We start from the raw sequence: 72089 nt of genomic DNA on the forward strand, positions 1-72089 counted from the left end.
AAAAGCTTCCTTTACTAACCGCATGGAGAGATAGTACTTTGAGAGCTATCCCTGTCTCCTAAAAGTAATGAAAAGTTCTTTGCTTTCAACACTTCCTTGGGTTTTGTTCAATTTAGTGGACCCCAAGAGGTGAACCCCTTGAGTTCAGTTAAAGTATAAATGATGAACTAAATGGACAGTATTTAAAATTTTAAAAGTAATTAAGACCTAAGAAATCAAAATCGTTTTCCTTGATAGGGTATGCACACATTTTTCAAGTTTAAGGAATATATCTCTAAGTTATAATGATACCCCAAGGCAAGAACAAAGGTTTTTGTTTTTTCTTTTTTACAACCTCCTCTCCACTCCACACTCTTATCCATTTTTAAAATGGCCTTTGATTCCTATCTCTGTGACTTCTATACTCACATGAATGGCTGTCCCAAACTCTCTCTCAAGCTATGATTTCCCGTTTCCAGATGCCTAAAAGGCATCTTTACCTGTATGTTCCTCTGGTATATCAAATTCACAGATCCAAGAAACTAAAAGTAAATTTACTATTCATTCATCATCTTGTCCCCCAAAACCTGATCTTCCTCTGAAGCCCCCGGGTTTGTGAGATACTTTTATACTAATTAACTCATAGACTCAAATATACATATGGGAATTTATTAGGGAATAAAGATAAATTAAAAATGAATCATTAGGGCGCCTGGGTGGCTCAGTTGGTTAAGCAACTGCCTTCGGCTCAGGTCATGATCCTGGAGTTCTGGGATCGAGTCCCGCATTGGGCTCCCTGCTCAGCGGGGAGTCTGCTTCTCCCTCTGACCCTCCCCCCTCTCATGTGCTCTCTCTCTCTCTCATTCTCTCTCTCAAATAAAATAAATAAAATCTTAAAAAAAAAGAATCATTAAAAATAATACACTGGATTCCTACTTCACTTATACTAAAATAAGTTCTTGACAGATTTAAAATGTTAAGATGTGGGGGAAAAGTACTAGACGAAAATGTGTACAATAATCTTGGGGTGAGATAGCCTTTTATGAGCATATCATGAAATTCAGAAACCAAAAGTGAAAATAACAACATAGACTATATAGATTTTTGTAAATATCTGCACACCAAGAATAGCAATAATAATTAACCAAGTCAAAAGACAAACTGCGAGAAAATATATATGATGCATGGAGAAATCCAGAGCTAATTGCCATGCTATATAAGGAGATTTGAAAATCAATCAGGGAAAAAAAAAAACCCTTAAAATTCAGCCTTTTAAAGTGTAGAATTCAATGGTTTTCAGTATATTCAGAGTTGTGCAACCATCACCACTATCCAAGGGATACTGCCAAATTCTTTGAGGTGGCCACTGGAATTGGCAGGTTAGTGGAGGAGGGGTACAGATGTTAAACTGAAGGCTGAGAGAAAGGACTGGAAAATAAGAACGTAGAACTCAGTATTGTAGAAAACTCTTCCAAACACTGTTATTGTGAAGAGGTAAAGGTGTGGGAGGGTGGAGGGTGCTATATAAGATCCAAGGAGTACTGTGAGTTTTGTTTTGCCTTGTTTTTTTTTTTTTCAGTTTTGGAAGGTCTACTACTAGAGCACATTTGTATGACAGTGGGGATGATCCATTAAACTAATAGGAGGTATTATGGGTTGAACTGTGCCCCCCAAAATGACACATTGAAGTCCTAATCCCCAGCACCTCAGAACGTGACCTTGTTTAGAAATAGGGCTGTTGTCTAATTCACATTTACAGACACAGAAATGTAGAATTCTCCTGAAAGGAGGGACACTGCAAGTCTCGTGGCCCAGCCTGCCATCAGTGGAATGCAGAAGGATAACCCTCCCCCTGGAATCACTGTCTTTCAAACAATAATACAATTGTTATGAGGAGTAAAAGCAAGAGAATATGAGGACCTGTATATTCAGGTTAGTAAATTTCATAGAGGGAAGATGAGGAAGTCCTGTCTGACTGCTTCAATTCTCAGTTAAGTATGTGGTAATGCCATCAGCTGAGGGTGATGAGGAAGGAGGGATACATGAGTCAGAACTTTGAGGAGAGGACTGAACTAAAATTGTACATATGTAACTTTTTAGCTAATGTAGGAGAATTTTAAAAACTTTTATTATAAAAATTTTCAAACTTACAGAAAGATTAAAGAGCTTAATGAACATCCTTATACTTTCTACCCAAATTCAACAACTCTTGGTATTTTACTGTAATTGCTTTCTCTATATTTTATTTTTTTTAAGATTTATCTATTCATTTTAGAAAGAAGGAGCACACTAGCAGGGAGAGGGGCAGAGGGAGAGGAAGAGAACCTCAAGCAGACTCCCGCTGAGCACGTGGAGCCTGACACAGGGCTTGAGGCTAGATCTCACCACCCAAAGACCATGACCTGAGCTGCAATCCAGAGTTGGCAGCTTAACTGACTGAGCCACCCAGGCACCCTTCTACATATATTTTAAATTAAATTTGTTTTTCTGAAACATTTCAAAATGAGTTGTAGACATTATGACATTTTACTTTTTTTAATGTCATGACATTTTACTTTTAAAAATATCAGCATTCATTTTCTAAGAATAAGGTCATTCTCTCATATGACAACAATACCATTGTCACAATTAAGAAGATTCACGATTCCATAATATCATCTACATTTAAATTTTTCTAATTGTACCAAGAATATATTTTACAGTTTTAAAAAAAATCAATATATCACCAAGGTTCCCACATTTTGTTTACTCTTTTCATCTCCTTTTTTAAAGAGCAGTTTTAAATTCACAGGAGGAGAGCCTGGGTGGCTCAGTCATTAAGTGTCTGCCTTCGGCTCAGGTCATGGTCCTAGGGTCCTGGGATCAAGCCCCACATCTTGGGCTCCCTGCTCAGAGGGAAGCCTGCTTCTCCCTCTCCCACTCCCCCTGCTTATGTTCCCTCTCTCGCTGTGTCTCTCTCTGTCAAATAAATAAAATCTTTAAAAAAAATAATAAAATAAAATAAATTCACAGCAATATGGATCCTTATATTGCCCCCCGGTCATCCCCCACCCCTCACGCTTGCACAACCACCTTAGCAACAACCCCACAAGAGTGATACATTTGCTACAGTGATGAACTTACATTGACACATTGTAATCAACAAAAGTCCACAGTTTACATTAGTAAACTCCTGGTGTTGTACATTCTGTGGGCTTGGACAAATGTATAATGGCATATATCTATCTTTGTAGTGTCATACAGAGCATTTTCACTGTCCTAAAAATCCTCTGTGCTCCGTCTATTCATCCCTCTCCGTCCCCTGCCAGCTCCTGGCAACCATTGATCTTTTTGTCTCCGAGATTTTGCCTTTTCCAGAACGTCATACAGTTAGAATCACACAGTATACAGCTTTTTCAGATCTACTCTTTTCACTTAGTAATATGCATTTATTTCCCTCATGCATTTTCATGGCTTAATAGCTCATTATTTTTGGCACTGATTAATATTCCATTGTCTGGATGTACCACAATTTACTTAGACATTCACCTACTCAAGGACATATTGGCTGTTTCTAAGTTTTGGCAATTATGAATAAAGCCACTATAAACATTTGTGTGCAGGTTTTTATGTTAACATTCATATTTTTTCCCCTATCACATTAGCTTTTTGAAGAGACAATACCAGTTACCTGATGATTTTCTTCAGGGATTCATATATTATACTAAGCCTTGTATTTTCTGTAGTGATTTTTTTTTTGACTTGATTAGATTGATAGGGCTGTGTATGCATGTTGTATCATATTAGGAGGCACCTGACAAAAGGTCATCCTAATATTCGTGGTGTTTCACCATGGTCCTTCCTTCCCTCCCCCTTCCTTCCTTCCTCCCTCCCCCTGCCTTCCTTCTTTCCTTCCTTCCTCTCCCTCCCTTCCTTCTTTCTTCTCCCTCCCTTCCTTCTTTCCTTCCTTTTTAATAATCTCTACACCCAATGTGGGGCTCGAATCATGACCCCATGATCAAGGGTCGCATGCTCCACCAACTGAGCCAGCCAAGTGCCCCTGGTGGCACATTGTTTTACCCCTTGCAATTAATAAGTAATTTTCAGGATCCTACTTTGGAACCTGTGAGTATCCTGTAACCTAATAACTTTCACCTAATTGCCTCCACTGATGTTCCTCATCTAAATCAGTGATTATATTGGGAGGGGGCAAAGTCCATAAGACTTAGTGAGGTCGTCTAGGGAGAGAGTGAGTGTAGTTAAAGAAGAAAGTCCAGGGCGCCTGGGTGGCTCAGTTGGTTAAGCAACTGCCTTCGGCTCAGGTCATGATCCTGGAGTCCCGGGATCGAGTCCCACATCGGGCTCCCTGCTCAGCCGGGAGTCCGCTTCTCCCTCTGACCCTCTTCCCTCTCGTGCTCTCTCTCATTCTCTCTCTCAAATAAATAAATAAAATCTTAAAAAAAAAAAAAAGAAGAGAGTCCAGGTTCAACTCCTTACTCCAATAATAACAAGCCAGGTATAGGATGGTGCAGCAAAGGAGAAAAGCAACAGTTAGGTGAAAGGAAAACCAAGTACATGGCTTCAGCTCTCTGGAAAAGAGAGCATTCCAAGAAAGAGCAAGTTCTATTAGAATAAGATGAAACTAGATAAGTGCCCTTTGGATTTGGTAAGATAGAATTCACTGGAGAAATTGGCAGGAGCTTTGCAGAGGACTGGGGACAGAAATCAGACTATAGTGGGTTAAGAATGAGAAAGACAAGGGAGAAAGAGCTATACTATGTACCTTTTTCAGAGATGGCTTTATTTACTTTTTAAGATTTTGTTTATTTGAGAGAGAGAGAGAATGAGCCCACTGGAGTGGGGAGGGGCTGAGGGATAAGATTCCCCACGGAGCAGGGGGTCCCACTTGGGGCTCCATCCCAGGACCCTGAGATCATGACCTGAGCCGAAGGCAGACACTTAACTGACTGAGCCAGGCACCCCTCAGAGGTGGCTTTAAATATCTCTAGCTTGGGCTTGTCCATAAATACTGTTTTTCCCAAATTTTACACTTATTTCTCTTCCTTTGGTCATTTCTCTCAATGTGAGTTTTAAAATACAGTGTAGTGAGATAAGATTTTGAAATATTAATCTTTGTATTTTTTAATTTCTTATAGCACCCTCTTAATTTTCTCCTACTCACTTTGCAGCATCTACAGAGCCAGGAGGAGAATTAAGATAGTTCAAGTGAAAACACACAAAACCAGCAAGTATTTGTCCTGCTGTTGTTATTCTTTTGAATCTAAAGCTAATGAGGATTATGAAGTGGATGGGGGTGACAGAGAATCAGTCCTTTCTCCCTGATTCAGGGAGAAGATATAAACATTTTTGTGACTGAGATCGGAAGAGAGGGTATTGGAGACACCCTATCATAATAGTCTCCAGAAAATCAGTTGACAAAATTTGACTTGTGATTAAGGCTCAGGTGACTCCTAATTTGAAGGAATGTTAGACTTGGGGTCTCAATGAAAACTTTTGTAAGGAGAGTGAATGTCTCCATATCTTTGGGCTCTGGGTCCTTCTCTTTTACTTTGCCACTACTTTGGGGGCCCCCACCCTATTTCCAGGAGATATTCCCACAGAAGTCATGAATAGCAATAAGAATAGAGGATCTGGAGTGAGGGTTTCCAGGGATGGTGAGGAAGGAGGCAGGGCATCTCAAACTGTGGACAATGCTCTCTTGTCAATAGTGTGAACATGGACAAGTAGTCAAGGTTAAGGGCTAACGTGGATATACAGGGCCTGAGTTGAACTAGACATGGCCCAGGCTTCCTATCACTTGGGTTTTTACCTGTCAGCCTCAGCACATACAGGCCAGGTCCTCCTGCATGTTCCCTGGGAGGCAGCATGCCGAAGACCTGGAAGCAAAAGCTTGAAGTGTTAATACAAAGTCCAAAGTTCAGCTCTTTCTTTCTAAAGAGACCTCATCCACACCTTCAGTACACACTAGGTTGGCATTCCCTCAGAAATGTAGTCCATTGGGGTGCCTCGCTGGCTCAGTCGTTAAGTGTCTGCCTTCAGCTCAGGTCATGATCCCAGGGTCCTGGGATCGAGCCCCACATCGGGCTCCCTGCTCAGCAGGAAACCTGCTTCTCCCTCTCCCACTCCCCCTGCTTGTGTTCCCTCTCTCTCTGTGTCTCTCTCTGTCAAATAAATAAATAAAATCTTAAAAAAAAAATGTGGTCCATCCAGGTAATGATCCTGGAGTCCCGGGATCATTACCTGAGCTGAAGGCAGTCGCTTAACCAACTGAGCCTCCCAAGCACCCTGGAAGTTTTAAAATATATTCCCTGCGTTTTGCTAACACTACCTCAGAGTAGCGTCTGAGAAGCTTCTAGTCTTGAAAGGCCACATATTAGAAAGTGTTTATATTAAGGCCTAACGAAGATTTACAGATACTCAGCTCCTAAACTAGGCTTCTGATCTAGGCCTTAAGTAATTGAGGTGACCTCAGTTTTCCTCCTATTGCAGATAATACTTTCTTTTTTTTTTTTTAAGATTTTATTTATTTGAGAGAGAGAGAGTGCAGGGGGAGGGGCAGAGGGAGAAAATCTCAAGCAGACTCTCCCCACCAAACACGGACCCCGACTCAGGGCTCAATCTCACAACCCCGAGATCATGACATGAGCCGAAATCAAGAGTTGGACGCTTAACTGACTGAGCCCCCAGGTAAGAAGTTCTCCTACAAAATTGTTTGAAAGCAAAAGGCGATGTAGGTCCTTGATTAGCTAAGTAGTTACTAAGATCTTGGTTTGCAAAGTACTTTGTGATCTAGCAGGCGTTTCCAACCCCTTTCAGGTCAGGTGAGGAGGTGAGTACTAAGCTAGGACTGGAAGAAATGGGTAGGAGTGAGTCAGATGAGGATCAAGGATGAGGATTCAGTGGAAATGTATTATCAAATGGGAAGGTAAGAGAGTTTGCCTCATTTAATAAACAATATTTAGTATCCCCGGGAGAAAAGTGGCAAGAAGTTGAACTGCAAGAATAAGTAGATCTGATTGTGTGAATAATAATGAGCAAATTGCATTAATACAAAAATGTGATCTTTAACCTGTGACAATAGTGAGCCATTAAAGGGTAATGGATCAGCATCAGATGTTTCTGAATGTCACATTGACTGCTGAGTGGAAAATTAATTCTATGGAAATAAACCAGAAGTCAGATCATTTATCCAATAATATTTACTAGTACCTAATCTGCGTTAGACACTGTCTAGTTGCTAGAAGAAAAAAAAAGATAATAATCCAGGTAAAAACAGAAGATGGCTATTTTCTTTCCAATACAGGGCTTGAACTCATGACCCTGAGATCAAGACCTGAGCTGAGATCAAGAGTCAGATACTTAACAAACTGAGCCACCCAGGTGCCCCAGAGGGAGGTTATTGATATCTCTAACTATAATGACAGATTTTTCTATTTCTCCCTGAAAATCTATCAATTTTTGATTTATGTATTTTGAAACTATTAGTGGGTGCTTTGTTTAGATTTTGTCCTCCTAATGATCTGACCCATTTATCATTATGACATGAACTTCTTTATATTCCTGGTTATATTATTTGCTCTGAAATCTGTTTTATTTGTTCTTAATATAGCCACTCTAGTTTTTTGTTTTCAATTGGTTTACATTACCCTGCCTTTTTTTTTTTTTTTAATTTGTGGTAAGGCCATTGAACAGATTTACTCTTAATAAATTTTGAGTGCAAGATACAGTGTTTTTAACTATAGGCATGATATTGTAGAGCAGATCTTGAGAACTTACTCATTTTGCATGACTGGATTAAATGGTCTCCATTTCCCCTTCCACTCAACCTCAGGCAGCCGCCATTCTACTCTCTGCTTCTATGATTTTAACAATTTTAGATAACTCATATAAGTAGAACCACATGTCGTATTTATCTTTCTGTGATTGAGTTATTTTACTTAGCGTAATATCCTCAGGGTTCACCCATGTTGTTGCATATGGCAGGATTTCCTTCTTTTTTTAAGGCCAAATAATATTCCACTGTATTTTCTTTATCCATTCATCTGTCATTGGACATTTAAGCTGTTTCCACATCTTGGCTATTGTGATTAATGCTGCAATAAATATGGAAATGCAAGTATCTCTTTGTGATTCTCATTTCAGTTCTTTTGGATAGATACTCAGGAATGGGATTCCTGAATCATATGGTAATCCTATTTTAAATTTTTTGAGGAACCTCTGTACTATTTTCCATAGTGGCTGCACTATTTTACATTCTCACCAACGATGTACAAGGGTTCCAATGCTTCCATACCCTTGCTAACACTTTTCTCTCTTTTTTTTTGGATAATGCCATCCTAACAGGTGTGAAGTGATATATCTATGTGATTTTGATGTGCAATTCCCTGATGACTAGTCCCTCTGAGCATCATTTCCTATACCTGTTTGACATTCGTATGTCTTCTTTGGGGAAGTATCTATTCAAATTCTTTGCCCATTTTTACATCAGGTTATTATTATTTTTTATCTTTTTGCTACCGAGCTGTAGTTCCTTATACTTCTTGGAAATTAACTCCTTTGATATACAGTTTGCAATTATTTTCTTGAATTCTTTTCACTCTGTTGTTAGTTTGTTATGCAGAAGAAAAAAACCCACAAAGTCTCACTCGTCCAGTTTTGCTTTTGTTGACTTTTGGGATCATAACCAAGAAATCATTACCAAGGCCAATGTCATGAAGCTTTCCTATTATATTTTCTTCTAGTTGTTTTATAGTTTAAGGTCTTTGAGATGATTTTTTGTGTATGGTTCACTGTTTTGCATTTAGATATCCAGTTTTCCAAACACTATTTGCTGAAGACACTCTCTGGTGCTTACTTATATTCTTGGCACTCTCAACCAGTTTCTGGATTGCTCACAAAGGGAATTTGTCTCTGTATTACCGCTGACTTGGTTGGTACGTTTATGGGGTGGGGGAGGAGGGTCCAAGGCTTCTATTCTGCCATCTTGCTGATGTCATGTCTCAGCATGGTATATCTTTTAGCACTGTTTTATGGGGCACCTGGGTGGCTCGTCGGTTAAGCGTCTGCCTTCAGCTCAGGTCATGATCCCAGGGTCCTGGGATCGAGCCCCATGTTGGGCTCCCTGCTCAGCAGGGTGTCTGCTTCTCCCTCTCCCTCTGCTCTCTCTTGCTTACTTTCGCAAATAAATAAATAAAATCTGAAAAGCAAAACAAAACACTGTATTACTTTTCACCTATTTTTGTCTTTATATTTGAAGTGCATTTTTTTCTAATTTCTACATTTCTTCTGAACCTGTGGCTTATAATAGCATACCAACCTTATAAATCAGTTATTTTAGATGAAGAATCACCACTTTCTAAATAATATACTACCATGTGTGATTCTGGGGACAGGTAGGGAGGGGAGAGGAGAGACAAGAAATACACCTTAAATAGAACCATTAATGTAATTTCATGTAATACAAGTTGAATAATGGGGTAAATGACTTAATGTGTGGTTTTATTTCATGTTACACAAATATTAATCAAGCAGCCAGTAGTCAGATGCCAAACACTCTAAGACAAATTCTCTTGAAGACAGTTTCTCAGATTTTTAGTGTATCTAAGATTTGACTGCACAGTTTGTAAAAAAAAAAAATGCAGATTTTCAGGCTAAACTTCAGATTTTAATTTAGTAGGATTGAGATGGAGTCAAGGAATCTGCAAATTACTGACCAACTCAGTGACCCTGACAGGAGACAAAGAGATCACTATGGAGTTAGGCATACCCTTATTTCTTTTTTTTTTAAACATTTATCTTCTTTTTAAAATTATTTATTTATTTATTTATTTGAGAGAGAGAGAGAATGAGAGATAGAGAGCACGAGAGGGAAGAGGGTCAGAGGGAGAAGCAGAACCCCCGCCAAGCAGGGAGCCCGATGCGGGACTCAATCCCGGGACTCCAGGATCATGACCTGAGCCGAAGGCAGTCGCTTAACCAACTGAGCCACCCAGGCACCCAGGCATACCCTTATTTCTTATTTGAACTGGATAAATGGATGATGGGTACAACAGGATGAATATTATTAGACAATCCAAGTAGAGGCAAGAACAAGCCAAGGTGTTTTAGCCTAGCTTAAGAGGTTCAGATTAGAAAAGGCCTCTGGTATCAAACTAAAAAACCTATAGATTAGAATCTTGAAACTGTCTAAGGATTCAGAGTAGGGGAATAAAAATCTGAAAAATTTTTAAAGGAATGTTTATTGGATGGGATGAGTTGTAAGTTGGAAAGCCAGTGAGAAGGTGTATAATGAGGTGATAAAGGTAAGCATCAAGGAGGAGGTACAGACAATAGAAAATAAAATGTCAGAAGTCATACTGGTAAAAAATATTGAACTTCCTTCCCTTCACATTCCTAAGAATAGAAAGTTAATATTAAATACATTAAAAATATTCATTACAAACATAATAATAATAGCAACAATAATAATAAAAATAGTAAGAATGAAATAATAATCTTTAACAGGTCTTTCAGATGTTTACTTGCATCATTCTTGAAACTCCATAGGAGCTCAACAGCAGTTTGTATTGCCTGGAAGAAATATTAAAAAGAGGTTATTAGTCTTCTAAACTAATCCATCAGTCATTATAAACTAAAAACAGGCATTTCCTATCTTCTTTAAGGCAGGTGAAGCAATGTCTGCATTCTGTAGCATAATTATATATATATATATATATATATATATATAAATTTTTTAGTTTTATTTATTTAAGTAATCTCTATACCCAATGTGGGGCTCAAACTCATGACCCCGAGATCAAGAGTAGCATGCTCCTCCAACTGAGCCAGCCAGATGCCCCACATAATTATATTTCTTCATTCACTATTTTAACCAATTTTGATTTATTGTCAAAGATAAAAAGATTCATAGTCAAAAAAGAAAACTACTTGTCCACAACTACAAATTCGACATTTAGGTTAAAAATTTAAGGGTATGAGAAAGGGAACAATTCTGGGGGTAGGGTGGGGTTTGGGTGGGCAGGTAGGAGCAAAAATGTCAGACAAGGCTTCAAGGAAGATGGGACCTGAACTGGGCTTGAAGGTGGGATCTAGACATGTGGAAAATAGAGAGTACAGAAGGAGGAAAAGGCATTTTACACAAAAATCTTAGTATGGATTTTGTACATCAGTAACTGTCAACAAATTCTCACAGTTTGTAAAAATGGATAACTTGTGACATGCTGTGAAACCAAATCTAAAGGAAGATGTCACTTATGCATTTATTCCTTTCTTACCTTCTTTCAACGGCGTTTTGAGAGCAAAATTTTCTTTGCTTTCATGAAGAAAAGCCTTCGAAGGATCAAAGTGTTTGATACCAAGAACTTTATTCAATTCCTCCTGTAGTTTTGTCTCACTTTGTTTTCTTTTAGCAAGCTGAGAGCGGAGTTTTGACACCTCCTATGTAAGAAAAATATAGACAATAAACAAGAATTAAAGTTCATGTTGGTGAACTGTGTTATCCATGTTACCAACAAATTCCAAAGTTGCTCATCTACCAAACCAAAAGGCAAAAATCTCTACTAGATACAGGATTTAAGACTACAAATTAAAAATGACTCTGAAGGGCTGTGACAGAGGAGATAATGAGACATTTAAATCTTCTTGCCCCTCTACAGTGGCAAACATACAAAGCTATGTTTCTGATAAAAGGTCATCTCCAAATGAAATGCAGAGGCCAACCTCTGGCATGACAGCCTCAGAAGCTCCACTAACCTGCTTCCCAGGGAAATTAAAAATTATAAAAAAGGCAACCATTTAAAGCCTGTAAAAATGGTCCTAAGGCAAAATGGCCAATGAAGAAATCTCTATTCAAGCAAATCTAGAAAAATACGGTAAAAAAAGTTAAGGGTCTGTGGTATTTGAACCAACCCTGCTCCTTAGCGAGGTAAAAACCCTACACCAGACAGCTGCAGTGAAGAATATGGCGCCCTCTCTTCCTCCAGCACCCACTCAGAGGCTTTTCCTGCCAGAAGCTGGACATGAGCATTTCTCTTCTCACCCCCAGCTACCTGTTGCCGAGGCCATGTCCCAAGTAAATGTGGCTGAGAGGTGAAGGATCCTTTCTTCCGTAGAACAAAGGGCTCTACCTTAGGAGCTGTGTGCTGAAAATGCTGAGACCCTGATCACCTTTGCCTGGGCTCATAAAGTGATGATTCCATGCCAGGGAGAGAACCTCAGGCTGTTCCCCTTTTCCCTCTCCCCCAAGTCCACCAAGCACTCAGTTCCTAGGCCAGATGTGTCGCTCAGAGAAAAGCTGGTCATCTTCTCCAACTTCAGCTCCAGAGCCCTGTCTCAGAGATTTTATCTGGAGGGGAGAAGTGGGCTTTAAAACACATAGCTCCTAATTTCTTGCCAGAGGGGCTGATTTCACTTGGAACAGAACTGAGAGAAGTTCAAGCTGGAAGAACAGTAGAGCTGGTGGTGTAAGGGAACTGGGAGGTGATTCAAAATATAGGCTAAATGGTAGGTTTAAAACTGGTGAATAAGACGGCTGGGAGGAGCCCTCCTGGAGTCAGAACATAATTATTGAACTCAGACACAATTCCAGTGGAAGAGCCAGAATTTACTTGGGTTAGTTTGTAGAGCAATTATACTCCAGGGCACTGTTGAAAATAAAAGAGCAATAAGCAACTAGTTATCTAGCAACTAGCAGTTTAACAAGTCATCAGGGAAATAGAGGAAGACAGCCTTACCAAAATCAGCGTCATGCCAGGGTGACTGTGGGCATATTCTAAACTGAACCTCCCTGAGTAGCAACATCAGAGGCACAACACTACTGGGAGTGGAGAGAAGGAATAGAATTCACTAGCACAATCCAGCCAATTACTAAACAAATGGACAAGAAAATAACAATGGACCTGGAAGGAGAGGGCTGTAGAAGTGCTATAATATGTAATCTAAAATACCCACTATCTGACAAAAATGTACAAAGACACAGGAAAGCATAACCTATACATTGGAAAAGAGGAGGGAACAAAAACTGCCTGCAAGAGTAACCAGATATTGGACTTATCCAAAAAATATTTTAAAGTAGCCATTATAAATATATTCATAGGGTGGCGCCTGGGTGGCTCAGTCGTTAACGTCTGCCTTTGGCTCAGGTCATGATCACAGGGTCCTGGGATCGAGTCCCGCACTGGGCTCCCTGCTCCGCGGGAAGCCTGCTTCTCCCTCTGCTGCTCCCCCTGCCTGTGTTCCCTCTCTCCCTGCCTCTCTCTCTGTCAAATAGATAAATAAAATCTTTAAAATATATATATATATTCATAGAACCAAAGGAACCCCCCCAAAAAAGTGAGAATACTCAAATTACTAGAATCAGAAATGAAAGAAGGGATATGATGACTGACCTTACCGAAATTATAAGGATTATAAAAAAAGTACTATGAACAGTTATATATCCATAAATCAGGTAACATAAATGAAATGGACAAATTCCTAGAAAGACACAAACTACTGAAACTGTCTCAAAAAGAAAGTCAATATGAATAGACTCATAAGACATGAAAAGATTGAATAGTCATCAAAATCTACCCACAAAGAAAAGTTGAGGTCTGGATAGCTTCACTACTGAATTCTATTGCACATTCAGTGAAGAATTAAACCAAGTATTCACAAACTATTTCAAAAAGCAAAAAAGACAAAATCTTTCCCAACTAATTTTATGAGGTCAGCATTATCTGGATACCAAAACCAGACAAAGATAGTACATAAAACCTATAGACCAGTATCTGTTGGGAATATGGATGAAAAAAATCCTTAGCAAAAATTAGCAAGGTGAATCCAGCAACTTTATAAAAAGGGAATTATACACCATGACCAAGTGAAATTTATCAGAAATGCAGGGTTAATATCCAAAAATCAATTTAAGAAATCATAGCAATAGAAAGTCATGTGATTATGTTATAGACACAGAGAAGGCATTTGACAAAATTTAACACTTTCATGATAAAAACCCTAAAAAAACTAGTAATAGAAGGACACTTTCTCAATTTGATAAAGAATATCTATGACAGACCCACAGCTAATAGCATACTTAATGGTGAAAGTGTGAATGCTTTCCCCCAAATCAGGATCAAAACAAGGATGTTCACTCATATCACTTCTATTCAACATTGTCTGGAGGTTCTACCCAGGGAACTTAGGCAAGAAAAAGTAATCAAATGCATTGAAGAGAAGTAGAACTATCTCTATTTACAAATGATCTTCTATACAGAAAATCCTAAGGAAGCCACTAAAAAACTATTACAACAAATAAATGAGTTCAGCAAGATTGGAGAATACTAGACCAGTATACAAAAATCAATTTTATTTCTATACACTTGCAATGAACTACCCAAAAATGAAATTAAGAAAACAACTTCACATACAACATTACAAAGGGTAAAATACTTAGGAATAAATTTAACAAAAGAAGTGCAACACTTACATTTTGAAATGGCCAAAACATTATTGAAAGAAATTAAAGATCTAAGTAATTGGAAAAACATCTCATGTTCTTGGATCAGAAGATGTAACACGGTCAAGGGGTGCCTGGGTGGGTCACGCGTTAAACGTCTGCCTTCGGCTCAGGTCATGATCCCAGGGTCCTGGGATTGAGCCCCGCATCGGGCTCCCTGCTCAGCAGGAAGCCTGTTCTCCCTCTCCCACTCCCCCTGCTTGTGTTCCCTCTCTCCCTGTGTCTCTCTCTGTCAAATAAATAAATAAATAAAATGTTAAAAGAAAAAAAAAGATGTAACACAGTTAAGATGGCAATACCCCAAGCCTATCTACACACTCAACAATTCCCATATGAATTTTAAATGAGTTCTTTGTAAAAGTTGAATAGCTGGTTTGGGAATTCATACGGAATTGCAAGGAACCCAGAATAGTCAAAACAATCTTGAAAAAGGAGAAAGTAGGATGATTCATGTTTCATGGTTTTAAAACTTACTACAAACCAACAGTAATCAAGACAGCGTAGAAGTACAAGGATATATCAGTGGAATACATTTGAGAGTCTAGAAATAAACCATAAGTAAACGATCAACTGATTTTCAACAAGGGTGTCAAGACCACTCACTGGGGAAAGAATAGTCTCTTTAACAAATGGCATGAGAACAACTAGATATCCACATGCTAAAGAATACAGTTGAGCCCTTACTTCACAGTGTATATAAAACCCTCAAATGGATCAATGACCTAAATATAAAAGATAAAACTGTCTGTAAAACTCTTAGAAGAAAACAGGGATAAATCTTCATGCCCTAGGATTTGGCAAAGGATTGTTAAATGTCAAAGAACAAGAAGCAAAGGAAAAAATAGATATACTGGACTTAGTCAAAATTTTGTGCTTCAGTGAACATCATTAAGAAAGTAAAATGACAATGTACAGAATGGGAGAAAATATTTTCAAGTAATACATCTGATAAAGAACATAAACATATAAAGAACTCTCATAATTTATTTAAAAACAAACAAACAAACAGTAATCCAATTAAAAATGGGCAAAGGATATAAATAGTTCTTCCAGGAAAGACATACAAATGGCCGATAAGCACAAGAAAAGATGGTCAACATCATTAATCATCAGGGAAATGCAAGTCAAAACCACAATTAGGTATCTCTTCACATCCACTAGTATGGTCAGAACGAAGAAATCAGGTAATAAGAAATGTTGGTGAGGATGTGGAAAAACTGGAACCCTCATATATTGCAGGTAGAATATAGAAAGATACAGCTGCTTTGGAAAAGAGTTCCTCAAATGATTAAACATAAAGTTACCAAGTTACCAAGCAATTTCACTTTTTTTTTTTAAAGATTTATTTATTTATGTGAGAGAGAGAGAATGAGAGAGAGAGAGCACGAGAGGGAAGAGGGTCAGAGGGAGAAGCAGACTCCCTGCTGAGCAGGGAGCCCGATGCGGGACTCGATCCCGGGACTCCAGGATCACGACCCGAGCCGAAGGCAGTCCCACCCAGGTGCCCCAGCAATTTCACTCTTAAGTATAACCCAAGAGAAACCAAAACATACGTCCACACAAAAACCTGTACATGAATGCTTATAGGAGCATTATTCATAATAGCCCAAAGGTGGAAACAAGTCAAATGTCTATCAACTGACAAATGGATAAATAAAATGTGACATATCCATATAATGAAATATTATTAGGTCATAAAGAGGAATGAAGTACTCATATGTGCTATGACATGGATGAACTTTGAAAACACTGTTAAGCAAAAGAAGCTAGTCACAAAAGACCACATATTATTTGAGTGCACAAATAGGAAATATCCAGAATAGGGAAATTTATAGAGACAGAAAGTAGATTAGTGGTGGGAGGGGTGAATGAGGAGTCAGGGAGATGACAGTTAAAAGGCAAGGGGTTTCATTTTGAGGTGATACAAATGTTCTAAAATTGACTATGGAGATGGTTGCATATCTGTGAATGTACTAAACACCAGAGTTGAATACTCTAAATGGGTGAAGTGTATGGTATGTGAATTATATCTTAATAGAGGTGTTAAAAAAAACTTAAATGCTTAGCTATCTTCTTCTTAAGTAATCTCTACACCCAATATGGGCTTGAACTCATGACTCTGAGATCAAGAGTCACATGTTCTACCAACTGAGCCAGCCAGGTGCCACAAATGCTTAAACTATTTTTGAATACGGCTTATCTTTATGATATTTATTTATACCAAGGACTTTGCTATTTTGCAAATAGAAATGGATGTGTAAAGCCTTATGAACTCTTCCAATTACACTAGTGATTTTCAATATACTAATGAGGTAGTTGGAAAACCTGGGAACATTAATAGCCATCTGGTCAACACTCTAAAATAAATCCATAATTCTCAGATGGATGTTCCTCTATAAACTTAGTTTTTTCTGATACCGAAGTCCTTCCTTAAACTCAAATTTTATAGTTAGAATAACAAATGCCCCACCCTAATACCTTCAATAGAACTAAGTGTTATTTTACAAACCGATTTGAGTTGGCTATTTTCATCTTTCAGTTTCACAACATGCTTGATTTTTTGCTTTAGATTTTGATGACCCAGTAATTTAGCATACGAATCTCTTAGTTTATTTAGTTGTTCCTGAGCTGCACCATGTTCATTCAACAAAGCCTGTTTCTCTGCTTCAAATGCATCCAGTTGTAGCTGAAAAAGATTTTTTTAATAGACTTAGAAATGTTAAATTTACTTGTCTCATATAAACGACAAAGGAAACTCAAGTACCAAAAAAAAAAAAGGATGGACAAAAACAGATCATGCTGACATATCCTCAGGGCTCTCCATAAATTCTGTGAGACTCTTTAAAAAAACTTTGGTGTATTTCATTTTTAAGATCACTAAAACAGAGGGAAAGAATCAGGGAAAGAAGGCCAGCTAGCCAGCCTAATCTGTGTATCAGCCGGATCATCATATCATAACCAATACTGTCCTCCCACTTTTTTACGTGCTGAGCTTAGCATTTATCCTTTTTTATTTTAAGATCAGTATATTAATTTGAGAAACACAGAAAGATCATAACAAAATTAAGGATCACAAATTTACATAAATTATCGAAAATTTCTATCAGGAGAGCCTTCTAAGCTATCAAGTCTCTTATTAGAAGGTAATTTTTAGCCTATAAAGACTACACAAAAAAAGTATGAATAATTTAAAAAATTTATAAGTCTCCTCTAATAATGAGTTAAATTGGCACTGTAAATATACAGCAAAATGATCTTTCAGAAAAATCAAGTCACTGGGGTGACTATGACAGGGAACAAAGTGAATGCCTAAAACAAACACAAGTGAGTATAGACCCTACTGACAAACCTGAAAAGGTTTCGTTTTATTATATAGTTCTTCATAAAGGAGACGCCACTTATTCATTTCCTCAGTTAACTCTGCCACTGTGTTTTGTTTTCCAGCTTTTCTGTAAGGGGAAATGAAATTTAAAAACATAGTGTATTAGAAAACATTACTGAGGTTATATGGCAGTCAGGTTCTAAACCTAGATTACCTTGCTTCTTCCTCTTCCAGTTGTTTCTTGAACTCTTCACCTTGTTGCTTGAGTTGGTTCTGCAAGTCAGTTATTGTTTTAAGAGAAGAGACTGTGATTTCTTTAATTTCTGCTTCTTTAAGTGCTGACTTGGTCTGCAGATCTAGAAGCATCCTTGAGTTTGAGAGAGAAGAGTCCACTAAACATTTTATAGCCATTTTAGTAACTTTTCCCCTTTTTTACTTAAAAAAACAAAAACAAAAACAAAAGAAACAAAACGACTCAAGGAACTCTCCAAAAATTGTACTTCTTTAACTGTGTAAACTCTTAATTTGCAATTGAAGATCACCCAAAGCGAGTCATGAAATTACAATTCCTTGCATCATTTAATAGCTGGTTTTCAACAACATTAAATTATCTTAATGGTTCTAACGCTACAAGTGTGGGCAGGTTTTAGTTCTCCCACATACCTTGCGTATTCTTGATTTGAGGTCTCAACTGCCAATATCTGATAATGAATGTCCTCTGCATTTTTCTCGGCCTTGGCCACTTTTTCCTGAAGTGATGAGTTCTCCAGCTTAAGATCTTCTATCTCACTAGCTGTTAATGCTTTATAACTTATTAAAAGGAAAATAAAAAGTTGAAGGATTTTTCTAACTACTGTATGCATGATAAATATATAGCTCATTAGTTTATATTTTATACAGTTTAAGGTAACACAAACAAAACCTTAGAAACCATGCATTTACACAGGTAAGAATTCAGTATTCTGAGGTCAGTACTAATGAGCTTATATGGCATATGCTGTTCATTTAAAGAAAAAACAAATCGAGTGCCTACTATGTGTATGAAGTATACCAAACATGAAAATTACTCCAAAACAAATAAATATATGATCCCTGCACCTATTGTCACAAAGTTTATGGTCTTGTGGGAAGATAGGGAAATGCCTCTCCAGGTCTTCACAAAAAAATGTGAAAATATATGTATAATAAGATTTGTGTTATGAAGAAAACTAGAGGGGCGCCTGTGTGGCTTAGTTGGTTAAACATCTGCCTTCGACTCAGGTCAGGATCCGAGTCCTGGGATGGAACCCTGCAAAGGGCTCCCTGCCCAGCAAGGAGTCTGCTTCACTCTCTCCTTCACACCTCCCCTATACTTGTGCGTGTCCACGCACTCTCTCGCTCATAAATAAGTAAATACATCTTAAAAAAAATGAAAAGCAAAGAAAAAGAAAACTAAAGAGCAGAAAGCTGACAAACGGGAACATACTGTTTTTGGCGATTCAGAAAAGGCCTTTCTGAGGAATTTATAGTTAGGCTGAGATGTGATAGGTAAAGAAAAGTTAGCTAGGGTTCAGGTGAAAGTGGTTCAGAGGGAAAAGATGCATATGTGCTCTGAGGCAGGGAGAACACAGTGCTGAGAGATGAAACTGGAATGTAATGAAGCAGGGATGCAGGAGCAGATGCTAGAGGCATGAGGCCAGTGTGGAGTACATCAGCCTAGGTGAGTGGTAAAGGACGGTTAGACAAGGAGTTGGCAATGGAAAGATGTGAAATCTCTTTTGAAGGCAGAATTGCAAATTTCATGGAATAGGTTGGATGTTGGGAGAAAGGGAGAGAAAATGATTAAAGATGACTCTCAGAATTATGGAATGAGAAGCTGGGAAGAGGGAGATGTCACTGACTGGAATAAAAAGGAATGAGGGAAAGGTAGAAAAAGACAAAGAAAATCAAGAGTTGTTTCGGACAGGTTAATGTTACATGGTAGGGAGATACCTACTTGGAGATGTCAAGTGGGCAGCTGGATATATGAGTATAAAGCTGAAAGAAAAGATCAGGTTTGAAGAAATAAATTTTAATGCTATTAGCATACTGATGGTGAGTGAAGTCATAGAATGGCTAAAAACTTCCCAAGGCACAATTTTTCAAAGTAGCAGGAAAGGAAATCCCTTCACAGGGTTGAAAACAGTACTAAAATATAATTTTTATTTATGCTTGGACATATATAAATAGAAATATATGTACACATATACATTATAGGTACACATATACATTATATGCAGTAGATTGTCCATATGGAAAAACAAAAATAAATTTGTTCCCTATATCACTGCATACACAAATCTGGATGGAAAAAAGAAACTTAAAAATAAAAGGTAAATACCTTTATGTTCTTGGGATGATAGAAAGAAGTTCTTAAACTACAAGCAAACATGTTCATAAAAAGTCATAAATTCAAACATTAAAATCAGGGTGCCAGGGTGGCTCAGTTAGTTAAGTGTCCAACTCTCGATTATGTCTTGGGTCATGATCTCAGGGTTGTGGGATCGAGCCCTGCGTGGGCTCAGTGGGGAGTCTGCTTCTCTACCTCTTCTTCTGCCTCTCCCCGTCTCACTTGTGTGTACTCTCTTTCTCAAATAAATAAATCTTAAAAAAAATATTAAAATCAAGAATTTCCATTCATCAGAAGAAACCATAAAGAAAATGAAAGGATAAGCCACACTTTGGTGGAAGATATTTACAACCCATATTGCTGATAAAAACTTTACAATCAGGAAAAGATACTAATTCTATAGAGAAATGAATAAAAGTCATATATAAGCCTTTTATGGAAAAGCGGAGGTGGATTATCCCTAGGAAAAAGTCATTTTACACTAAGTACACTGGTAAAATCTAAGAAATCTAACAAGCTTTGGAGACGAAGTAGATCAATGGTTGCCCATACAACCCTAGTGAAAGTGTAGATTCTCCCTGCCACTTTGTAAAGCAATCTGGCATTAATTTTAAAGTTGAACATTTACATTTGTAGGACTTCAGGGTAATTCTTAACATGTATACTAGAAGACTACAAGAATATTCCTGAGAATACTATTAATAGTAGCAAAAGATTCTATGAAACTTTTAAAGAGTTAATATCTATTCTTCTCAAACTATTCCAAAAAACATAAGAGGAAGGAAAACTTACAAATTCATTCTGTGAGGCCAGTATCACCCGAGTACCAAAACCAGATAAAGACACCACACAAAAAAGAGAACTACAGGCCATTACCTCTCATAAATATAGGTGCAAAAATCCTCAACAAAATTTTAGCAAACTGAATCTAACAACACATTAAAAAAAATCAAACACCACGATCAGGTGGGATTTATTCCTGGGATGCAAGAGTGGTTCAATAGTCACAAAACAATCAACATCACATCAGTAAGAGAAAGGATGAAAACCATATGATCATTTCAATTGGAGCAGAGAAATCATTTGACAAAGTACAACATCCATTCATGATAAAAACCTTCTGCAAAGTAGGTCTAGAGGAAACATACCTCAACATAATAAAGGCCTGATATGAAAAACCTACAGCCAACATCATACTCAATAGTGAAAAATTGAGAGCTTTTCCCCTAAGGTCAGGAACAAGACAAGGATGTCCACTCCACCACCTTTACTCAACATAGGACGGGAAATCCTAGCCACAGCAGTTAGACAACAAAAAGAAATAAAAGGCATCCAAACTGGAAAGGAAGTGAAACTCTCCCTATTTAGAAATGACTTGACATTATGTGTAGAAAACCCTAAAGACTCCACCAAAAAACTGCTAGAACCGATAAATGAATTCAGTAAATTCACAGGATTCAAAACCAATGTACAGAAATGTGTTGTATTCCTATACACTAATAATGAAGCAGCAGAAAGGAAAATTAATAAAATACCATTTATAACTGCCAAAAACAATATCTGGGAATAAACTTAACCAAAGAAGTCAAAGGCCTATACTCTGAAAACTATAAAACATTGATGGAAAAAATTCAAGACAACACAAAGAAATGGAAAGACATTCTATGCTCATAAGTTGAAAGAATATTGTTAAAACATCTATACTGCCCAAAGCAATCTACAGATGTAATGCAATCCTTATCAAAATACCAATAGCACTTTTCACAGAAGTAGAACAAACAATCCCAAAATGTGTATGGAACCACAAAGACCTCGAATAGCCAAAACAATCTTGAAAAAGAAAAACAAAACTTGAGGTACCACAATTTCAGATTTCAAGTTATATTACCAAGTGGTAGTAATTAAAACAGTATGGTACAGGCATAAAAACAGACACATAGATCAATAAAACAGAACAGAAAGTCGGGAAATAAACCCACAATTATAGGGTCAATTAATCTTGGACATAGGAGGAAGGAATATACAACAGGAGAAAGACAATTTCTTCAACAAATGGTGTTGGGAAAACTGGAGAGCTACATGCAAAAGAATGAAACTGGACCACTTTCTTTCACTATACACAAAAATAAACTCAAAATGCATTAAAAACCTTGATGTGAGACCTGAAACCATAAAAATCCTTTTTTTTTTAAAACCTCATTCTTTATTTTTTTTAAGATTTTATTTATTTATTCATGAGAGACAGAGAGAGAGAGAGAGAGAGAGAGAGGCAGAGGGAGAAGCAGGCTCCCAAGGAGCAGGGAGCCCGACGTGGGACCCGATCCCAGGACCCTGGGATCATGACCCGAGCCGAAGGCTGACGCTTAACCATCTGAGCCACCCAGGCGCCCTGAAACCATAAAAATCCTTGAAGAGAGCATAGGCATTAATCTCACATTGGTTGTAGTAATATTTTTCTAGATATGTCTCCTGAGGCAAGGGAAATAAAACCAAAAACAAACTATGTGGACTACATCAGAATACAAGGTTTTGGCACAGGGAAGGAAACAATCAACTAAACTAAAAGGTGGGAGAAGGTATTTGCAAATGACATATCCGATGATGGGTTAGTATCTAAAATATATAAAGAACTGATACAACTCAATATCTAAAAAACATATAGTGCAATTAAAAAATGAGCAGAAGACATGAACAGACATTTCTCCAAAGAAGAGATCCAGATGGCCAACAGACACATGAAAAGATGCTCAATATCACTCATCATCAGGGAAACACAAATCAAAACTACAATGAGATGTCACCTCACACTTAATCAGAATGGCTAAAATCAAAAACACAAGAAACAACAAGTGTTTATGAGGATGTGGAGAAAAAGGCACCCTCTTGCACTATTGGTGGGAATGCAAACTGGTGCAGCCACCGTGGAAAACAGTATGGAGTTTCCTCAAAAAATTAAAAATAGAACTACCCTATGACCCAGTAATCACACTACTGGGTATTTTCCCCCTAAATATAAAAGCACTAATTCAAAGGGATACATGCACCCCTATGTTTATAGCAGTATTATCAACAATAGCCAAACTATGAAAGCGGTCCAAGTGTCCACTGATAGATGAATGGATACAGAAGATGTGGTAGATATACACAATGGAATATTATTCAGCCATAAAAAAGAAATGAAATCTTGCTATTTGCAAAAGCGTGGATAGAGCCAGAGAATACAATGCTAAGTACACAAAGTCAGAAAAAGAAAAATACCATATGATTTCACTCATGTGGAATTTAAGAAACAAGCAAGCAAAAATACATAAATAAAAAAGAGAGACACAGAGAGAGATAAACCAAGAAATAGACTCTTAACCACAGAGAATAAACTGATCGTTACCAGAGGGGAGGTGGGGTGGTGGGGGGGTAGCGGATGGGGGATGGGGATTAAAGAGTACACTTATCATGATGAAAAAAAATAAATAAAATAAATAACAAAAGAAATGAAAAGCCACCCAAAAGCCCAAAGTGAGAATGGGTAAATTGTGGTAATATTAATAAAATCAAATATTCTACAGCAATTAGTATGAACAAACTATAACCTCAGTCAACAATGTGATTCAATTCTTGAAACATACATAATGCAGAATACAAAGACAAGTCTCAGGAAATGGCATACAGCATAATGACATTTTTTGGCAAGTTTCAGGAAAAAGGCAAAATTACATAATATATTTGTATGGCTACACATGCTATAAAATTATACACAGGAAAAGAGTGAGGAAATTATTAATGTAGGCTTTAAATGGTGTTATTTATTGGTGGAAAGCAGGCAGATGGGACAGTAGAGGAACTCCTATATAATACCAAGTTGTTGAAATCTTTTGGCTTACTGGTTTGGTTGTCTTACTGGCTCATGCACATTGATTTTATCTTTATGTTTTATAATTTATGTGTTGTATACCTTTTATATTTATTAAATATACTAAAATAGATATAAGACAGAGACCTCATCCCCAAATGCTCTAAATATAATAAAAATGTTTATATCAATATGCTCTTGGTGTGAGATGCACACAAATTTCTTTCTTTTTTTTTTTTTTTTTTAAGATTTTATTTATTTGAGACAGAGAGAATGAGAGAGAGAGAGCACATGAGAGGGGGGAGGGTCAGAGGGAGAAGCAGACTCCCCGCTGAGCGGGGAGCCCGATGCGGGACTCGATCCAGGGACTCCAGGATCATGACCTGAGCCGAAGGCAGTCGCTTAACCAACTGAGCCACCCAGGCGCCCCCACAAATTTCTTTAATTATCCCCTGCAATTTGTAGTTCTCCCAAAATAAACTTCTTTTTTTAAAGGGAAAATAATAAGTAGATGGAATAGGAAGTGAGGAAACGGATACAGTAATTACAGAGAAGCTTCTATAAAGACAAGCTACAAAGATGAGTAGAATTTTGGATGAAGGGTGTTGGGATTGAGAGGTGTTGCTGGATAGCTGCAGAAGGAAGTGGGGGGGGTCAAAGGAGTTAATAAAATGTATATATTTTGAAGATTTTATTTATTTGTTTGAGACAGAGAGAGCATGCATGAGTGGGCGGGGTGGGGGAGGGGAGGAAGGGACAGAAAAGGAAGGAGAGGAAGAGAGAAAGAATCCCAAGCAGACTCCACCTTGAGCATGGAGCCCGAAGCGGGGTTTGATCTCATGACCCTGAGATCATGACCTGAGCTGAAACCAAGAGTCAGATGCTTAACTGACTGAGCCACCCAGACACCACTAAAATTTAAGTATTTTATATATATATTTTTAAGATTGATTTATTTATTTGAGAGAGTATGCCAGCAGGGGGAGGGGCAGAGGGAGAGAGAGAGAGAGAGCAAGAGAAGCAGACTTCCTGCTGAGTGCAGGGCTTGATCTCATGACTCAGATCATGACCTGAGCCGAAATCAAGAGTTAGGCACTTAAATGACTGAGCCACCCAAGGGCCCCTAAAATTTATGTATTTTAAAGATAAATGCATTAACATGTTTTAATATTAATTGAAACAAATCCGCCTGAAAGGTTGAAAAGGACAAATGGAATAATGTCACTGAAGGCTAAAAGACTGGACCACTTCTCCTGTAATAGGTGGGAAGACAGGATGAGCATAAATGCAGGTGTGTTTACAGGTTTGGGAATGAGGAGATAAAAGCTTTAGAATTCTTCAGGAGGAAAAAGATGGTGTCAGGAGAGTAAGACAGAAGTGCCAAAGGTTTGAGAGCACGTGAAATTTGAAGGGGATGGCAGGAAAGGAAATTTGTATACATAGTAAGATTACCAGGGAACCCTAAATGCCTATTTATGGTTGGTCATTATGGAAGTTAGAGTAATACCAACCATTCTATTTGTGTGATTATTTTTCCAGATTTCACTAAACACTCCTCCCCACCCATATTACATTTCAGAGTGCAGGCTCCCAAAAAAAATACCTTTCAAATTGAGCAGTAACATCTCCAAGGTTTTGTACTGTACTATCATACTTCTCCTGTAAGAGCAGGGTGGCCTGACAGTGAGCAGCATTAGTTTTTTCCAGTTCAGCTTCTTTCCTAAGGAACAATTAAAAGATAAAACACTAATTACAAATCATTATTCTAAGAAAGGGATTAGTATTTACCTTTTGACACTGTGAATCATGAGTCCAATGTCTGCATCTTTGTGTATGCTACTAGATAGCTTAGATTTAACTTTATGATCTGCTTCTAATAGCATGTTTATTTATGCACTAACTTCTTTTCTGGCTTCATCTTATCTTTCCTGCCCTTATTTTACTTTTTTTATCCTAATTTACTCATTTTAAAATTTTTCTTTCAATATTATATGTACTTATGTAGGTAGTTAAAACTTTTTTTTTGGAAGAAGGTAGGGTAAAAAGACTCTAAAAACAATCTCAACTGCAGCAAACAAAAACTAAAGAATGTGAAAAATTAGCAGTTAAAAAGCACTCGGATTGAATAAAGTCTCTGCATTTAAACATTTTTATCTTTAACTACACTTGGTATTTCTTTGAAAAAAGAGTTTATAGGACTATGTAGATTTATTTTATTTCAGTAATCCACATAATAAATTGTTACTATTCAAAGATTCAATAACTTATTTGGTACATTATTATTCACTTATAGGCTAAGTCAGACAGAGAAAATAAACAACCAATCAAATTCCTTCTATAATGAGTATGGGATTTAAAAAATATACATGCCAACAGCTGGAAGCAGTCACAATCACATATAGTAAAAGATTTATGACAAAAATATTCTCTTCCCTGCCCCATAGAGAAATCACTTTCAATTTTCTTAGTTTTTCTCTTGATGCCTAAAATTTCCAGGCTGGATGGAACCTTAGAGATCATATCATTAAAACCCCTTTATTTTGTATCTAATAAAATAGAAAATTAAAGAAATTAGAATTGTCTTGCTTAGAATCACAGAGGTATTTAGAAGATCCAGCAAGGGCGCCTGGGTGGCTCAGCCGGTTAAGCGACTGCCTTCGGCTCAGGTCATGATCCTGGAGTCCCGGGATCGAGTCCCACATCGGGCTCCCTGCTCGGCGGGGAGTCTGCTTCTCCCTCTGACCCTCTTCCCTCTCGTGCTATCTCTCATTCTCTCTCTCTCAAATAAATAAAATCTTTAAAAAAATAAAAAAAAAAATAGAAGATCCAGCAATAAAATCCTTATCTCCTGAACTCTGTACCCAATTCCTTGAGTTAGAATAAATGATTGTCTCAACCTTCTTTCCTCCCTGAAACTGACATCATCTACTCAGTTTCTTAAAGTGCCTCTTCCCTGAGACTGGCTCCAGTATAGAACAATTCCCCCCGGGTCCCTGGGTGGCTCAGTTGGTTAAGCAAATGCCTTTGGCTCAGGTCATGATCCTGGAGTCCCGGGATCAAGTCCCAGGTCGGGCTCCCTGCTTAGCGGGGAGTCTGCTTCTCCCTCTGACCCTCCCCCCTCTCATGCTCTCTCTCTCTCTCTCATTCTCTCTCTCTCGCACATAAATAAAATCTTAAAAAAATTAAAAACAAACAAACAAACAAAAACAATTCCCCCTAATAACACTTTGGTAATGCTACCCTCCAAAGAAGGCATAAAACCTTTGTGTCCTTTTTATCACTGATCACCACAAGAAAATAGAAAAAGGATTTTATTTTTTATTTTTTATTTATTTTTTTAAAGATTTTATTTATTTTGAGAGAGAGAATGAGAGAAAGAGAGAGCATGAGAGGGGGTTGGGTCAGAGGGAGAAGCAGACTCCCTGCTGAGCAGGGAACCCGATGCGGGACTCGATCCCGGGACTCCAGGATCATGACCTGAGCCGAAGGCAGTCACTTAACCGACTGAGCCACCCAGGTGCCCAGAAAAAGGATTTTAGTAAAAATATCCAACAGGAGATGGATACATAGCTATGAGATACATTACAATTCTGTAGACTCATGTATAGTTCTTGGTTCTTTGTTAGAAATATTTTTAGTAAGGAAATCCCAAGGATTCAAATAACATAATTATTTTTAGTTACAACTTGAACTCAAGAATCAACCTGGATATTTTAAATAAATGTAGTGGAGAAGGATGCATAATATAATAAAAATAATATGGAATTAGAATTAAAAAAAAGTCCAAGTGGCCTGGCTGGCTCAGTCAGTGGAGTATGTGACTCTCGAACTTGAGGTTGTGAGTTCAAGCCCCACAGTGGGCATGGAGCCTACTTTAAAAGAAAAAAAAAAGAAAAGTTTGATATCTCTGAAATTTCTTATTTTTGAATATTTCCCAGGTTTGGTTATTTTTTTCTCATTTTGCTTTTTTGATTGCTACTTCTGATTACTTGTGCTCCCTCAGAAAAGGTAATTAAAGGTATGACTTATGCTATGTAATCTAATGTACACGTAGGCAAAAAATGGAAATGTTTCTTAATAAAGGGTGGGATTCTCACCTTTTTTTTTCTTCTTCTAAATCTGTTAATGCTATAATGCTGACATCCAATAATTTTAGATAACATATGAGCAGTAAGGGAATCCCAAATTTTGGTCATTTGCTTATTAACATCCTTTTAAACTTCTGGCCTTAAGAAAAAGAAAGAAGCTATGCTTCTAACTCTGGCTGTCATACTTGTTTGCACACACATTCTACGCGTATACTTTACCTCTCTATTCCTCACTTGTAAAATAATTCCAACCTCACTTACTCGCATGATTGACCTGAGAATCCTGAGAGAATATACTGGAAAATACCTTTTAACATCTGAAGCCATATTAAACACGAGGTCTAATATTATTAATACAAACCCTCTCAGCTTCTCTTCTAGGAGTTTTAGTTCTTCAGCTCGAGATTTTGTTTCCTCTTCCAACTGCCTAACTAGCCTTTCAGCTTGTTCCTCCTTTTGCTGTAATTTATCTAGCTCATCCAGTACTTGCTTTAATTCTTCCTCAAAGAGAGTCCTCTCTTTCATCATTTCCTCTTGAAAAGAACATAGCTTCTGTTGAAGACTGGAGGACAAATCCTACATCCAAACAGAAAACCACTGAAATAGTATGAAATGGCATCATGAGGCTTCTACTTAAGCACAAAAAAGAAGTACAGATAATAAAGTATGAATACAAAATTCATGAGCTTCAAAGAAACTTGAAAAATATAGATATCACCTGCATGTTGTCATGGATTATATCCTGGCACCGTGTTAACACTGTGGTAAATATTATTTCAGTCTTTTTCCTATGCATTGCACACCCACAACACATTCCTTGTAAAACTAAAATTATAATTTACAACTGACTTTCAGCATATATTTTTCTCAGATGATACTATATAAAAAGTATACTATGGGGCGCCTGGGTGGCTCAGTCGTTAAGCATCTGCCCTTGGCTCAGATCATAGTCCCAGGGTCCTGGAATCGAGCCCCACATTGGGCTCCCTGCTTGGCAGGAAGCCTGCTTCTCCATCTCCCACTCCCCCTGCTTGTGTTCCCTCTCTCGCTATGTCTCTATCTGTCAAATAAATAAATAAACTCTTTAAAAAAAAAGTATACTATGATTTTGATAGTATATAAATGTATTTTAAAGTTATATAATATACAAATAAATCACCACTGTGAAAAAATTCTAACATTAAAATAAAGTGAAGAAGACACAAATGGAGAGATAGTCTGTCCTCATGGATTGGAAAAGTTAATATTGTTAAAATATCCATACAACCATAGCAATCTATAGATTCTATGCAATCTCTATCAAAATGGGAATTTTCATAGAAATAGAAAAATGCTAAAATTCGTATGGAAACACAAAAGACCCTGAATAACCAAAGGGATCTTGACAAAGAAGAACAAAGTTGGAGGCATCATGCTTCCTGATTTCAAACTATCTTACAAATCTATAGCACTCAGAACAGTATTGGCATAAAAAAGAACACATCGAGGGGTGCCTGGGTAGGTCAGTTGGTTAAGCATCTGCCTTCAGCTCAGGTCATGATCCCAGGGTCCTGGGATGAAGCCCCACATAGGGCTCTCTGCTCAGCAGGGAGCCTGCTTCTTCCTCTCCCTCCCTCTCTCTCAAATAAATAAAATCTTAAAAAGAAATGGACAATCGATCAATAGAATAGAATAGAGCCCAGAAACAAACCCACACATATAGTCAATTAATTTATGATAAAAGAGCTAAAAATATACAATGGGAAAAGAACAGTTTCTTCAGTGAATGGTATTGGGAAACTGGAAAGCCACAAGCAAAAGAAGGAAGGTGGACCTACTATCTTATACCATAAACAAAAATTAACTCAAAATAGATTAAAGACTTGAATGTAAGACCTGAAACCATAAAACTCCTAGACGAAAACAGAGTAAGCAACTTGACATTGATCTTGGTGACGATCTTTTGGATAGGACACCAAAAGCAAAGGCAACAAAAATAAAAATAAACAAGTGGGACTGTATCAAACTAAAAAGCTTCTGTTCAGGAAAGGAAACCACCAGAAATTGAAAATGTAACCTACTAAATGGGAGAAAATATTTGCAAATAATTGTCTGATAAGGGGTCAATATCCAAAACATATAAAGAACTCTTACAGTTCAAAAGCAAAAAAGCCCCAAACAATCTGATTAAAAACTGGGCAGCAGATGTGAATAGACATTTCTCCAAAGACATACAGATAGCCAACAGGTACATGAAAAGATGCTCAACATCACTCATCATCAGGGAAATGCAAATCAAAACCACAATGAGATTCACCTCACATCTGTCAGAATGGTTATTATCAAAAGGAAAAGAAACAGGGGTGCCTGGCTGGCTCAGTTGGTAGAGAATGTGACTCTTGATCTTGGGGTCATGAGCTCAAACCCCACGTTGGGCAGAGAAATTCCAAAAAAAAAAAAAAAGGACAAGAAATAGCAAGTGTTGGCAAGGACGTGGAGAAAAGGGAACCATTGTGCACTGTTGGTGGGAATATCAATTGGTGTAGCCACTATGGAAAACAGTATGAATGTTTCTCAAAAAATTAAATATAGAACTGCCATACAATCTAGCAATTCCACTTCTAAGTATCTGAAGAAAATGAAAATACAAACTTGAAAAGATATATGCACCCAATGTACACATCAGCATTATTTACAATAGCTAAGATACGGAAAAAAGTATGTATTGATGGATGAATGGATAAAGAAAATGTGGTATATACACAATTGAATATTATTTAGCTATAAAAAAGAAGGAAATCTTGCTATATGTGATGCTATGGATGGACTTTGAGGGTACTGTAATAAATAAGTCAAAGAAAAATACTATATGATCTTATTTATATGTGGAAACTAAAAACAAATAAAAAACCCAGCTACAGAGAACAGATTGGTGGTTGCAGAGGTGGGGGTGGACAAAATGGGTGAAGGCAAAAGGTATAAACTTCCAGTTATAAAATACTTCAGTTGTGGGGATGTAATGTACAGTGGGGTGACTATGGTTAACAAGACTGTATTGCATATTTGAAAGTTGCTAAGAGAGTAGATCTTAAATGTTCTCCTCAGAAGGAAAAAAAATTCTTTAGCTTATCTATGGTGATAGATGCTAACTAGACTTATTGTGGTGATAATTTTGCAATACACACAGATATTGAATTGTTGTGTTGAATACCGGAAACTTATATACTGTTGCATGTCAATTTATACTTCAACCGAAAACAAAAAGAAAAACCTGGTATAGATATGCCCAGAGCACTTAATGAAAGAAAACAGGGCCCTTTGCCTTTAAAAAGAATGTTCACTGTAAATAAGCATTCTTTTTATCTTTACACTCCTAACAATGCATTTAGGTGACCCATCTGTTAGATACTAAGATACAAAAAAACATTTGGAGGTCGGCCAACAATAACTGTAGTTGTGGGACTGGATGGCAAAAAAATTAACAAAAAACAAAAAGAACCCAAGTAAAGTGAAAATTGCCTCTGATTATACCCCACCCCAATCTTAGTTTTCTCACCATAGAGATAACCACTAGTTTGGTATATATGCCTTCTGGTCTTTTTCTATACACTTATGTACTTAAAAAAAAAAATACACACACACACACACACACACATAAATAATATAAGCTACATATGTAAAGGTCATTTAAAAAAATCCTAAAAATAGTTGTTGAGATCTTTAAGTCAGTATATATAGATCTACTTAATTCCTTCAGTGTTTCATGTTGCCCAACAATATAATATTTCATATCTGTGCATTTGAGTACCTATTTGCTCCACTCTCATTAACATGTTATATATTATCAAATGTTTCAATTTGTACTAATCTTGTAAGGGAAAAACAATTATTTCAATTTCTTTATTACTAAGGTAGAGCATCTTTTCACTTTATAGATTATCTGAATTTCTACTTCTGAGAATGATGAATTTCCATCCTATGCCCATTTTTTTTTTTTAGTGAACTGTTTTTCTCATCAATATGTACATTATTCTTTATGTAATCCAGATTTTTAAAAACTGTCACTTTTGTTTCACACGCATTTAGACACTATTTTATAACATAACTGTAAATGCCCAAATAGTAATCTAACACAAGAATGTACAAGAAAAATATATATTTTTTTAAGATTTTATTTTTAAGTAATCTCTACACTCAACGTGTGGCTGGAACTCACAACCCTGAGATCAAGAGTCATATGCTATACCAACTAAGCCAACCAGGCATCCCACAAGAAAATATTTTTAAACAGTTTTCTTATTTTGGTTCATCAGTTGCTTATAATTTTTTCACATTATCAATAACCCTGTCATGAACATCTCTGCAGATAAATCTGTAGCATAGACAGGACTATTTACGCAGGATAAGATTCTAAAAATTGAACTGTCCGAGTGAAGGATATATACAATTGAAAGGTTTTCTGATATACATGGAAATGTTATGACATACAATAAGCACAAGTTGTTTTCTTTTTTTATATTGTAGTAAACTACCTTCTCTTGTTGCAGAAGTGAATCAGTCTGTAATTCTTTTTGTTGTAGTTTTTCATGTTCCTGTTTTTCAAGAGTAAGTTTCTCCTTTAAGTTTTGCATTTCAGAATTTAGAGTTTCATTCCGTACTCTATCCCTGTTGACAAGGTCTTCTATAAAAGTGAAAAATGCTGAAATTAGATACTAACTTTGAGAAACTGGATTTCCATATTTTTTGTTATTAGCATGTTACACAGATCAAGTATTTTGAAAGAAATAAAGCCAAAACATAACTCTGAGGTTCGTATCATTTAATATATATAATATAGTATATGTTCTATGGTATATAATAAAACCTCGAACCCTGGTTCTATATCTTCTCATTTTAAATGGCCACCCAATGGGGAAGTCAAGAACTGTACCACTGTGTATATTTCAATGAAGACAAGCAATATATTGAAATAAACAGAGAACAAACATTATAAAAGATAAAAATTCCCATATAGAGAACAGGATTTTTATGTTGTTTACATAATTATTAAAAAATGTGTTTTCATATGGCAGTACTTTCCTTAAATATTGTACATATTACTTATCTAAATACCTTTTTCTTTTTCGAGCAGCTGACACTTAGCATTCAGGTCTTCTACTTGTTTAGAACGTAAAACAACATTTTCCTCCAGAGACTGCTTAAGGCTTACAACTTCATGGTTCTTTTCTTTCAAATTTTCTTCTAACTGGGCAATATCTAGCTTGTATTTTTCCATTTGATCTGATGCACAACTGCATTAAAACAAATTATTTTGAGGAGCACATAATTTAGGCACAGAGAAAATTAAATGAAAAAGGATGAAATGATGTATTCATCACTATTCAACAAAATAAGGTCCAATTAAAAACTACTATTCATATTACCTAATTTCTTCGATGTATTCTAAAAGTTTTTCTGTTTCGGATTTTTCATCAATCTTTTCCTTCTCTATCGAAACACTGAAAAAAATGGCATATATGAATACGTAAAATAGTCACACATAATGCTTAATCTGTACCAAATAATGCCGTATCAGATAGGCTGTCTCTAGAGTCCAAATTCTTCTTTTTTTTAGTGTGTGTGTGTGTTTTAAAGATTTTATTTTTAAATAATCTCTACACCCAATGTGGGGCTCGAACTTACAACCTTGAGATCAAGAGTCGCATGCTCTACTGTAGCATCCAAATTCTTAACCATCATTTTATGTGACCTCTCAAATTGACAATTTAAAATATACAAATAGGAAACTGAAGTTTTGTTTTGTTTTTAAGCTTTCCAAATAAATTCTGATAAAAGGGTTATGATGATGAGAATTATCACCTATACAATCCTGAGTGTTAGAAATGATCTTTCTTGTTGCTTTCCTGGCTTCCCTACCCACCTCACATACAAAATAGCATTTTGTTGCTATAAAGCCTTTGTTTTAGGTTGCCTTTCTTCTAATTACTCACATGTTTACCTCCTCCAAACAATTCAAACAATGAGCAAAAACTTAAATAGACAGCTTATAAAAGGACTTATATGAATGGTCAGCGAGCACAGAAAGAGAAGCTCGACCCTTATACTAACAAAATGACACATCAGACACTACTTTCTACCTACTAGAAGGGCCAAAATCAAATAGACGGACAATATCAAACCTTGGAGAGGAAGTGGAATAACTGGAACTATCATACGCTGCTAAGTGCGACTGTAAAATGCGACAACCACTTTTGAGTTTTTTAACACATTATACATATACTATACTACCCTATGATCCAGGAATTCTAATCCTAGATGTTAATTCAAGAGAAATAAAAACTTATGTCCACAAAAAGACATGCATAGCAGTCTTATTCACAAGTCAGAAACTGACAGCCCAAATGATGATCAACAGAGAAATAGTAAACAAATGGAGCTAAATTCAGGTAGTGGAATGCTACTCAGAAATAGAGGAACAAATTATAGTACAACAGCTTTGATGAATCTCAAAACATTATGTTAAACAGAAGAAGACATGCATGCACATACTGTGATAACCATTTCCCCAAAAGGCCAAACTAATTATGATGATGGAAGTCAGAAAGTAGCTTCAGGGGTTGGGGGACATCACAATGGGGAAGGGCAGGGAAGCAGGAACGAATTTTCTGGAAGGATGGCAATGTTCTCTATCTTGTTTGGGTGGTGATTACAGAGGTGATTACAATTGTCAAAAGTCATCAAACTGAATACTTAACGCTCAGTATATTTTTTTGTAGGTAAGTTACAGCTCAGTAATAAAAAGAAGGCTAGGATTTGCATTAATCACAGCTTCCTATACCAATATTCCTCTATTTTGGTCTACCATCTCCATAAGATGGTGCTACTACAAAGATTATGAGGCCTTTCCTCATCATTTATACAGAAGATGGACAAAATTAAAACATTCATACATCTTTTCAGCGTAAAATGTTTGGGAATCATCAGGGCTCCATTGAAGAAGAGAAATAGGGCAAGCAGGGAGCAATAAGATAAGTGAAGGAAGGTTCAGTCTCAGTAAACAAGAGCAAGGTGAGAGGTAAATCAAGAATTAGTTACACTTAATAATTTCTTTTTAGTCACTCACAGTTTCCCCTCAAGTTGTGCTATTTTCCCCTGAGACTCCTCAAGATTCTTCTGAGTGACCTGCAGCTTCACCTCCATGCCTTCCTGTTTAGCCATCATACTCTACACAACAGAAATATCTGTTTTAGGAAATGAGAGATTGTTCAGACCCCCAGATCCAGGCACAGCAAACTCACCAAAAATGAGTTTTTGGTGAAAAACTCACTCACCCTCATCTTTGTTTCTCTTTTGTTTCTAAGTTTCATTAACTCGAGGCTTAGAATTCTCATAGTCTTCTGGTTACTATCTTCAGAAAACTGAGTACATGAAACAAAAAATTCAGAAATATTTTCTACTAGATCCCATATAAAAATCACAGAAATACTGATTATTCTTTTATTGGAACTATTATTTACTTACATTATACTCTGGTAGAGAAAATAGGCTTTGACCACACCAGAATTACTGATTTTATGCTATTACTGTTCTTGTCCCTCTTCTTGATTAATGTGACTTTCTGGTTTATTTAATTTTGAGGGAAGGTTTTATTTTTAAGTAATCTCCACCCAACGTGGGGCTTGAACTCACAACCCCGAGATCTGGAGTTGCATGCTCTACAGATTCAGCCAGCCAGGCGTCCTTTTCTGGTCTATTTTTGAGAGCAGCTTGGGTGGTCACCTACCTCTGCATGCTGAAGAGTCCACTGCAAGCCTCTATAACAAGCTTCTTGGAGAGTATTCTGTCAAGTGTGCTTGCTTAGCAAAATGCATCTGAATTGCCTGATCTCTTTGGAAATATGTAGGCTACAGGGTCCATCCCAGGCCTACCAAATCAGAATCTCTCTCAGTGGGACCCAGGAATCTGCTCCCTGCCCCAAGCTTAATTCTTATGCACCCTCGCTCCCTTTGTAATCAAAGAGCTCAGCACATTATAGGCCCTGAATAAGTGACTGTTATTAAACTGAACAGTGATTTATAGCCTCCTCCTACTTCAGACAAAAGCAGATGACCATGTTATGTCCTTTAAGATCTTAGTATATTAATATTAATAAACTTATCTATTAAACATATTTAGTCCACAAATTTATTCATTTCCCACTTCATTTCCAAAAGGATTTGAGATGGAAGCCTGCTGTTATGCTATTATTTATTTCAGAGAAAAATCTTTAAAGTGACCTCTAGGTATAAATTTTGCAAGTTTTATTAATGGCCTTATTTATTGGGGATAATTCTGAAGAAGGGTGAGAAAATATCAGACATTAAAACAAAAGTCAGAGGGGGAGACGAACCATGAGAGACTATGGACTCTGAAAAACAAACTGAGGGTTCTAGAGGGGAGGGGGGTAGGGGGATAGGTTAGCCTGGTGATGGGTATTAAAGAGGGCACATTCTGCGTGGAGCACTGGGTGTTATGCACAAACAATGAATCAGGGAATGCCACATCAAAAACTAATGATGTAATGTATGGTGATTAACATAACAATAAAAACAAAAACAAAAACAAAAGTAACTTGTTTGTTTATGCCCTCTTATATGTCAGGTACCATAATAAAAAAGATAATAATTCTTCTTGGAAGCAGCTTAACATTTAAGGTACATTTCGTGAAGGAAAAAGACTAAACTAGAGCCAAACAACTATATAGGAAAAAAAACATGTTTTTAATTTATTCAATTGTAAGTATTATTATCAGGTTCAAATACCTTTGATTTTAGTAGCTCATTAGTCCTGGTTAACTCAATAAGCTGTTTTTCTAGTGAAGCGTTACTTGCAGAGAGAGATGTTTTCTCCCTGACTGTAGCATTTAGCTTGGCCTCCATTTTCTCCAGTTCGGCTTCCAGATCCTGGATCCGCTTGTCCTGAGCACCACGTTCCTGCAGAAGAACACGAATCTGGACAGAAACAAGGTGATAAATGAATGAATCACCAATACAGTGCCAATGTAACTATATGCTATTGATAATGAAAACATTAAAGTTCTAGAAAAACCTCTGTGACATGATGCTCTTAGATATTCCGATTTTACTAGCTGTTTCAACAGTCATATTTATGATAGGTCTTAAAAATCTGTAAGGGTGTTGTCAGATCTTCTGATTTCACTACATAGGCGAGAAATCTGAATTTGTTTTGCATGAAATTCTACTTTTACATGTTGATATTTAATTCAAATTAAACTACAAATACTGTGCGGTTTAAATAAAATAGAGCTGTATTTGTCTAAAATCTCTATTCTAAAAGATTAAGAAACTGACACAAATTACCAGTTCTAATCTTGGCACTGCCACTCACTCACCAGCTATCTCTCTGAGACTCAGCTATCACATCTAAGTATCAACCCCTATATTGTAGGCATGTGTCCTCAATAAAATGATGGCCAATATAATTAAATACTAAAAGAATCAGAGCAACCAGGGCAGAGATTTGCAAAGTTAACTTGACATATTCTTGGTCCTAAGCCAACATTTAACTATAATCAATGGAAAGTTGTAATATGTCAAAAGAATATATGCACTAAAAAGAGTTGATGAGCAATGGAAACATAAAAAAAACAGACTGCCAGAAAAGCAAAGCTGGCAGTGACTATCTTACCCCTGCTTAGGGAAGTGTGTTTTGTTTTTTTTTTTTTAAGATTTTATTGATTTTATTTTATTTAGAGAGAGTGAGAGAGCGGGGGGAAGGGCAGAAGGAGAGAATCCCAAGCAGACTCCACACCGAGCACAGAACCCAACGCAGGGCTCAATCCCATGACCCCTAGATCATGACCTGAGCCAAAATCAAGAGTCAGATGCTCAACTAACTGAGCCACCCAGGCTCCCCAGTAAGTGGATTCTTCAGGTCACCTCTGCTCGGTAGAGACTTCTGCCATGGTGGAAATGTACTGTCTAGTATGGGAACCAATCACTACAGTGCCTACTGCGCCTTTAAAAATGTGACTAGTGCAATCAAAAAATTTGAGTTCTTACTTTACTTAATTTAAGAAGTCTCAAGTGGTGAGTGGCTACCATGTTGGACAGGACAGTTCCAGGTTCACCCTCCAGCTCCATTTTATCCTTGAATAAGACATATACATACCTATAGTGCTGAGGATGTGTCAGGTTAGTACAACTTTTTCATAGTTCAACTAACCTGCTAGGATTTCATGCTCATTAAGAAATTCTCTAGCTAGTCAATGTCTTAACATATAGATTAGCATACAGGAAGAGTGTGTGCTGAATAAATATAAATATCTGACCCATGCATAACTGTGATCAATCAGTGCAGTAATTTTTAGTTATCAATTTTTCATTGAAGTGGGTTATCTTGAATCTGTCCTTTAGTATGCTAACAAACTTGATTTTTTTTTTTAAAGATTTTATTTATTTGACAGAGAGAGACACAGTGAGAGAGGGAACACAAGCAGAGGGAGTGGGAGAGGGAGAAGCAGGCTTCCCGCTGAGGGGCTCGATCCCAGGACTCTGGGATCATAACATGAGCGGAAGGCAGACGCTTAACGACTGAGCCACCCAGATGCCCCAACAAACTTGACGTTGCCAGCATACCATACGGACAACCAGGCTCTGAAACATGGTATCTAAGGAAGCTAAGGAACAATAGTTACCTGGCAGGCACTGGTCCTGATGGTAGGCCTTGCCCATCTGCAACAGAACTCGCCAAACTCGGGCACCTGGGTGGCTCAGTCATTAAGCGTCTGCCTTCGGCTCAGGTCCTGATCCCAGGGTACTGGGATCGAGCCCCGCATCGGGCTCCCCACTCCGCGGGAAGCCTGCTTCTCCCTCTCCCACTCCCCCTGCTGTGTTCCCTCTCTCACTGTGTCTCTCTCTGTCAAATAAATAAATAGAATCTTAAAAAAAAAAAAAAACCTCGCCAAACTGCACAACAGAATCCCTATCTCTTGACTCTAAGTAACTTCTTTCCATTTTATTTTATTATTTTTAAAGATTTTTATTTATTTATTTGTCAGAGAGAGAGAGAGAGAGATAGTGCACAAGCAGGGGGAGCAGCAGGCAGGGGGAGAAGCAGGCGCCCCGCCGAGCAAGGAGCCCAATGCGGGACTCGATCCCAGGACTCTGGGATCATGACCTGAGCGGAATGCAGATGCTTATCCGACTGAACCACCAGGCGTCCCAACTCTTTCCATTTTATAGCACATTTGTTTTTTAATTAAGTTGAAAGCATTGCTTACCTCTTTTTCTAATATCTTCAAATCTTTATCATTCTTTTGAGATTCCTTCTATTTAAAAGTCAAAGAACAGAGATAAGCAAATTTAAGTGCCACAAATATCACAGATTTGATTTTCAGTTATAAAAAAAGATTAAACACTTTCTTTTTCTTTCTTTTTTTTTTTTTAAAGTAAACTCTATCCCCCAGTGTGCAGCTTGAACTCACAACCCCAAGCTCAAGATTCACAGGCTCTACTGACTGGGTCAGCCAGGCACCCCTTTCTTTTTTTTTTCTTAAAGATCTAATTGGCTTCATTAAGCAATTCATGAATCAGGCAGCATCCTATCTAGCAAGTAGAGGGGAGCTCCTCATCAGTTAATTTCTACTTTAAACATTTCACTGAGCCTATTAAACATTTTGTAGACTTGTCTGGTAAAAGAAGGAAAAGGTTCTTTAAATCTTAAAATATTTCAGGTTTAAGTTTTCACCCTAATAGATTATTAGGATTTTCCTAATAAGTCCAGGGAAAAGAACAGGTGGAGCTTCATGAATAAAGCTACTGAATGCCTTCTTTCTAATTTTAAACATCAATACATTTTGAATACTTAATTATGCTATCCCAGAAAGAAAAGAATCGTACAAAGAGTAATAAACTTAGACCTTGATATCCAAAGAGGAAAAAAAAACTACACATGCAAAGACATAAAAATTAAAACGGGGTAAGCTGATTCTTCTTTTTTAAGATTTTATTTATTTCAGAGAGAGAGAGAATGCACAAGAGGGGGGAGGTCAGAGGGAGAAGCAGGACCCACTGAGCCAGATGTGGGGGTGGATCCGGAACCTAGATCTGAGCTGAAGGTGGATGTTTAACCAACTGAGCCAGCCACCCAGGTGTCCCATGTAAGCTGGTTCTAACCTACTTTTGCCTTTACTCTAAATAAGACATATAATTTTTGTTCGATGTATTTTTATATCCAACAGCTTTTCTGACACAATGGTTCTAAACAGAATATCTATCTTTTCCATCTAAAATGGAAGAAAATGGATAAACATATTGAACACAACCTGCTTTATGTGCTTCTAAGTTGGGGGGGCTATATCAGTTTCATATTTATTAATTTTCCATATGATGGCATTTTCTATCAAGGAAGGTCTATTAATTAGGGTTTTAAACAAGTCTGTATGTAAGTTTTCTGTAATTAATTCAAAATCTCAGAACTGTTTCTTCAAGAAATTCAAATCAAGAAATTTAAAGCAACTTCTTTTTAAAAATTATTTTATTTTTTTAAATTTTAATTCCAGTATAGTTAATATACGTGTAATATTAGTTTCAGGTGTACAATATAGCGATTCAACACTTCCATATATCACCAGGTACTCATCGAGACAAGAGCACTCCTTAATCCCCATCACCTATTTCACCCATCCTCCTCTCCTCCTCCCCTCTGGTAACCGTGTTTGTTCTTTAGAGTTAAGAGACTGTTTCTTGAAGAAAAAAAAAGAGAGACTGTTTCTTGGTTTGTCTCTTTTTCCACCTTTACTCGTTTGTTTCTTAAACTCCATGTATGAGTGAAATCATATGATATTTGTCCTTCTCTAACTGTCTTATTTCGCTTAGCATTATCCTCTCTAGGTCCATACATGTTATTGCAAACAGCAGGATTTCATTCCTTTTTATGGCTGAAGAATATCCCATTGTATATTTGTTTAAATCAATGTGTAAGAAAAGACTGTCTATATCAGTGCTGCCCAATAATAATTCATCAAAAACCACATACATACTTCTTTTTTTTAAAAGGCTTTATTTATTTGAGAGAGACAGAGAGAGCAAGTTGAGAGAGAGCACGAGAAGGGGAGGGGTGGAGGGAGAGGGAGAGAGAAAAGCAGATTCCCCGCTGAGTAGGGAGCCGAAGGCAGACGCTAAACAGACTGAGCCACCCAGGCGCCCCCCACATATGTATTTTCAAATTTTTTAGTAGTCATATATATGTTTTAAAGTTTATTTATTTATTTATTATTTTTTTAAAGATTTTATTTATTTATTTGACAGAGAGAGAGACAGCGAGAGAGGGAACACTAGCAGGGGGAGTGGGAGAGGGAGAGGGAGAGGGAGAAGCAGGCTTCCTGCTGAGCAGGGAGCCCAATGCGGGGCTTGATCCCAGGACCCTGAGATCATGACCTGAGCCAAAGGCAGACACTTAACCAACTGAGCCAGCCAGGTGTCCCTAAAGTTTATTTATTTGTTTAAGCAATCTCTACGCCTGATGTGGGGCTTAAACTCATGACCCCAAGATCAAGAGTCGCATGCTCTTCTGACTGAGCCAGCAAGGCACCCCTCTGGTAGTCATGTTTAAAAAGTAAAATTTTAATAATATATTTTATTTTACCCTAATGTAAAAAGTATTATTTTAATATGTCATTATATTATAATGTATAAAATTATCAGTGAGATATTTTATGTGTTTCATACTAGGTCTTCAAACTTTGCTGTGTATTTTACAGTTACGGCACATCTCATTCAGATGCTAGATTTTTACCAGAAATAGCTATCTATGGGGCGCCTCAGTGGCTCAGTTCTTTAAGCATCCGATTCATGATCTCAGCTAGGTCTTGATCTCAGGGTTGTGAGTTCAAGCCCCCAGTGGGCTCCACACTGTAATGCTGGATGTAGAGCCTACTTACAAAAAAAAAGAGCTATATTTAGATGTCATAAAATGTACAGATCAAGAAGTAGATTCACATACCCAATATGTTCCAAAAAAACATTTGCGTTTTCCAACAACAGAATCAAGTATCAGTTTTTAAATACATATTAATTAAAACTAAATAATAATAAAAATTTAGCTCTTCACCTTCCAGTGCTCAATAGCCACATGTGGCTAATCACTTCCATATTGGATAATGAAGCCCTACATTATAAAACAAGAGACTTAGGTAATTGCTGAACAAATGAACAAGTCTAAGCTTAACCTACAGCCTTGGTTTCCTAACTCTGAATCTTTTCCATATTAACAAATCTCTTTTTGCAATTTCTTAAGAAACTACAACTTGCTTTATGAACTAATGGAAACACTAGTAACACTTAGGCTGTTGCACAAGCCATAACATGAAGTTAAGAATTTAATCTCCCACCACTCCTTCATAGTTTTTGAGCAGCACATCTTTTTTAAGCCTTAGAATGTTTTTTTTTCCTTTTTCTTCACCAATACTTACCTTTCTGCACAAACAAAACCAAAACAACTAAAATGATATTAACTACCAAATCAAAGCATTGCATACTTTTTAAAGGCTTAGACAATTTAGATTGTGTTGGACAATTTAGATTGAGAAATGACTGAGAAGTGGAGACTATTTTGTAATTCTGAACTATGGGCACGTTTAAACAATATATTTAGTAATGACACAGGCAGAAATATAAATCTTGGTAGAGTCCTAATGATAATATTTTTTATTAATTTATAGGTTTACTTATAACCTTACTTTATACACTTAATCCATTCTAATCAAATAAAATACTTTTCAGAAATGTTTTCATGAATTCCGGCGATAAACCAGCTAGAATATCAGAGTTCCTCACCTTTAATCCCAAAGTCTTAACTTTTCTTGCTGAAGCAGGCAGGGTAGTATCTTTGTCAACATTAAGATTTTGTTGAGATTCTACAATAAAATAAATTGTAGAGATCTTGGTTGGTGCTTACATGTTTGAAACACAGACAAAATCCAATTTCCAAATTTCTTATTGTAATTATTAGTGAAGTAATATAAAGTTCATTTCTTGACTGTACATGTCCAAATAATTAGTTGCACAACAGTATTTTCATATCCAACACTTATCTGATTTTCCTAATATTCCCTGACAGAAGGTTAAGGTGATTACCAAAAGGGAAACTATATATTTACATGAGTATCTTGCTTAATTTTTCTGGTTACACAATAGTGAAATGATTAAAGCATTATTCTGTAGTTGACTCATTTGTAAATTCATCAAATAAGAAAATTTAAATATAACTGTAGCTTCGCCTTTTTAGAAATAGTATAGAATCTTCTAATTTAAATACTGTTGGTCATAACTTTAAAACTTATGAAATCATATAACCAATATTTTATTTTGGAATCCATTACCTTTTTGTTTTTTAAATCTTTGTGATTTCTGAAAGGATACTGGTCCTTTCAATACTTCTGACGTTTTAACATCATAAGCACCTGGAGACGGTGCACAACCTAAGGGAAACATAGCACATTAATGTCTCATCTAATGTAATTTATGATCTTAAGTTAAAAACATGTCATAATAAAGTAATACAAATGCAAAATACCATTAATAAATTATTTTTTTCAAATGTAAAAAATAGCATCCATTTGATAGTACAAAACAGGCCTCTCTATGAAAAACATCATTATCTTCCCCAAATGCTCTTTATTTCAATGAGTCAAAGAAACAGGCAACTGATCAAAACAGCAAAGACTGTCTTAGGATAAACATCATTAAAAAAGCAATATGGCTTTGTATTAAGGATTGAATATAAGAAAAAAATATTTGGAATCAACTCTACTCAAAGAGAGTCACTGAGGTAACTACCATCAGATTCTAGAAATGAAGCAACTAAAAGTCTAGCCCTCAAGGTTTAGTCTGGAACAAAAATTTATAGTGATAATTCATCTCTGGCTAATAATGACATATCAGGAAATTTATAAAGTCATATTATACATAGTACAAACTGTACTAGACAATATATATTTTTTTAATTTTAGTTATTTGACAGAGAGAGAGAGAACACAAAAGCAGGGGAAGCAGCAGGCAGAGGGAGAAGAAGCAGGCTCCAGGCTGAGCAGGGACCCTGACAAGGGGCTTGACCCCAGGACCCTGGGATCATGACCTGAGCAGAAGGCAGCCACTTAACTGACTGAGCCATCCAGGCACCCCTGTACTAGACAATATTTCTATGACCCAGAAATTTATACAGTATAACCTCACTTAACTAGAGTCTCAAACTGAAGGCACTTCAGAGTGTTTATGCATAGTCGACTTGAGATCTCATTCTCAGGGCAAGCATTTGCATAAGGGGAGCCTGGCTGGCTCAGTTGGTACAGCCTGTGACTCTCGATCTCAGGGTATGAGTTCAAGCCCCACACTGGGCATAAAGCCTACTTAAACAAAAGGGTAAAAATATCATTAGCATAAAGCTTTAACCAACTGAAAGTCAATAGATTCATACTATTCTCTGAAAAGCTATTTACTTCAGCACAGAGTTTCATGCAAATAAAGAGGAACTACAAGGAGTTTGACCATTTCAAGGCAACTCCGGCTGTCCTTTAAGTGTTTTTTTTTTTTTTAAAGATTTATTTATTTGAGAATGAGAGATAGAGAGCACGAGAGGGAAAAGGGTCAGAGGGAGAAGCAGACTCCCTGCTGAACGAGGAGGCTGATGCAGGACTCGATCCCAGGACTCAGGATCATGACCTGAGCCGAAGACAGTCGCTTAACCACCTGAGCCACCCAGGCGCCCAAGTGTTTTTTAAATGGGATGATAGATAAGAACTTGTTGGTACATCTTGACTAACATTAAAAAAAGTGAAACACAATAGGGGCGCCTGGGTGGCTCAGTCGTTGGGCGTCTGCCTTTGGCTCGGGTCATGATCCCAGGGTCCTGGGATTGAGCCCTGCTTCTCAGCCTCCCTCTCCCACTCCCCCTGCTTGTGTTCCCTCTCTCGCTGTGTCTTTGTCAAATAAATAAAATCTTTAAAAAAAAAAGTGAAACACAATAGAAAATATCAGTGTGACTCAAATGCAGTAAAGTTAAGCACTGTTTTGTGGGACTTTTTGTTTCAGTGACAGCTGTAGAAATATAAAAAAAAATATTCTGGATAGAGATACACAATTTATTTCTCATTCTGGGACACAATTTAAAAGTATTAAAGTCACTCCTTTCATCAAATCTTAGCCTCTTAGAATTGATGAAATTCATCAATTTGATGAAAACATCAAGGAGGGAATGAAGTTTCCATTCCTCTACCTGGAATAATGATAACAAAAATAATGACACAAAAATTCCAATCCTGGGAGCTTTTTGACCTAAATGTGGTCAATAAGGAATTGAGACAGTGGATTTCTAATCAGAAGAGAGTTTCAAATTGAAGTACAGAATTCAGTGGGGTATCTAAGGTAAAGGCAGACTTAGCAAAAAACATTAATCTTGGCTAGCTCAAATCTCTCACTTTACAAACTGTTTATAACCTGGGGTGAATAGAAGGCTGGCGAGGTTTCCCTAAAATCAGTTTAACAGTGGCAAATCTTAGAGCACCTATTTTACTCATTTAGGATAGGGGCTGAGGCAGGCAGTGGGGAACATACTATGTTTCAAAGCAAACAAGAGATTTTCACCATTACTGTTAGCTATGTCTTTTGGGGGAAGAGGAGATGACGGTATGCAGAGCCTATGGTTATTGTGTGCTCTCTCCTTTAATTTAATTTAATTAATTAATTAATTAATTAATTAATTTAAAGTTAAGCTCTAGGCCCAACATGGGGCTTGAACTCACAATCCTGAGATCAAGACTCACATGTTCTACCTATTGAGCCAGCCAGGCGCCCAGCTCTCTTCTTTTAGGGATGCTTCTGTGGGAAAGCATGAGAAGTGCCAGTCTAGATTTGTCAGAGCAGCCAGAAAATAAAATGATGTTGAAATCTTATATTCTAGTTCATCATTAGGTTTACGCTCTCTCAAAAGGGGATATGGGCCAGCAAACGATGGGATGGTGGACAGTGACAAAGCAGCATCATGAAAGTTGAGAACAATTAAAACCATACTTAACAAAAACTTCCTTAAAGACTAAAGAATCAAATTTGGTTGTTAGATTTAGGATTTTGATTGAAGAACTAGGCTGAAATCCAGCCTGTATACCTACTAGACCTTTGTGAGACTGTAGTGTATGTTATTTTCATGCTCCAGGTCTTTTCCTTACTAACACTTAAATGTACTACATCACAGATACATATGACTTGTTAGAAATCTGGGGAGAGAGAACATCAGACAAATGGAATGGGATGTCCTGGGAGATACCACAAGATTTCTGCAACAACTTCTTTCTTGATCAACAACGACTGGAAGCTAACACAGGTCGTCGATACTTGTAAACAAAACATTTTATGCATTACATTCAATAAATGCTTCAGACTTTCAGATCTCTTTATGTTCTATTTCTTCTACCTACAATGGACTGCCCATCTTCCATATTGCCTGGCTAACTCTCACTTATCCTTCAGATCTCAGCCTTTTCCAGTTTTCTCTAAATCCCCAAATTAGGGCGCCTGGGTGGCTCAGTTGGTTAAGCCACTGCCTTCGGCTCAGGTCATGATCCTGGAGTCCCAGGATCGAGTCCCGCATCGGGCTCCCTGCTCGGCAGGGAGTCTGCTTCTCCCTCTGACCCTCTCCCCTCTCATGTGCTCTCACTCTCTCTCATTCTTTCTCTCAAATAAATAAATAAAATCTTTAAAAAAAAAAAAATAAATCCCCAAATTAGGTTGGAAACCTCCCTCCATAGCAGCCTGTGAGTTGTGTTCTTATCAAAGAACTTGTCAGAGCGCCTGGGTGGCTCAGTTGGTTAAGCGACTGCCTTCGGCTCAGGTCATGATCCTGGAGTCCCTGGATCGAGTCCTGCATCAGGCTCCCTGCTCAGCAGGGAGTCTGCTTCTCCCTCGGACCCTCCCCCCTCTCATGCTCTCTCTATCTCATTCTCTCTCTCAAATAAATAAATAAAATCTTAAAAAAAAAGAAAGAACTTGTCAGTTTTGTAATGGCTTTTAATACACTTATCCACCTCAGATAATGTACTTCTCCATCTTCCATGTTAGACAAAACTGAAGTTAGGGACTCTCTCGAACATGCCTGTACCCCCAGTATTTAGCTCATGGTTGAGTTTGGCAGTGTGGTAAAGAAAACATAAGTCACTGGGGATGTGGGAATGGAAATAGAGTTTTGTAATTACCCCAATCAGGATTCAAACCCAGCTTTATATGCCAATTAATAAACATTACCATGTGCCAAGTACTTTTTAGTAAGAGGGAGAAGATGGTGAATAAGAACATTATACTGTCTCCTTTTCTAATCTAACTTTAAGACCCCTGGAAAGTTATTTTTATTTGAGGTTATGATTCTCCACTTATGAAAGAGGAATAAAAGAGCATCCACCTCATAGTTGTTGGGATTACTGGAGTAACTGGAGAAATCACTACAGTGCCTTACATACGCACGAAGCATCAAATACATAATTATTACTCCTGAAACAGTGAACCTGAAATATTGTGGCATTGGTAAAGACAGTTTAATCTATTATAAAGAAAATAAAATTCTCCTTAAAAGACACAGTGCTGAGAGAACTTAGAGAATGTTCTTTGAATATCCAGGAAACAATATATTCCTTGATCTTTCAATTAAGAAAATAAGCTTGTAAAAAAAAAAATAAAGAAAGTAAGCTCGTGCTGATCCATTTGCTCACTTGGCCTACCTTTGTGAGCAGTGTGACTCTTATTTTCATTTGCATGTTGGCTAACAAGCTAAAGATGCAACAAATGACTGCTAAAAAGTGTATTATAATGTGTAAATCATGGGCTTTGATGTTCAGCCCTACCACTTACTGGCTGCTCAGAACAGTGACAAAAGCCGTTTCTTCATATGTAAAATGAGGACAGTATCAATACCTTCCTCACCTGGCTGTTGGAACAGATAGAATAGGGAACCAGTTAGAAGAGGGAACACTGTAGCATAGAGTTTGCACGTATTCAATGATGAGTGCCTCAGTAACCACATCCGAGTCTTCCTGGTTAGTGTGCTTATGCACCACAGTGGTTTAAAGCACGGGATGGATTCACGGAGGCCTGATTTCAAGTCCCAGTTCTGCTAGTTTGGTTGTGTAACACTGAGCAAATCTACATCTCAATCTTTTTATCAATAAAATAATGAATAATAGGATTACCTCTCAGGGATGTTGGGCAGTTAAAGAAGAACTAATAATCAATGTAAATGATTGGTTTACAGTATGGTGACTGGGGTACTGTCGTGTTATTACTTCATTAATAATGTTTGCAGTAAGTGCTGCCACCATATTTTTATCCATAAACTGCCTTTACCAATCATCCTTCTTTTATTCCTGAATGGAATATCCAAAAGAAAACCACAAGTTCATACGAAAAGCCACAGGTCAAATGTTTTTTTTATCAGTGAGGCCTTCGGCACTCGACCATCAAATAGCTACCAATAGTTTCCTTATCCTGATCCCCTTCCCTCTGCTTTAGTTTCTCCACAGTACTGTTTATTGGCTGCATTCTCCAGTTGAATGTAAACTCCATGAGGCAGGGGCTTTGCTTCATTCACTGCTGTAACCTTATCACTCTGAATAGTACTAGGAATGGAGCAAATGTTTAGTATAGGTTTTAGAAAAACTAATCAATTGAATGAGACCCATCGCAGCCCTAAAATTGCCTATTAGCCTCCGATGAAGGGAACCAAAAGGGGCAAGGTGCGTGACAACATATCCCGACCCCCAGCTCCTTTCCCCGTACGCACCGGAAGGGTCATTGAATCGTTTCAGGGGCGCCTTAGGAAAAGACATGTTGACGACCAGCTCCACGAACTGAAGGTCACTAACTCTCCTCCGCAACTTCCTGCCGCTTATTACAGCCTACTCACTGCAAATTCAAACCTCCCGGCTTATTCCCCGCCCACCTCTAACGTCAGCAGATTTGAAATCAAAATCCTGGGCACACCAATCCAGGACGGGAACATCTAAAGAGCATGCGCACCTAACCTCGACCCGTCCAATTAGGGCTTCTGTGCGTTTAGGTTACCAGCCAATAGGAAACTATTATTGCCTCCTTCCTCCTCCCCTCCCACCCCGTGTCCAATCGTTCCTGGCGTTACTCAGTTGTAACTTACATACGAGCAACATTTGCGCAAGCGCATTTCATAACTGAGAAGTTTTGGGAAAGTCGGCTTTTGGCGTCATATAGGTGGCCGTGCAGTGAGTTCTAGTTTCCCTAGTTCCAACCTCCGACCGTTCCTTGGGTGTAAACGTCCCTGGATTTCAGTTCTTTCAAACTGGGTACTGCCAGGGTCCTAAATGGCCATTGAAAAGGAAAAAGGAACATGCTGAGACATCAGCCTACGTCCCTGCGCATGTGCAGTGACCTGAGCGGAGAGTCCCGGGCGTGGCCTGAGCGTGAAGATTTCGCGGGTGCGCTCGTCTCGCTCCGTGCGGCTGCAGCAGGGAGGCTACTGGAGTATGTCGGCCCCGTTTGAGGAGCGCAGTGGGGTGGTTCCGTGCGGGACGCCGTGGGGCCAGTGGTACCAGACCTTGGAGGAGGTGTTCATTGAAGTTCAGGTGCCGCCTGGCACTCGCGCCCAGGATATCCAGTGCGGCCTGCAGAGCCGGCATGTGGCGCTGGCCGTGGGTGGCCGCGAGATCCTCAAGGTAGCGGCAGGTCTGGTCTTGGGCTCAGTTTCTTTCCGGCCTCTAAGTCCCAGAGTCCTAAGGTTCATGGTTTCCGTGAAAAGACTGTTGGAAGGTCGAATGGCTCCTTTGGCCGGAAGAGCGCTATCATTGGCCTGGTTTGGTCGGAGCCCCCCACTCTCAAGGCTGGTCCTGAGTTGACGTAGAGATTTGAGGAGCCCGGTTTTCTGGCTTTATTTCTAAACCAAATGAAGCTAATGCTTTTGTTCCTCTGCCGGTCTTCACTTAGATCTTTAAAGGAAAAAATATTTATTGTACATATATTTCTTCCAGGCACTGATGAGGTGTTGAGAGCTCAGTGGTGAACAAGACAGAAGTTTCCTGCGCTCAGATAGGTTACGTTCTTGCAGGGAGGCATAATAAAGCTAGACTAATAAATACTCAGGCAGTTATAGAACAGTAAAGAAGAAAATAAAGGATAAGGATATCGGGATGAGGATTCAGAGATGATGTCAGGTGATTTATTTTTTCATCAAACAGAAAAATTCTGCATGTTTCTGGCGTGGTTAAGCAGGTAGTCGAGAGTTGTTTCAAGAAAATAATACCCCTTTATTCTCATCATGGCCGTTGGATTTGGGAGCTGCTTTTTCCTTGATAAGCTTTATAATTAAATTCAGTTACTTTGAAGTTAGATTTCTTTCTCAGATTAGATGCTCAAGATGTTTGATGACAGTGTAATGAAGTGGTGCAGGGAGATTCCTTGTTGTAGAATACCTGGCTATGCCATTTTTATCATTTTTTAACCTTGGGCAAGAGATTATTCAGTGTCTATGCCTTCACCCACAAAGTATGGTAATTATAGTAACTTATAGGATTGTTTTGAGCATAACGTGGTATCCAAGGGAATTAAGAGCTTGGACTTGTCTAGTATGTAACGAGTATACACTATATGTTAGCTGTTATTTATATGGAAATGTTCTAAGTGCCTCAGAGAAAAGAAAGATTCACGTGAAAGACATTGATTTATGTCATCTTGGATCTTACTGAGTTTTCTGGATAATTGTATAATTCACAGTTTCCTGAACAGTGGTTAAAGATTACAATTCATATTTCCTTGAGTAATTCCAGTAACTTTGGGAATTTAACAGTAACTTTAACTTTAGGATTTTAGGTATACATTTAGACCCGTAGGGTTTTTTCTCCCTAGTATTGACATATTGAAAAAATGTGTTTTCTCTTTTTGCGTGACCTTTTAATTTCATTTACTAAAACTTAAATTTGGCAAGTAGCAACAAATCAAAATGAATTTGAGCAGATGCATTCTCTTTTAAACTTATGTCTGCTGATATCTTTCTTAAAAGAACAGTTTCTGAAAAATCAGTCACAGCTAATCTGTATCAGAACTATAGTATGTGTTTTTTTGATGCTACATTGCCCAACAGATTGAACCAGTTTTTTTTTGATTTATTTAAAGATTTTATTTATTTATTTGACAGAAAGCGAGAGAGGGAACACAAGCAGGGGGGGTGGGAGAGAGAGAAGCAGGCTTCCCGCGGAGCAGGGAGCCCGATGCGGGACTCGATCCCAGGACCCTGAGATCATGACATGATCCAAAGGCAGACACTTAACGACTGAGCCACCCAGGTGCCCCTGAACCAGTTTTTTAAAGTTTAAGAGATATCATTTCTTAATTTCAGCAGGAAAGCTCTTCTTGTAGTTCATTTCAATTGGTAAAGTTAAAGCATTTCAGATAATTAATTTCACATTTGGCTCAGTGATCAGTAATATTTATTCATCTGAAAATTAAGGAGCACTGATTTTTTTTAGAGAGCCCTGTGTTCTTTGTCATAGTAAATATTTCAAGCAATGTAAACTAGGTTCCATTTCACTTTCTAGGAGGAAAGATAGGGTTGAGCACCTATCAATATGTTGAAATGGTATAAAATTTTATCTCCTTACTATAACCAAACTAGACAATTACATGTGGATTAGATAGGAAATTAGGAAAGTCTTAAATCATGAAAGCCTTATAAAAATTAATGAAATATATTTTTAGTAACTTATGTTTATTTTTCAGGGCAAGCTCTTTGATTCTACAATAGCTGATGAGGGAACATGGACTTTGGGTAAGGGTAATCTATAATTCTTGGAATATTGTTTTAAAAATTAATTTTGTCTTGGAACTTAGTATGTTTCCCTGTGTTATATTAGGTCCTTTGTCTTTGCAGCTTTGGAAGAGAATAGTGATAGAAATGCATTGAAAATAATTGTATGTCAAGATTACCTAATGATTTTTGAAAATATAAAATTTAATGATGAACTCTAACTTATTTGTTATTTTTGTTTGTTTAGAGGACAGAAAAATGGTCCGTATTGTTCTTACAAAGACAAAGAGAGACGCAGCAAATTGTTGGACTTCTCTTCTAGAATCTGAATATGCAGCTGATCCTTGGGTGCAAGACCAAATGCAGAGAAAACTTACATTAGAGAGATTCCAGAAAGAAGTAAGTCAGATGAATGTATGAGTATGTATTGTTAAACATCTTAAAATCATAGAATGATTATTATTTGAAATTAAAACTCAAATGTGGTTACCAAAAATTACAAAAGTTCTTTAGAGGATTTTTTTTTAAGTTAAATCGTTAGAAAAATGGTCTTTCTTTGTATGGATTTTATTTTTTCAAATTTTCTGTAGAGGAATTTATTTGTACTGTCATGATTTCTAAGTTTAAATTTGTTTAGTGTACACCAGTAATGCATAAATGAACTCATATAAATTCAATCAGTATAGACTTGCATAGTGTAAAAAGGTGAAAAGTTCCTTTCATCAACATCTCTCCATTCTGTGCATCTGTCTCATTCTTATCTCATTGATGTATTGGTTTGCTACTTTGTTTTTAACATAAATTCAGGATCATACTATGTGTATTGTTCATGTTTTTTTCATTTAATAATACATCTTGGGTCTCTTCCTACCAGTACGTATAGATAAAACTTGTTCCTTTTAACTGCTCCAGAGGGTTTTCTAGTTTGAATATATCAACATTATTTCTTTAGCTATTCCCTTTTGATAAGATTTGGATTTTTTGATTTGTGTCTATTTCAAATAAAATTTGTGCTTTCATCTCTAAAACTATTCCAATGTTGTTAATTTATCTAGGAGAAGAATTACTGGATTAAAGCACTGTTAAAGTTTTGATGGATAATTTCTTTCTATATGTTGATGGTTTCCAAATATGTATCTCTAGTTTAGACTTTTTTCCCAAATTTTAGAGTCACAATTTCAATTCAGTATCTCCACTTGATAGTCTGACAGACATATCAGCCTCAACATATTCAACATGAACTCCCTAACTTCCTTCCTCTAGTCTTCTCATCTTGGTTCATGGAAACTATTTGATCAGACCAAAGGACAAAAATGGGTTATCATCCTCCACTCCTGTCACTCTCTCACATACCCTGTCCAATTTGTTAGGAAACCTTACTGGTACTACCTTCCAAATATATTCAGAATTTGTCCACTTCTCACCACCAACTCTACTACCACTTTGATCTGGACCATCTGTAGTATCTTGCCTAGATTACCCCAATAACCTTCTAATTGTTCTCTTTTACCCTTGCCAAGCTACAGTGTTCTCAAAATAGCATAGTAGTCCTTTTAAAATGCAGGTCAGAACACATCGCTTCTCTTCTCAGAACTCTTTCATTCTCTCCGATCTTGTCCTCAGTGATCTCCCTGACTACTTCTAATCTCCCCTTCAGTCATTCTGCTCTAGCCATACTGTTTGTTATTTTTGAACATTCCACGCCATTCCTTTTCTGTCCTTTTGACTACAGGGTTCTTCTCCCAAAGCTTGGCTAACTTCTTCACTGTTTTCAAGTCATTGCTCAATAAAGTATACTTTATCTTTGGTCATCCTATTTAAGTACTATAATCTTCTCATTTCCCTTACTCTGCCCTGCTTTTCTTTCTTCTTTTTCTGTAGCACTTGCACCAACTTTTAACACTCTGGATCAGGGGCTCACAAACTATGGCCCACAGATGAAATCTGGCCCCCTGCCTGTTTTTGAAGTAAAGTTATACTGGAATACACCTATGCTCGTTCATTTGTATATTGTCTTTCTTATACCAACTCCAGACTTAAGGAGTTATGAGACTGTATGGCCTTCAAAGCCTAAAATATCTAACTACTTGGCTCTTTACAGAAAACTTTGCCAACCTCTACATTAGATAACTTACGGTTTATTATTTGTGTCCTCCTCTAAGAATGTCAGCTCCACCAGTGCAGGGATCTTTGTTTTGTTCACTCTTGAATTCCACATGCATCTAGTAGTGTCTTCCAAACAGTAGGAACTCAATAAATGTTTGTTGAATAAATGAAATGCCCTCCAAAAAGACTAGAGCATGAGATAGTACTTCCTAGGATTGTTACAAAGGTTGAATATGTTGATAAAGTTGAATATGCTCTTAGAACCCTGCCTGGCATGTAGTAAACTCTCAAATGATGATAGTTATTAAAATCTGTTTTCACACTCAATACTGAAGTATATGTTTGCCCATACACTGGTCAACTTGTAATATACATATCGATCTTCTAAATATTTGTAGATCTGAAAATTGAAATATACCTCCTAGTTTTAAGTTCTGTTTTGGTGATTACATCTTTTGACATGTTTATTGGCCATTTGGATTTCCTGTTTTGTCACTTGCTAGTTTATATCTTTACCATTTCCCTTTGAGTTATATCTTATATTTTTCCCTATAAGATTTATTTTATCATAATTTTTTTCATGTCTTTTAGAATCCTGGTTTTGACTTCAGTGGAGCAGAAATCTCAGGAAACTACACTAAAGGTGGACCAGACTTCTCAAATCTTGAGAAATAACTACTACTTTTTTTTTTGCTACATTCTGTGGATCCCAGCAGATGTTGCCAACTTAGAGGAACAGATTATGTGGTGGAAGGAAAATGTGGATACCTGCAGTTAACAAATTGCAAAATATATTTAACTATGGTTCTAAAAATTGCATTCAAATATTTACATAGGAAACATCTTAAATACTGTGGAAACTAGTCTACTGATATAGAGTAACTTTTTTTTGGACACTTTTTTTGCTCAGCATGAAGTTTTATATGCTGCATTTTACTAATTTCAGATTTAACCTGTATTTTTAATACAAAAAACATTGGGGTATAGATCATGTGAAATGACCGGTGCCTTCAGGGACAATTAAATTTTTCTTTCAATAAGTGTAATGCAGGAATAATGTTCAATAAACATTTCTAAATAGGAGTCGTGTACCCCTTTCTGTAAGTATGCCAGTACACACAAGGAATTATATTACTGAAAAAAGTTTTAAGAAAGGAAAAAGTCCACAAATATAATCTGAGTAAGTTCATTTTAAGAGTTAATGAAAATTTCTGAAGTAGTATATTATTCCTTGGGAGATGACTTTGTCAAGAAATTGAAAAATAGAGACTTAACAATAGGAATGGATTAATATAAAACAAGCAGTGACGTGAATGTGATCATTGGGTGAGTCCTTTGTCAGTGACAAAAAGCAAATAATGGTTAATGTTTATAAGGCAGGGACATAATTTTGCTCTTCAGTGATCTAGACATGTAAGGAAGGATTGTCTTAAAATTTTATTTCATTCTTTTTATGTCCTTTGGAATTTTCAAATATCTCTCTGCATTTTTTAAAAATTTAGTTTTTAAGTAATCTTTACACCCAATCTGGGACTTGAACCTGCAACTCTGAGATCAGGAGTTGCACACACCACCAACTGAGCCAGCCAGGTGCCCCTAAAAATTATTTTTAACAATCCCAAATGTATAGCGAAGTTACATGTAAAGTACAAAGAACTGTTTTCTTCCTGAACTGTTTGTAAGTTTATGATATGAGGCTGCATCATCTCTAAGTACCTTAGTGTGTATTTCCTTCAAAGGACATGCTCTTATATCACTACAATACAACCATTATAAACAGGAAATTAGCATTGATACGTTATGACCATCTAATCCTCAGATCTTCATTGCATTGAAGTTTAACTAATTGTCCCGGTAATGTTCTGTAGAGCAAAAGGATCCAGTCACAATCATGCCTTCCCTTTAGATTAAATGTCAGGTGTCTGGTCTGCTGCAGTCTGGAACAAGTCTTCATTTTTTCTTGACTTTTACAACCTTGGCACTTTTGAATATTACAGGCTGGTTTTGTACAACATCCCTCATTTTGAGTTTTGTCTGATACTTCTTCATGATTAGATTCAGGTTATACATCTTTGGCAGGGATGTTAAAGAAGTGATGCTGTGTTCTTTTTCTTTTTTTTTTTTTTTTAAAGATTTTATTTATTTATTTGACAGAGAGACAGCTAGAGAGGGAACACAAGCAGGGGGAGTGGGAGAGGAGAAGCAGGCTCCCTGCTGAGCAGGGAGCCCGATGCAAGGCTCGGTCCCAGGACCCTGGGATCATGACGTGAGCAGAAGGCAGATGCTTAACGACTGAGCCACCCAGGTGCCCCATGATGCTGTGTTCTTATTGCATCCAATCGTGAGTTAGTAATTTTGATTTGTCCTTTTTCTGTTGGTGTTTACTTAGATCACTGAATAAGTGGCGTCTGTCAGTCTTCTCCACGGTAAAGCTATTCTTTGTCGGTTTATAATTCTTTTGTGGGACGGTAGCTTCAGAGTACTACTCTGTTTCTCACGAAATTTCCAACTTATATCTTTATTGATTCATGATTTTCTACTTTATTCAGTGGGTTAAAATCTATTACTTGCATTACTGTGATGCTTAACAATTTTTCTTGATTTGGCTAGGGGAAAACCATTTTAGGTGGCTTCCATGTCCTGTTGACCTGTCCCATCATTATTTGAGTAATTTCTTATTTTCTGGCACAAGTTATATCAGGCTTATGCTTTCCCTGCCCTAGCTCAAAAATAAGCCATGTTTTTAAGGTCTCCTGGCTTCTCTTAAATGGAGAATGGTATTTAGAAACCAAGATTTGTGTGCTAGTGAGCAATTGCTGTTGGGTGTGTATAGTGCTTATATGTACAGCTATGTTTATTTCTATATATTGAAAACCATGAGTTCACACTTAAACTTTCATGTCTAATCCCATGGGGTTCATTTTTCTTTTCTCCCTTTCTATATTTATAACAACAGTGAAAAGTCTGATTTATATTATCAGTGTATTTGATTCCCTATTCTAGGTCATCTCACATGAATGGCTTCCTTACTCTGCTCAGGCTCCAGCACCCTGCAGCATACAGGGATATCCTCACCTGCTTGGACCTGGAACACACCCCATTGTGGGCCACTGAATCCCTGCCATACTCTGGCAAAGAGACTATCTTGTTCACTTTAACCAATAACTTTAGGAATAAATTGTTGGGGAAGAGGCTTTTTTCTTTCAATTGGCCTCTCAACTTTCAAAGAAATTAATATTTTGAAATAAGCACAGTAAAATTAACTCTTCTGTTCATAGTTTTGTGAATTTTTAGCATGTAGATTCTGTTCATAGTTTTGTGACTTTTAACATGTAGAGGAATCTGTAAGCACCTTCAAAATCAGGAGATTGAACAGTTAAGTTTTTTTTTTTTTTTTAAAGTGAACTCTGTACCCCACATTGGGCTCAAACTCATGACCCTGAGATCAAGCGTTGCATGCTCTTACCAGCTGAGCCAGCCAGGCGCCCCAAGAGATTTAATAGTTTAATCACTACAAAAACTTAAAATACTCTTTGTAGTCATAGCCTCAAACCCTGGAAACCACTGATTAAGACTGTCTTTATAGTTTTGTCTTTTCAAGAATGTTCATCAATGGAATCATATGTCATCTTTTTTTCTTAAAGGTTTATCTACTCTGGAGAGAGAGAGGGCGGGGAGCTGGGGTGGAGGGCCAGAGGGAGAGAATCCCCAAGCGGACTCCCCGTCAAGCACGGAGCCCGATGTGGGGCTCGATCCCTTGACCCATGAGACGCTACCTGAACGGAAACCAAGAGTCAGATGCCCAACTGACAGCCACCAGGCACCCTATAATGTTTTTTAAAAAACAGATTTATTGAGATATAATTCATGTACCATATATTTTACCAATTTAAAATACATAATTCAGTGATTTTTAATATAGCCATCATCATAGTCAGTTTTCATTTTCATCACCTCAAAAAACCCTGTACCTTTTAGCTATCAACTCCCCTCTCCCTCTACCCTCAACCAAGTGACCACTAATTTGTTTTCTATCTCATAAATTTCTCTCTTCTGGACATTTCATATACATTGAATCATAATGTGGTCTTTTGTTACTGGCTTTCACTTAGCACATGTTTTAGTGGTTCTTCCATGTTCTAGTATGTTAGTATTTCATTCTTTCTGTATGACTGGATAATATTCCATTGTATATTTGCCACACATTTATCCATTTGTCAGTTGATGTTTGGGAGGTTTCTACCTTTTGGCTATTATGAATAATGCTGCTATAAACATTCAAGTAGGGACACCTGGGTGGCTCATTTGGTTAAGCGTCTGCCTTTGGCTCAGGTCATGATCTTGAAGTCCCTGGATGGAGCCTCAAGTTGATCTCTCTGCTCAGCAGGGAGCCTGCTTCTCCCATCTCTCTCCCCTCCCCTCCCCCCCCATGCACCTGTGTGCGTGCTCTGTCTCTCAAATAAATAAAATCTTAAACATTCAAGTACAAGTTTTTAGGTGTATGTATATTTTTATTTCTTACTTGGGATTGAATTTCGAGTTATATGGAAACTATGTCTGATCATTTGAGGAATTTCTAGATTGTTTTCCAAAGTGGCTACACCATTTTACATTTCCACCAGTAGTGTATGAAATTTCTAATATCTCCAAATTTTTGCCAACACTTGTTACATGATTTTTAAAATTTTAGCCATTCTAGTGGATATGAAGTGGTATCACATTGTGTGTTTCCCTGATGACTAATTATGTTGAGCATCTTTTCTTGTGCTTATTGACCATTTATGTATCTTCCTTGGAGAAATGTTTATTCAAATCCTTTGCCCATTTTTTATTGGGTTTTCTGTCTATTGAGTTTTAAGAGTTCTTTATATATTCTGTACACAAATCTCATATATATTAGTTGCATATATTTTCTTCTATTGTGTAGGTTTTTTTCATTTTCTTGATGGTGTCTTAAAACATGAATGTTTTAAATTTTGATGTATTCTAGTTCATCATGCTTTTGGTGGACCATGCTTTCAGTATCCTATCTAAGAACTCTGTGTAACCCCAGGTTATGAGAATTTTTTCCAGTGTTTTCTTCCAAAAGTTTTACTATTGTATGTTTTAGACCTATGACCCATTTTAAGTAATTTTTTGTGTAAGCTGTGTAATATAGGTGAAACTTCATTTTTTTGCATGTGGATGTCTATTTGTTTCAAAATATTTTGTTGAAAAACTGTCCGTTCTTCATTAAATCGCTTTTGCACTTTTGTCAAAAATCAATTGCTGTTTATATGGGTCTGTTTCTGATCTTTCTGTTCTATTTCATTGATCCATGTGTCTATCCCTTCACAAATACCACAATGCCTTGATAATTGTAGCTTTATGGTAAGTCTTAAAATTGGGCAGCATGATTTCTTCAACTTAATTCTTCTTCAAAATTGTCTTAGCTGTTTAACTTTCTTTGCCTTTCTGTGTAAAGCTTAGAATCAGCTATATTCAGTCTGTATCTACAAAAAGTCCTGCTAGGATTTTCACTGGAATAGTGTAAATCTTCCAGTCCTTGAACATGGGGCATCTCTCCATTTAGTATCTCTCTGATTTCAGTCATGAGCATTTTGTGATTTTCAGCTTATAGAATATTTACATCTTTCCTTAGATTTAGTCCTAAGTGTTCATTTTCTGGAGCTGTTGTAAATGATATATTTTTTGAAATTTCTTTCCAGTTGTACATAGCTAGTACATAGAAATGTTTGATTTTTGTTTGTTGACCTTGTATCCTGTGACCTTCCTAAACTCACTTATTCTAGGAGTTTTTTGTTATGAATTCCTGGGATTTTCTTCAGAAACCACAAACGGGGTTTTATTTAGTCTGTACTACTCCATAGATCTTTATTTTTTTCTTGCTTCATTGCATTTGCTAGAAAACTAGAAGTGGTGGGAGTGGCTGTCCCTGTCTTGTCTGGTTTTCAAATTTTGATTTGATTGATTCTCAAATTTTGAACCTGCTTATATTTTCACACATGCCAGACTTGGTCATGGCGTGTTACTGCCGTTTATGTATCTGGATTTGTTGAAGATTTTTGTGTCTGTTCATTTGAGATATTGGTCTCATCATTGAGATTTTGTGTTATCTTTATTTTGGTTTGGTACCAGGGTAATGCTAGCCTTTTAAAATGAATTGGAAAGTGATTCTTCTACTTTCTAGAAGAGATGTGTAGAATTTGTTTTCTTTCAGCATTTTATGGGATTTGCCAGTAAGATTTTAAACAACAAATCCAGTTTTTAAAAATAGAACTTAGGTTTTCTAGTTTATTTTATTTTAGTTTGGTTTATTTTAAGTTCTGGTAGTTCTTTTCTTTCAAGGGATTGAATCATTTAACTTGATGTGCATAGTTGTATGTGTTGTTTCTTTAGTATCCTTTTAACATAGTGTTATCTCTTTCAGTCCTGATACTGGTAATTTCTTTTTTTTTCATTCTTGCTAGAGATTCATCAATTTTATTGCTTTTTTCAAAGAATTAATTTTTGATTTTGTTGATTTTCCTTATTTTGTTTCACTGATTTTTAAACCCCCTTTAAAAAATGTTTTATTGTTATGTTAATCACCATACATTACATCATTAGTTTTTGATGTAGTGTTCCATGATTCATAGTCTGCGTACAACACCCAGTGCTCCATGCAGAACGTGCCCTCTTGTGCCCTCTTTAATACTCATCACCAGGCTAACCCATCCTCCCACCCCACCGAACCCTGTTTGTTTTTCAGAGTCCATCGTCCGATTTCCCCCCCTTCATTCTTTCCCTCCTGCTATCTTTTTTTGTGTGTGTGAATTGTGCAAGACTGTTGAATCACAGATCTGTACCTCTGAAACAAATAATACAATATATGTTAAACCCCCTTTTTTTAATGACCTTTTCCCATCTGCTTGCTTTGTGGGTTTATTCTGCTCTTTTTCTAGTTTCTTTATGTGGAAGCTTTGAGTTTTTTTCCTTAATAAAAGCCAATTAATGTGAATTACTCTAAGCACTGGTTTAGCTACATTTCATACATTTTGATATTTTCATTCAGTTCAAATTATTTTACTCTTTAGAATTTCCCTTAGAGCCCTGAATTATTCAGAAGTCTATTGTTTTATTTCCAAGTGTTTGTAGATTTTCCTGTTACCTGGTATTAATTTCTTGTTTATGATCAGAGAACATACTTTATAATTTTAGTTTTTTTAAATTTCTTCAGGGTTGTTTGTGACCCAGGATATAGTCTGTCTTGGTGAATATTCCATGTGTATTTTAAAAGAATGCTTATTCTGTTGTTTTAGGATGAAATTTTTTATGTCAAGTAGATCCACTTGATTATGGGTATTACTCAATTTTTCTGTGTTCTTGCTGATTTCCTAGTAGTTCTATAGATTACTGAGAAGAGTGTTTAAATCTCCAACTGTAGTTGAAGCTTTGTCCATTTTTCTTTCCAATGCTGTTAATTTCTGCTTTTTGTATTTGAAGTTCTGATGTTAGGTGCCTACAAATTTAGGATTGTCAGGTCTTGGTAAATTGATTCTTTTATCATTATTTAATGATCCCTTTTTAATCCTTATCATTTTACTTGCTCCAAAATCTACTTTGTCAGATTAATGTAAAACATTGGCTTCTTTTTCTTTAGGATTTTATTTTTTTTTTTACAGATTCTCTACCCCCATTGTGGGATTCAAGCGACGCTGAGATCATGAATTGCATGTTCTACTGGCTGAGCCAGCCACGTGCCCCCCCAAAATTGGCTTATCTTAATCCATCTTATTTAACTTATGTTTACTGGTTTTGGTTTATGAAAATTTACAGGTTATACTTAGTAAGCAATAATACATTTTATAAAAATCTACTATTACAAGATAGGGAAAATAAATTCCAAGGTGTTATTCTTCTTTGATCATGATGGCAGCACTGAAATGAACGTGGCCAGAATAGTTTTGTTTGAAAATTATTCAATTTCATAGGTCCATTTAATTTTCCCTTTCGCGAGGTAATGTGCAGAGTGGCTAAGAACAAAGCCTTTGCCTGAATTTGAGTTCTAACTCCAATTACCAGGTATGTGACCTTGGGCTAATCAGTCACCTTCTGTGTGACTCCAGTTCATTTGTAAATTTGGATATCCTGATTCCGTTTGGAGGATTAGATGAGAGGATTCATATAAAACATGACAGTAGTACCTGACAGTAAAAAATCATTATTGCTAATCACAAATGTTAGATGAGAAATATGTTATTTTTTTAAGTAAGCTCTATGCCCAACATGGGGCTTGAACTTAAGACCCCCAAGATCAAGAGTTGCATGTTCTTTGGACTGAGCCAGCTAGGCACCCCAGAAATGTGTTTTGTTGTTGTTTTTTAAGATTTACTTATTTGAGAAAGAGAGAGAGGGCATGAGCAGGAGGGGCGGGGGGGGGGGGAGAGAGCCAACTCCATGCTGAGCCCAGAGCCAGATGCGGGGCTTGATCCCACAACCCGGAGGTCACGAGCTGGGCCAAAACCGAGTCAGATGCTCAACTGACTGCCCACCCAGGCACCCGTCTGTTTTAGATAGTATGCCTTACAATTAGAAATAAATAAGGTTCAGGTGCCCTTTTTAAAAATTACACTGAAAAGAGGGATTATTAAATATATCTAAGTCAAGTGCAAAAGGAATTTTCCTTTGTAAGTTTTTGTTTCAATAACTCTGCAGTGTTCACTTTGCCTTCTTAGTTTAATTAAACGTGAACACTTCAAAATCCTATGTTTCAGTTCCAATTACCGATCTAAGCAGACTAACATAATTACTTGTCATTAACAACCACCTTGCTGGGATGCCTTTTAAGGTAAGGCAGTTTGCACAGAACTTCAGTTGGGCAGAATATAAGGGTGAATTTGTACTGAGAATATCCATAGTAGTGATGAATCTAAATGACAAATTACCAATACTACATCAACACAACTTTTTAATGCACGTTAAACATATTTGTCCTAATCTTGTGTCTTCTGAAAAGCCATTAGAAAGTAAAGCATCAATTAGGTAATAGCTATACTATTAACAGAGATTTTGTTTCTGCTATTGTGCATCTTCCAGCTAAATTTAAATATACTGAGTGGAGATAGCTTTTTATTGTGGTTCTGGTATCACAGTTAAATCAGAACAGAAACAAAGAGAAACTACCCAGCAAAGGAATGCATTTCAATAACTTTATTGAAAGATATATCCCTTAGTACCAAAACATAATGGTAGTTGGTTAGGCTACCTCTGCCAACTCAGAATTAACACTGATGTAGTCAAATTATTGAAATATATCAGCCTTTTGGGAAAACTGAAGTTATCCACAGAACACAGTTCACAAAAGTATAAGATATATTGTGGTTCTTTGGTTTATTTTCCAGTGCACATTTACCTATAACATGATGTCAAAATTGGGTACAGCCATTATGGATGGACTCAGGCTACTTGCTGCACTGAGTAATAGTTCACAACATTTTTAATGCCGTAGATCTCCTTATAGTCCTTGACTTAATAGCAAATCTCGAATATTACCTTAACAACTTTATAATTATGAAGATGCCTACTTACTTTTTTAGACTTTCTTTTGGCACAGGAGGGGCAATTAGTGAAAGTATATTCTCTTCAAGAATTCTAAATTAGAAGCAGTAGCAGTTTTTATAAAAACAGCCCTTAGTAAAAACTTCTGGAGTGTTAAATCAGCAAGTTTTTGGAGCGAAGTTATTTTGAATTACTACCACAATAAAAACAAATTTTCTTGATGGGATTAGATGGAGACAGTAGATAATTGTGTAAATTTTATCATGGATACAAACATCACCTGTTTTTTAGAAAAAATATTAAAGATAACTTAATATGCCAAAATGACTAGGAGTGTAGTTTTGCTTTTATAAAATGCCTTCAAATTTAAGTGTAATCCCCAAGTATCAATAAAGTCCAATCTCTGGATTATCTATTACTTTCACTATAGTTACCAAGAAACCATTTTCACTGCCTAGAATAGTGACCCTTGTTATGCCTTAAAAGTGCATTTGTGAAATGTTGGTTTTGATGTATACCTCATAATTTAGAATTTAATTAGGTAACCACTTTTAATAACACCTAAATACAATATACTGACCCAATATAGAAGGTTGGGTCAGTGTTAGAAATGAAGATTCACAGTTTACCTTCCCAGGCTTGTTATTAACATTTCACATTTATGCTCTTAGCTTTGATTTGTATGCCTCACAGATGAATTCAAATTTAACTGAATTCCACTACAGCTTGTTAATTAGGTAGTTTTCCCAAATCTGAGAACATCAATGCTAATCTAGTTGTGATGTTCTGAGGCTTCACAGCTTAAATCCATTATAACATTATGGAATCCATAGCTCAGGATTGTGGAGAATGGCTTCAGAGAAGAGCTTTTTGTTGCTGTAACAATCCTATTTAAACAAACAAAAAAGTCAAGTTATTAGAATTCTGCCAAACATAGATATTATTAACTGTTAAAAATGAACTTGTAATCGAAGATTTATAATCCTGTCACATGTAGATGTGTTAACATTTAGTTTTGGGTAGGAAAAAGTTAAATCACCACTCTTAAATTCAGATGGCAAGAATCTATATCCTATATCAGTGATGAGATCTTCATTTTTTTATGCATATAACTACTTTTCCAGCGTTCCAACTGCTATAGCAATGGTATACAAGAATAGTGTTGAGATACCCTGGCAGTTTGCAGATACCCAGTATGGAGACAGTCTGCCATAACTTACTTTAAGTGTAACATCCAAGTTCATACTGATTTTGCTTATAAGCTAACAGTCTCAAATTAGTTAATTTACAGTTCAAAATTTTGGTTCTGTTGTCCTGCTCAGGCTTGTGTTAACTTTAAAGTCTACATATAGCAAAATGGTGTGAAAAATAGTGTCTTAGTGTTTCTTTTAAAATTTAGGTTATTAAGGACGATATGATTTTCTAAGCTGATAATTTAATGAAATGGCTAATGTATATATCAAAGGTTGGATAATTCCTTACTCTTAGGGTATTGTATCTTGAAGGTAGTAAATGCCCTCGAAATACTAACTGACTAGATCAGTGAAGTCATTTTCCCCATTACTATTCTTACTCCATCTTATTTATTTTGAAAATAATTCAGATTTTAATTCTTGAATTATAGAATAAAACTATAGCATTAGAAGATTTTCTTTATATGGAGAGTAACTATGAACCACATTTACCAATTAAGGGACCATTTCAGGAATTGTTGGAAGGTGGGTTATTCTGTAGTAACTATGCTTCAATTGCCGTGCAGTACGTCCAGAAACAATCCATTTCAACTTCTGAACATTTGGTTTGGAACACTTGTTTGATGAGTATTCAGTTAAACACTTGGATACAAGTTCTTGCCAGAAGGTCAAATCTCTGCCATTTATCTGTACATAAAGTAAAAGAAAATTATTAGTCAATAAAAATAAAAGTCCTACATGGGGGGCCTGGGTGGCTCAGGTGGTTAAAGATCTGACTCTTGACTTCAGCTCAGGTCATGATCTCACGGTCATGGAATTGAGCCCCGTGCCAGGCTCCACACTCAGTGGGGAGTCGGCTTGAGATTCTCTCTCTCCTCTCCTCTCCACCCCCCCATCCCTGCTCGCTCTCTCTAAAATCAAAAGTCCTATTACTAGCATGTGTCTTTCCTTGTTAAATAAATTTGAGGATAAGTTAGCTACTCAAGTTTCAAACAGACACATGACAACTCATTTTACTTCAGGAGATAGTACAAGTGGTTTACTTTCTTTCACAGCTGTTAACATTTAGGCTATGACCTTGACGTACCTTGGAATGTGTCTGAAGACATTCTATTCTTTCTGTTAACTCTATACACTTCTGTGCTTGGATCTCCAGTGCAATGATAGATAATGCCAACACAGAAGGCTAAAAGAGATAAATTTTAAAGTAAGTGTTGAATAGAAAATAGGTCTATAAATAGGTTTAATCTTTATAAAATATTTACCTTTGCTTTAGAAAATATGATCCTGCAGTGGCATGCCTTAAGTTGAGCTTCTAGTCTTTCAAAATTAAGGCTATTCCTCCTTTAAAAAGAAAATGAAAATGAGATTAATTTTATGTAGATAATTTTACATGTAGTCAAAAGACAGATGTTTAGAATGACACAAAAGTCATTTTAAAATGAAGTTTATGCACACTTATCACAGAAAATAAATTATTTGAAGAATTCCCCTTCTTTCAGGGGCATTAACTTCTTAAAGATATCATACATGAATTTTAAATAATTTGCTCCCCCCCCCGCCAAAAAAGGATCATATCACAACCATCAAGTTATTTTTCTTTTCATTTTAATCTATTTCCGCAGCTATTGAAGTTCTTTTTCCATAAATCTGTTAGATGCTTGCTTACTAGGTCCTATGAGTTAAGTAGTCTATAAGTGGAAAATGTAATAAAAAAATGTTGGAATGTCCTTTAATCCCAAGAATTAGCCTTCACAGACTTCAAAAAGCTGTTGACAACTGAAAGTCTCACTTCTGCTGGACATTGAAGTGAAATCCAAGAAGCTGCAGCTGTCATTCTACTTTTTTTTTTCTCATTTTACTTATTTTGATTGGAATTACCCCAAGATACTGATTTTATGCAACATCCAGAATACCATTCTGATTTCCAAATCTCCTTTGGTCAAAACAAAGATTACATACCTTTCAATTGGTAAGTTTTCTTGAATGAGTGAATAGTAGAGTTGCAGAAACTGAAAGGCAGTAGTAGCTTTGACTTTCCAACACACCTTCTCCAATACAATCTTTTCCATTCTCATCAAGTCTGAAACCGTGAATCTATACTGGCTTATTCGGATCAAGTCAGTTGCCAATGGGACATTCCTTTCCTCTTCTACTGATTTAACAGCCAAATAGAAGCAGCTCAGCCCAACACACCCCAGGTGCTTGGGCTGTACCTAAAAAAGACAATAAGCCATGTTTTTAGCTTATTTCAATTAAAAAAACATAAAGGATAATCAGATCCATCATTATGAAAATGTATCTTTGAGGTATATTTCTCAACTGTGGAGGACTTAACAAGATCTAATCATACCTCAACTGTAGCCTGTCAAGGCCATGTAACCACTTGCAACCAATTTTGGAGAAACTGGACTAAGTTTCAGTATAATGTTTGACTTCAGCTCATAAGAAATTCTTTTTTTTTCTTCTTAAATCATTATAGAACTGTAAGCACTAAGTTCTAGTTGTACCAAATAAATTAACTGGTCAAAGGCTTATAGAAGGACTAAAACTCCTTACGGAAGGTACATAAAATTTCTTTCTAGGATGTTGTTTTTTTCCAGGCTGTTTTCTTTGTAGTTAACACATAAAATCATTTTTAAATACTTTAGCACACGCTGTTTTACTCTGCCTGTAAAGCTCTATCCACTACCATTCTCTTATTTATCGTTTCCTGAATGTCTACAATGTGACAGGGTCAAACTTCTATCCATCCTAAGTTCCAAGTTAAATGAAACTTTAAGCTTTTATCAGTGTTTGTACCCTCCTTTTCTTGGAACCCCTTCAGCAACATACTTGGTTTAATTATCTTTCTTATTATGCCTTGCATTGTTTGTTACTGGTACAAATATTATTTTCATATAAGACTAATATCCTTAAGGGACAGATGTATATTATTAATCTGTGCAACTTTTATAGATTCAAAGGTAGTGCTTGCACAAGGTGTCTAAAGAATAGTTTAATCTGTCGAGCAAGTTTCTTGAACCATCCAGTTCAACAAATATGGAGTTTCTTCTGTATATGACGTGTTGTGTTAGGTACTGAGGACTAAAAGATGAGTTCCATTCTAGTTGTCACATCATCTCATCCATGAATGACCACTGGCACAGAGAAGGCAGATGTATTTTTAACAGTTAAGCAAGCTCTGAAAGCTACATGGATGTCCTGCTTATCCAGCATAGGGAAATAATTATGTAAACGCTTCTCCTTCAGAAGATATTCTCTTCTCAACTGTATGCCAACTGATGTTAAAAATGGCAAGCATAAGCAAGATCTGAATAGGTCTAAGGCTAAAACAATTAGAACCTTACATATGACTGGAGATTAAGAAATATACTCTACTGACCAAGTGGTTCACAGCATCCAAAAAAAAGAAAAAAAAAAACCCACCAAAAAACAAACCTCTAATTCTTAACTACAATCTAGCATTCTACCTCTAACACATTTCCTTCAATTTAAAAACAACAGCCAACTCTCATACTGGGAGAGTCTGCAATTATTTGCTATTAGACTATTTTTCAATGTCAGACGTTAAATTTAATGATGCATTATTCTTGATTATAAGGAAGCATTCATCATATCGTTCTGTGTACGATAGCATTCGTACACAGAACTATCACAATGTTTTGGCTACTTCAAGAAAATGAAAAAGGTCAAGTTCATGAATGCCATCCCAAAGCTAGAGCAATTCCATTTCCAAAACACACTGAGCAAAACTAAGAAATACTCAGTGTAATGTAGCTTTAAACATACCTTCATTTTGGACAGGAATCTGTCCAGTAAATTCACAGCAAGAGAAAATGTCTCCGTGTTGAAGCCAAAGAACTGAGTTAGACTAAGAAGATCTTTTACTTCAAAGTCCCTTAGCCTTGCAGTCATTCTGAGGCCATTATCGTGCGCAGATTCAATTAGTCTCAAGCCACAGACCTTTGGCTGACATCTCGACTCCTGTTCCAACAGGGCATTCAGCTGGTGTAGCAGTTTCTGACAGTCAGTTGTTGTCAGTACCTCTATCATCTATATATAGAACAAGGCCCAGAAAGGAGTGTAAGAAAAGCCCTTCCTACCTTGTATCATGACAAGTGCTTTATAACACAAGTCTCCCTTCCCCAATGCCGCTAGTGAATCTAAGTCGTTGCAAAGTGCCATCTGTTACACTCCCCCCCACCCCCATCCCACCAGTTGGTCACATCCTAAATTGTGAGTTCCTAGAGGGCAGGAGCCATACCTTAAAAAAAAAATGGCAAATCTTCAAGAAATACTTGGTTCAAGTCATTCATTGTCAAGAGATAACAATATAGATGCTGTAAGATGGGTGCCAAAACTTTGAAATTAGATGGTAGTATGTAATTCTGCCATATATTAACAGTATGAACTGTTAATGTTAGTTAATTTTACTTCATCCCTATTTCCTCATCTGTAGAGTGGGTATGAGGTTACTACCTACCTCAGAGGCTTGTGTGGAAAAATGAGATCACCTAGGTATACTGCTTAGCACATAGGTACCTAAGAAACGTTGGACAATAATAATGAATTTATTTCTACCTCTGTAAAACAAGGTAACAATATTTCTCTCTCTGAATGGCTGTTAAAATTAAGTAACATGATTCACGTAGAGTTTTGCACAGTGCTTGACACACGGCGCTCAATAATTCTTAACTTTTATTGGTGTCAGGAAAGGAAACTTAAAGGGTGCTACAGGAACACGTAGTGAGGGCGGGCAGGAGACTAAGTTGTAAAATGAACCTGGGAGTTTCATTAATTTTAAGAGTCAGTATTCCACAGCTACTATGTCCCGGCCACAAGCTAAGCCCCAGATACAAGGATACCTCTCACATCAAGTGAAAGACAGGTAAGCAGGGGATCTTGAAAGTTTCGCGACGGAAGGGGTGGGCAAATGAGGAACCTCTAACTTTGTGGGTCCAACTCTTTTTGCCCTGGGCTGGTCCCTGGGAGCTGGCCGACCTGACAGTAAGACTCTCAGGAGGTCGGATCTGGCCCCGCCCCTCCAAGCTCGGACTAGCCTGGACTTGTTGCTTCCAGCAACGGGAGAGTTAATCGAGGAAAAGAGCGCGGGCCGGACCTATCCCTCACCTCACGCCCCCCACCCTGCTCCCTAGCCGCACCACGAAGTCAACCCCGAAGTCCCAGCTCACCTTGACCGCGACTGCGGCTCTTCAGCGGTAACCACCCTCCCCGGGCCTGCTCTCACCTCACCCCACGATATCAGATCCGACAGGCCCACGAGGCGAGGGGACTCGCGGGTAAGAGGGGAGAGGCCCGGGGAGGGAGAGCCGTCCTGGGTGGAGGTCTCTGCAGCGCCGCCCTGACGACACTGCCCACCGCAGGATCAGCTCGGAGCCGAAGGGGCCGCGCCTGAGCGGCTGAGTAATATATTGGAGGGCGGGGCTTTCGCCTGGTGGGAAGGGAAGGGGAGAATTATAGCCTCTGATTGGTGTAGTTCTTTTGATGGATGGCTCCAGCGGTCCAAAGAGGGCTGGTCTGGGAGGGAGGAAGTCCAGCCAATTAGCACACACTTCCCATTATGCCGGAGACAAATTCTCCGCCCCTTGAAACCATGCCCCTTTACCTCTAAGCGTCTCTCATTGGAGAATTTCCTAAAGTGTCTTCAATGAAGAGAAGATCGAACTAGATGCTGCACGCACCCTGTCCTGGCTAAGGTCTCTTCTGGCAGCCGGATTGTCCAGAATGTCATTCCAGAATGTACTGGGAGTTTTTCTTCCCTGCGGTTTAGTAGAGTTGTTCGGCCTCTCTTTATAAAAATACAGTGGCTAGTTACAAAGTAAAGCCTTCATTTTTCATTACACATGGAGAGATGATGAATTTTTCTATGCGGCGGTGTATTAAATTCCATCGGTTTCTCCTTGTGAGCTTTGGAAATCTATTGATTCTTGCGTTATTTTACTTTTGGTATAATGTACCAAGAATGGAGTTGGGCTAGGTAAATTCTTGGTCTTTACCAACTTTCTGAATTTTATTTTTGAGCAAATTGAAAGAGAACGTTGGTAGTTTTTTAATGGCTTAAAATGGAAGGTGTGTGGTTGACTCTTAAGAGGAAAGTACATGGGAAAATATTTGTAGTAACTATGAATCTAAGTCCACAGACTCATGTGTGAAGTGAGCCCATGCCATGTTGGTGGGAAAATAATTAGCCTGAAGCCTTCTTGGACTCCCTCCCTCTGAGGACTGGTGAGCAGAGTCAGTTATCAGTTCTCATGAACTGTACTTGGATGTCTCTGTTATCATGACCTCTTCCTGGTTAGTGGCTGTCTGAGCTATGAACAGTGAAAATCTGAAAGATTTGCTGGTATCTCTACTCTTTTCTCTGAGGTGTATTTTCTTTAGGCAATGTCACAGAACCAAGCCCCGAAATGGGGGCAGAGTTGTGGAGAGGAAAGGGGAGGGAAAACTGGGAGAAAAGTTAATACCTCAAAATAATACCTCAGCTACAAAATCAGGTTAGCTGACAAAATTCAGCTTTTCAAATGGGGAAGGGGCCTTGGTCCTTGAAAACAAACTAACATAATGAGTATAAGTGGACAGTTTAAAACATTTAAAAAGTACTCACTACAATAATGTGTGAGTTTATAAATGTACATGTTTCTCTTTTGACTTTTAGTTATAGAATTAGGAATATATATATATATATATATTCCTACATATGTATGTATATATATACACTCATTTACTAATATCTATTGAACACATAATATGTGCCATGGAGAACAAAATGTATTAGTCCCTGTCCTCGTAAAACGTGTAGTCTTATGAACACTATAAACACATAGACTTTGGAATAAAACTTATTTTCAAATCATAGGTTATTAACTAGCTATGTGACTTTTAGCAAGTTATTAAATCACATTGGTTTCCATTCTTTTCTCAAAATTGGCAAGTCAAAGTACCCTATTCATAGGGTTATTGAGAGAAATAAAGCAAAGTACATAAAGAGGTAGGCACTATGCCCAGAACACAGTAAATACTTGCTAAATGGTAGCCTTTATCATTAAATTACTAACATTTCTTTTGAAATGTCTTGCTTAAACATACATTTGATTGGGTTTTCTCAATTGTCAGATTTAGTCTTCTCAGCCTAGAATCAGAGTATTAGAATTGTTTAGTTAAAACTAATAAAATTATCTAAATTGCCTGTATTAATTTCTACATCTTTTATACTTGAAATTTTCACACGAGGCTTTAGGTAGTATATTAGTGTTTACATGATAAAAATGTTTCTCTCACATTAGGATCTTGTTATTATTTTTTAAAATCTGAAATTCCCTACATGAAAGTAATTGTTTC

The 72089-nt window shown here is 37.1% G+C and overlaps 3 protein-coding genes across 5 annotated transcripts; 1 reads left to right on the forward strand and 2 right to left on the reverse strand.

Moving 5' to 3' along the window:
- Positions 1 to 10476: 10476 nt before the first annotated feature.
- Positions 10477 to 49037, reverse strand: HMMR (hyaluronan mediated motility receptor). Of its 3 annotated transcripts, none has more exons than XM_025867082.2 (18): positions 48901 to 49037; positions 43460 to 43558; positions 42915 to 42994; positions 39359 to 39403; positions 36879 to 37067; positions 35409 to 35495; positions 35201 to 35301; positions 33501 to 33575; positions 33190 to 33368; positions 32610 to 32758; positions 28460 to 28674; positions 25614 to 25730; positions 18459 to 18605; positions 18010 to 18162; positions 17823 to 17922; positions 16983 to 17159; positions 11253 to 11415; positions 10477 to 10548 (listed from the first exon to the last, which is right to left on the reverse strand). In XM_025867082.2, exons 1-18 carry the CDS (start codon positions 48944 to 48946, stop codon positions 10529 to 10531), a joined length of 2142 nt encoding a protein of 713 aa, XP_025722867.1. In that variant the 5' UTR covers positions 48947 to 49037; the 3' UTR covers positions 10477 to 10528. The 3 variants fall into 3 exon arrangements, with proteins under 3 accessions (XP_025722867.1, XP_025722865.1, XP_073746352.1); XM_025867080.2 differs by having other exon boundaries at positions 39359 to 39406; XM_073890251.1 differs by lacking the exon at positions 35409 to 35495 and having other exon boundaries at positions 39359 to 39406.
- A 323-nt stretch (positions 49038 to 49360) lies between these two features.
- NUDCD2 (NudC domain containing 2) lies at positions 49361 to 55077 on the forward strand. Its single transcript, XM_025867084.1, has 4 exons — positions 49361 to 49804; positions 51861 to 51909; positions 52136 to 52287; positions 54586 to 55077. Exons 1-4 carry the CDS (start codon positions 49616 to 49618, stop codon positions 54667 to 54669), a joined length of 474 nt encoding a protein of 157 aa, XP_025722869.1. The 5' UTR covers positions 49361 to 49615; the 3' UTR covers positions 54670 to 55077.
- An 8094-nt stretch (positions 55078 to 63171) lies between these two features.
- Positions 63172 to 70151, reverse strand: CCNG1 (cyclin G1). The gene is made up of 7 exons (XM_025867085.2): positions 69923 to 70151; positions 68520 to 68783; positions 66690 to 66943; positions 65993 to 66071; positions 65815 to 65913; positions 65220 to 65414; positions 63172 to 64421 (listed from the first exon to the last, which is right to left on the reverse strand). The coding sequence occupies exons 2-6, from the start codon at positions 68781 to 68783 to the stop codon at positions 65223 to 65225; spliced, it is 888 nt and encodes a 295-aa protein (XP_025722870.1). The 5' UTR covers positions 69923 to 70151; the 3' UTR covers positions 63172 to 64421; positions 65220 to 65222.
- Positions 70152 to 72089: the final 1938 nt, after the last annotated feature.

The sequence above is a fragment of the Callorhinus ursinus genome, unplaced genomic scaffold (genome assembly GCF_003265705.2).
Source record: "Callorhinus ursinus isolate GAN/ISIS: 27379988/994484 unplaced genomic scaffold, GSC_fseal_2.0 scaffold3, whole genome shotgun sequence".
NCBI classification, from domain to species: domain Eukaryota; kingdom Metazoa; phylum Chordata; class Mammalia; order Carnivora; family Otariidae; genus Callorhinus; species Callorhinus ursinus.

Excerpts from the sequence above, each read along its gene's own strand:
- NUDCD2 (XM_025867084.1), top strand. The coding sequence starts at position 49,616 with ATGTCGGCCCCGTTTGAGGAGCGCAGTGGGGTGGTTCCGTGCGGGACG. Across the intron at positions 49,805-51,860 it reads GTGGCCGCGAGATCCTCAAG|GGCAAGCTCTTTGATTCTAC; the intron begins GTAGCGGCAGGT and ends TTTATTTTTCAG. Across the intron at positions 51,910-52,135 it reads TGAGGGAACATGGACTTTGG|AGGACAGAAAAATGGTCCGT; the intron begins GTAAGGGTAATC and ends TTGTTTGTTTAG.
- HMMR (XM_025867080.2), bottom strand. The coding sequence starts at position 48,946 with ATGTCTTTTCCTAAGGCGCCCCTGAAACGATTCAATGACCCTTCCG. Across the intron at positions 43,559-48,900 it reads ACGATTCAATGACCCTTCCG|GTTGTGCACCGTCTCCAGGT; the intron begins GTGCGTACGGGG and ends TGTTTCCCTTAG. Across the intron at positions 28,675-32,609 it reads CACTTCTGCAACAAGAGAAG|GATTTGTCCTCCAGTCTTCA; the intron begins GTAGTTTACTAC and ends GTTTGGATGTAG.
- CCNG1 (XM_025867085.2), bottom strand. The coding sequence starts at position 68,783 with ATGATAGAGGTACTGACAACAACTGACTGTCAGAAACTGCTACACCAG. Across the intron at positions 66,072-66,689 it reads GAAAACTTACCAATTGAAAG|GAGGAATAGCCTTAATTTTG; the intron begins GTATGTAATCTT and ends TTCTTTTTAAAG. Across the intron at positions 65,415-65,814 it reads GTCTTCAGACACATTCCAAG|ATAAATGGCAGAGATTTGAC; the intron begins GTACGTCAAGGT and ends CTTTATGTACAG.